Raw genomic sequence first — 72,089 nt, forward strand, 5'->3', positions numbered from 1 at the left:
CTACTCAGTTGCTCAAACCCCAACCTGCCCTGCCAACCTCCATCTGTCCTTTTCCTTTCCAGCTCTCCCTGTGACGTGAGACCCATCAGCAAGTCTGAATCTACTTCTAACGTGATCCCTAATCCTTGCGCTTCTGGCCTCTTCACTGCTACTCCAGCCCAGGCCACCATCTCCGCTGAGAGCCTTCCAGCTACTCTCCAGGATTCCCGTCTTGCCGCCCACGGCCCCCACACAGCAGCTAGAGCTTTGCACAGCCTCCCCTGGTTCCCGTGGCAGAGTCTGTGCTTTGCCACACCGTGGCCTGGAAGTGCGTCTCAGCCTCAGCAGCCTCCTCAGTGTGACTTCCCACCCCCGTGCCATCCACCTGCCAGCGTCTGCCACTCCCTGTCACTCCCTCGCACTTGGCCCCCTGCTGTACTTTCCTCATGTCACTTTGTGGTGGACACAAGGTCTGACTCCCCAGTGGCCATTTCTGCTTCCTCTTCTTTTCCTGGCAAATGGGATTCCAGTTTGGATCGGGTGAAAACAAATTTGAGGGAGCACACTGGTTCTCCCCACTCCTGGAACTGGGGGGAACACAACTTATGCTTTTGTCCTGGACACAAATCTTGAGGGTCTGGGATAACGGTGGCCACTTCCCTTTCCACTGCCACGGATCAGTTTAGAAAGAGCACGGGCTACAGCTCTGGCCGAGGAGACGTGAGGGGTGTTCTGTTGGGCGCTGCTACAAGCTTTCCTCACTTTTAAAAAGGGGAACAAGGAAGGGAGGGAGCTGCTCTCTGCCCTGCACCCTCCGAAGGTTTGGGTGCTCGGCGTACAAGAGGGGATTCTTGCTGCTGCTGCTGCAGCCGACTTGCAGACGCTGGCCACTGCTGGCAGGCCTTGACTTCACCGTGGAGCCACTGGCACCACCACGTGTCCTGAGAGCTTAAACCTACGCTGACTCCTCTGTTATTACGGCCAACAGCATATGCACTACAGATATCTAAACTCACCTTTTTGCTGCTTTATCACTGCTACCTTCCCGCTCCTAAAATGTAAGCTCTGTGAGGGGAGGGGCCTGTCCCTCCATCACTATGTCCCCATCACGTGGACTGGGCATTGTCTGGCACAGCTACAGCAGGTGCTTGATAAATGCTGGCTGCATTCATGTATGAGGCTCCTCCAGGGCAGGGACTCAGTCACTGTGGCTTCTGGGAGCGGCAGGGGCTCAAAAGCCTTCGCTGGATCAACAGGCAGGGAAGCCAGAAGACAGCTGCTTAACAACACACTTTATTAAGACAAAACGTACAAAAAGAACCTAACAAAGGAGACGCAACAGGGCTGGAGGTGCCCATCCCAACTAGCTGCCCACGCAGAGGGCCGATGCCAGCCCCTAGCTCGCCCTCCTCCTCCTACAGTTGGAAGGGCTCCACGGGCCACCTTGCCCTGACGGTGGGATCCACGTGGTCCTGAAGGCGGTGCCACTTCATGTGGGCATTCCGACCCTTGATGTTGCCAAACACCCTGAGGAGGCACCAGAGGACACAGGGGTCAGAGCAGGGGGAGGCGGGTAGCCCTGAGGGGGGCACCCAAGAGGGCTGAGGGCAGGCGGTGTGGGAGAATCCAGGGAAAGGGCGGTACCTCTCACACTCCCGGCAGGGAAAGAAGCCCTGGCCCTTCCTGCTCCCCGGCAGCTCAGGGGTCCGCTTCGAGCCGGTGTTTGGGCTGGAGTTGGGGATGGACTCCCTCCTATAACTCTCAGTAGTCCTCTGTAATTCGGGGGTTGGACGGTGGCTGGGTTTCCTCCGAGGGCTACAAGTGACCTGCACAGGGGGCAGAGGTGATGAAAGGATGCTGACGGCCCCGCCGCCCTTCTAAGGGAGAAGCAGGTGTCCAGAGCGTCCAGACGTCGCGGGGTGCACCCCCCCACCGCCACCCAGCTTGGATGAGCACCGGGCATCCAGATCCGTGCTGAACTCCTGAAGCCCTACCCCGAGACCCTCTACCTTCGCTTCTGTCCTGTCTGCTTCACCCAGCTCTCTCTTGACCCTCTTTTCCGGCACTGGGGCTCGGCCGCAGTCAAAATCGATCATTAGTTTTTGCGTGTAGTAGTACTCGACACACTGGGCTACTGTTTTTGTCTGGACCTAGTGGAGGAAGACAGAAGCCGGCTAAGGACAGTGCCTCAGGAGTAGCAGTGAGTATGGCCTTGACGCCCTAAATCCCCTATGGGGCCAGCCGCCACTTTTTGAAAGCCCTCCTGAAACGTCTCTCCCCTACGGCTTGGTATGCTCCTCTGCTACGGGGGACAGAGAATCAGAAAGTCCTCCTGGGGATGAAGGAGTTCAGAGAGAAGCCACCAGAGTCAACACCATCTAAGCTCTGCACGCTCTGAGCAACAAGGCTGGCCCAGGAAGGCTTCTCTCCAGGAAAACGCACACAAAGGTACACACGAGGACGCTCACTGTGACATCATGTGGAGCCACATGTCTAACGACAGGGACTAATTAAAGCAGAGTGTCCTTACGTGGTGGATACCTCATAGCCTTATGCAACAGCTAGGCAGAGCCCTCCAAAAAACTGAAGAGGAAGGAATACTTCCCAACTCAGTCCGTAAGTTCAACATTTCTCTGATACCAAAGCCACACAAAGATATTACAAGGAAAGAAGGCTACAGACCAATGTCCCTCATGAACATAGATGAAAATTTTGAAACAAAACTTTAACGAACAGAATCCAACAATATATATATGTATATATATATATATATATATATATATATATATATATATAAAGGACAATATACCATGACTAAGTGGAGCTCATCCCAGAAACGTGAGGTTGGTTTAACAATCTAAAATCAATGTAATTCATCATATTAAACTTAAAAAAGAGAAATCATATGAGCATCTTGATAGGTGCAGAAAAAGCATTTGATACAATCCAATGTCCATTCCTGATGTAAACTCTCAGCACAATAGGCATAGAAGGAACTTCTCTTCAACCTGATAAATGATACCTACAAAATCCCTACAGCTAACGGTGGAGTGGTTTCCCCTCAAATATCATGAACAACACAAGGATTTCCACTCTCACCACTTCTACTCAATACTGTACTGGTGGTTCTACAGTGCAAAAAGGCAAGAAAAAAAGTAAAGGCATCCAGGTTGGAAAGGAAGAAATAAAAGTGTCTTTATTTACAGATGATAGGCCGGTCTATGTAGAAAATTCAGTGGAATCCACAAAAAAGTTACCAAAACTAGTAAGTCAATTTGGCAACATTTCAGAAGACAAGATCAATATAAAAATCAATATTATTTCTATACATACTAGCAACAAACCATTGGAAACTGAAATAAAAAAGAACTCTATAACATCATAAAAAACACAAGTACTGGGCTTCCCTGGTGGCGCAGTGGTTCAGAGTCCACCTGCCGATGCAAGGGACACGAGTTCGTGCAACGGTCCTGAAGGGATCCCACGTGCCATGGAGCGGCGGGGCCCGTGAGCCATGGCCGCTCGGCCTGCGCGTCCGGAGCCTGTGCTCCGCAGCGGGAGAGGCCACAATGGTGAGAGGCCCGCGCACCGCAAAAAAAAAAAACCCAACAAAAACAGAAAAAAACCAAGCGCTTAGGAATAAATCTGACAAAAAGTATGCAACAACTGTACACTAAAAACTTCAAAACATTGCTGAAAAATTAAAGATTGAAATAGATATACCCTGTTCACGAGTCAGAAGACTCAATATTGTTAAGGTAACAACTCTCCCCAGTTGACCTATAGAGTCAAAAACAGTACCAATCAAGTTCCTAGCAGGAATTTTTATTTTGAAATTGACAAGTTATTTCTAAAATTCATAGGGAAATAAAAAGAATCTAGAATACAAAAAATAACTTTGAAAAAGAATAACAAAGTTGAAGGACTAATATTTTCTGATTTCAAGACTTAGAATAAAGCTACAGTAATAAAGACAGTATGGGAATAGCTTAATAAAAGACAAACAGATCAATGGAACAGAATACAGGGTCCAGAAGTAGATGCATATATATATGGCCAACTGATATTTAACAAAGGTACAAAAGCAACTGAGTGGAGAAAGTATGGTCTTTCCAACAAAAGGTATTGGAACAGTAAATATCCATATGCAAAAAATGAACTCACCTTGCACCCCATACAAAAATAAACTTACAATGGATCATAAATCTAGAAATAAAACCTAAAACTAGAAAACCTCCAGAAGAAAACATAGGGGAAAATCTTTGTGACTTTGGGTTACGCAAAGATTTCTTAGATAGAACACGAGAAGCACAGTCTATAAAAGAGAAACTAGTAAGTTAGGCTTAAGCAAACTTGAAAACTTTATTTCAAAAGACACTGTTAGGAGACTGACAAATTGCATATTGGGAGAAAATATTTCCAAAGCACATATCTGGATAAAGGACTGGTGTTCAGAACAAAATAAGAATTCCTACAGCTCAATAAAAACACAGACACTCCAATAAAAACAGAGGCAAAAGATATGAACAAACAGCTCCCCAGAGAAGGTGCACATATAGAAAAAAAACACAAAGATGCTCAGCATCATTAGTCATTAGGAAAATGGAGTCAGATGCTACAGTACACTCATTAGAATGGCTAACATTAAAGAGACTTAGCATACCAAGTGTCGACGAGGGTGTGGAGCAACTGGACCTTTCATAACCTGCTGGTGGGAATGGGAAGTGGTATAGCCACTTTGGAAAACAGTTTGGCAGTTTCTTAAAACGTTAAACATACATCTACTATAAGTTATCCTCATTCCCCTCCTAGGTATTTATAATCCCACCCCCATCTCTGCAAAAAAAAAAAGAACCCAGTACATGTCCATACAAAGACTTGTACGTGAATGTTCAGAGCAGCTTTATCTGTAGTCATCAGTAACTGGAAACCGCCAACAGGTGGATGATTAAATGAACGGTGGTCCTTCCACACAGTGGTATACTCCTCAACAATAAAGGGATGAAGTATGGGTACACACGACAACATAGATGAATCTCAAAATCATTAGGTTGAGTGTAAGAAGCCAGACAAAGCAGATCACATGCTGTACGATTATTCCATTTATATAAACCTCTAGAAAATGCAAACTAATTTAGAGTGACAGAAAGTAGACAAGAATTGACTAGGGACCTGGGTGGCAGGAAGGAAGGGTTGCAAAGGGGCAGGAGGGAACTTTTGGGGGTGACAGATATTTTCATTATCTTGATCATGGTGGTGGTCTTACAAGTGTATAAATATGTCAAAAACATTAAATCTTACACTTTGATTATGTGCAATTTTGCATACATCAAGTTTAAAAAAGAGCAAAATAATCAGCAGGATATTAAGTATATGATGTCATCCTTCTTTGGGAAAGTGCATATAGGTGTGTAAAATCCGTATGGGCAGTAAATACCTGGCAGGTTATCAATCAGAAGTAGGATTGTGGGGAGGGGCCTGGAGGGCTTTATTTTGAACATGGGATTCATTTCTGTACAGTTTGGGGTTGTTCAAACCAATGGCATTTCAGTTGTCAACTGTTCACAGCATGAGCAGAGTATCGCCCCTGACAGGCCCTGCAGTTCTAGCGCCTCGGCCGTGTGAAGGAGCCTTGTCTACACCAGCCTGCCATGTTCGCCTTACCATCTTGTGTATCAAGTAGAAGTCCTTCTTGTAGGCACAGAACGCCTTCTTAAAGAGCCTCTTCTCCATGGAGGTCCAGATGTCCGAACCTATTGGAGAAACAGCCAAGAGGAGGAAGAATGTTTCTCCTTCTGGGACCACAGCCACGGCTGAAGTGCAGACTCCCCTCTTTTTCAGGCCACCGAGCGCCCATTATATGCCAAGATTTCTGCTAAGCCCCTTACTTGCTTTATCTCACACAATCCTCACAAAAACCTTAGCAGGTAGGGGCTCTTACCATCCCCACTTGACAGGTGCAGCAACTTGAGGCTTCCTCTGGTTAAGAGACTTACCAAGGGCAGCCGTGGGCCCCTGCTTGCCTGACTCCAAGGCTGGAGTGCTCAACTGGGAAACCTGAGCCCACCCCAACCTGGCACCCCCCTTCTGGCCAGGAAGAGCCCACGAGGGAAACAGTGGAAAGGGGAAGGTTGGATCCAACTAGAGAACAGCACCCACTGAGTCCCCCAGAGAGGACGGGCCCTTCTGGGAGGGCAGGTGTAGGCCCCAAGAGAACTCCGGGAGGCACATGCAGAGCTTGCCATGGAAACTGACTGGCTCGCAGGGGCCTCAGCCAGGCCAAAACCACGTGGGCAGCCACGCTCGTTACCTGTGTAGTGATAGTTGGCGAGAGGGTGAGTCCGTGGCTTCTGGGGTCCTCTCAGTAAGAGGGTCTCCAGGGCAACCTGGAACGAGAGGAGTGGTGGGCAACTCTCTGAGGGAGGGAAGATGAGGTGGAGACCCGCCTTCATTCTTTCATTCATTCAGAAAATATGTGCAGCCCTCCCTAAAGCCACCCCTACCCCAGGGCGACTCAAAGTGTGGTCGGTCTGTGGACTGGCCACCAGCTGTCAACCACTTGGGACACATTGCCTACAGCACTAAGCGGACTGTTGAGTGCAGCTGACGTTACCTTTTTCATAGCAAGATTTACTTGATGACGAAACAGTGTGTGGACTTATTCTGGCACAAGCTCCTTATTTCTTCAGGGAGCAGCATTTGGAGTGGCACTGCCCCTGCCCTACCCCATTTTATGGTCCTCATAGAACTAATCATTATCTATCACTTTAAAAAAATGTATTTCATGTGTTCACTCTCCTAAAATGTAAGCCCTGCAAAGAGAGGGCATTTGTCTTGCTCAACAGCGTAACCCCGGTCAGGACTAGCTATGCAGTTTGCAGGACCCAGCGCAAAATGGAAACACGGGGCCCTGTGCTCAGAAACTATTAAGAATTTCAAGATGGTGGCAGCAGAGCATTAAACCAAGAATGGGCCCCTGAGCTGGCCCCAGCCTGATACCATGACATCACCAGGTATCAGGAGGACCCAGTAAATGTGTGCTGATTACTCTGCTGAGCACCCACCACGTGCCAGCCACTGCCTCTCAGCTTGAGAAAAAGCACCATGTAGCCCTGACTCTAGGGTCTCCAACTCGGGTGACGTGACTTCCTCTCCCACTACACACAGTTGGACTTCTTCATTTGCTAAACTTCAGGATTGTGAGGAGGGTCCTTGGAGGAGGCAGAGGCATTTCTATTGCATCAGAGGTTTTCATACACCATTTTTAATCAAAAAGTCACTGTTCAGTAAATAAACCAGATTAATGCAGGCCCTGAGTTGGTTCTGCTAGGCACCGCCTCCCCAGTGCCGCGCTGAGATGAGGTAACGCTGGAGGAACCCTGGTGCTCTGCTGTCACCCCAGATAAATAACTGATGGAGCCCGTATGTGTGCATTTCCCCTACGTTCAAAAGGACACCACCAGTCCCAAAGCGACCAGGGAGAAGGGTGGGTGGCCAGCCTTTGGTTCTCGTGAGCTGCAAAGCCCCAAGTAGAAGGTACGTGTCTTGCGCCTAGAGCCCCTGGCCCTAAGAGAGCAGGGAGCTTCCCACAGCTCCTCTGAGCAACCCCTCGCCTGCACCGCACCTGGATGTTGCCCTGGGCTTCATGCAGACAGTGCAGAGCGAGCTCCAGGTTGGTGCCCCCGCCCGGCATCACGCTGGAGCAGGCCACGTTGAAGAGCTCGGTCACTGTTTCCAGCAGGCAGCCCAGCAGGGGAAGGAGAGGAGACACAGAGGGTCAGCAAGTGCCAGAGAGGAAACCTCCCCAACAGCACAGATGGGGCGGGGGGCTCCTGTCACCATCTCCCTCACCTCTCTGTTACAAGCAGGCTGAGGGAAGGGAGGGAAAAGGAGGACGGGCAGAAACCCTGCTCCTGGCACCTGCTCTGGATGGCCTGCCCAGCTACTGGGTGAGAGGAGAGGTGGGGCAAGGGACTGCAGCACAGCAAAGCAGTCCTGCACTGAAGGCCAACTCTGCCCACCCCACCCCCGCCTGGGGATCACTGTTTCTTGGTCAAGGTGAGAACTGGGAGGAGAAACCCCTTGGACATGGAGGAGGGCCCTCGGGAACCTGGCCCCAAAGTCTCAGCCACCTCTATCCTGTGTCTTCGGGTTGGTCATCACATCTCCCCATGGCTTCCAGACCAGAGTAGCTACATGCTCGTCACTTCCAGCCAGTGATCTGTCCTGGAGCTCTGGGATCTCAGCCTGAAACTGGCTTCCTATGTTGATGTGTCTGAAATGAGGCCACACACATGGACATAAAAGACATATGTGTGTGACCAAGATGGGAAATACAAGAGAGATGTGCGGTGAGCCCTGCTCAGCAGGGCTGTGGAACCCACCTTTTGGCCATCTCTCAGACACAGGGAGTGCTCATCAGCCCAGTAGATACGCGCAGGTATTCCAGAGACCTCTTGAGGGATACTTCCTTCCTTCCTCCAATTTGCTTTATCGCCAGATTTCTGGCTTCAGGCGTTTGGGGTCTAGGACAGGGGAGGTATGTGCTGATACCTGGCATTCTTCTGTATCCAAGGTAACATCCAAGCTACAAAACAGTATCTCACTGCGCCATCACCAATTCTATCTAGAACCCCAGGGTGCTGGGCATTCTGTCCCCAGAGATCCAACTATGGTATGTCTGGACAGAAGGAATATTGGGGAAACACCTGGAAAAATCCACCACGTCTCTGCTAGACAGGTTCTGGGTCTAGACCTGACTTTCCCGTGATGCAGGCTCCCTTGGGAAAAACCGACACTGGAATGCAAGGAGGGTAAAAGCATCCCCACATTGCAAGGACCCTCAGGTTCTAAGTCTGTTCCAACTCACGGTTCAGTGCTGATCTTGCTGTTGTCCTTCACCACATAGATACCAAAAGAGCCGTCCATGTGATCTGGAAAACACCCAAAGAAGAGCCTCAAGAAGACTGGCTACAACTGACCCATGAGGCCCTTTCTGCCTGCCTTTCTAGAGCAGCTAAAAGCAGGCTCTTCAAGATTGCATGGTATACACACACTACTGTATATAAAATAGATCATCAACGAGGACCTATTGTATAGCACAGGGAACTATACTCAATGCTCTGTAATAACCTATATGGGAAAAGAATCTAAAAAAGAATAGATATGTGAATATGTATAACAAAGTCACATTGCTGTACACCTGAAAATAACACATTGTAAATCAACTCTAATCCAATGTAAAATTGAAAATTACAAAAAAAAAAGATTGCATGGTATGGAGTTTCCTCAAACATTAAAAGTAGAACTACCATATCATGCAGCAAACCCACTTCTGGGTATTCATCCAAAAGAACTGCACTCAAGACCTCAAAAAGATATCTGAACTCCCATGTTCACTCCAGCACCATTCATAATAGCCAAGATGTGGAAACAACCTAAATGTCCACTGACAGATGAGCACATAAAGGAAATGTGACATAAACATACAATGAAATACCATTTAGCCTTAAAAGGAAATTCTGCAATATGCAACAACATGGATGACCATTGAGGACATTATACTAAGTGACATAAGCCAGTCACAGAAAGAGAAATACTGCATGACTCCACTTATATAACGTATCTAAAGTAGTTGAATTCATATTGATAGAATCAAAGAGTGGAATAGGGGTTACCAGGGGTTGGGGCAGTGGGAAATGGGAGGTTACTAATCAATGGGCATAAAGTTTCAATTAATCAAGCTCTAGAAATCTGCTGTATAACATTGTGCCTATAGTCAACAATAATGTATTGCACACTTGAATATTTGTTAAAAGGGCAGATCACAGATTAACTGTTCACATCACAATAAAATAAAATAAAAAGATTGCATGGAAGGGGGATAATACTTCTGAAAAAGTAGAGTAAGGAACTCGGCAAAACAACAAATTTACTTACAAAAATCATTAAAAAAAAAAAAAAAGAACAGTAAGCTAAAGTCTCTGCAAGTTGTCCTAAAGGCATACAGCATTTTAAGAAATACTCATTCAAGAAAATCTACTAAATCTTGGGAAGAACAGTGAGAGTCTGTGGCACTGGAGCCATGGCCCACTCCCTTACCCACCTAGCCCCCAGCTCTTTGTAACGGAAGCTCTACCCAGGTAGGTGCAGCCAAGGAGATGGGGGCTTCTTCTTCCCCTGGCTCCCATGCTTAAGGAATTAAAGTAAGATAAAATAAAAATTTCTCATCAAAGAGAAAATGCCATCAAGAGATGGAAATTATATTTTAAAAAGAAACAAATGTGGACTTCCCTGGCGGTCCAGTGGTTAAGACTCCACGCTTCCACTGCAGCGAGCACGGGTTTGATCCCTAGTCGAGGAAGTAAGATCCTGCATGCTGTGCGATGCAGCCAAAAAAAAGAAGAATCAAATGAAAATAATTCAGGGGTTAAAAAAGTACAATAACCAAAATAAGGCTCAACAGAAGATCTCAGCTGGCAGAAGAAGTGTTCAGCAAACCTGAAGATAGAACAATGGAGACTATGAAATCTGAAGAACAGAGAGAAAAAAATATAGGAAAGTGAAGAGAGCCTCAGAGAAATGTGAGATGTCATTAAATGCAACAATATATATGTAGTGGGAGTACCAGAAAGAGGGGAGAAAGGGACAGAATATTTAAAGTATTAATGGCTGAAAATTTCCCAACGTTGATGAAAAACAATATGTATATCCAGCAAACTCTACAAACTCCAAGAAAGATTAAACACAAAGAGCTCTACATCCAGACATAACATAGGCAAAATGTGGAAAGCAAAAATAAAGATAAGATCTTGAAAGCAAAAAGGGAAAAACAATTTGTTACATACAAGGGCACTACAGTAAAATTAACAGCTAACTTCTTAACAGAAACGATGTAGGTTACAAGGCAATGGGATAATATATTCAAATTACTGAAAGTAAAAAAGTGTTAACCAAGTATCTTATATTCAGCAAATTATCTTGCAAAAATGAAGGTAAAATAAAGACACTCCCAGATAAATAAAAACTGAGGATACCTGTTGCTGGCAGACCTGTTTTACAAGAAATATTGAAGGTGAAATATTATTCAGCCCGCAAAATGCAACAAAGTACTGATACATAGTGCAACGTGGATGAAACCTAAAAACATCATGCTAACTAAAAGAAGGCATTCATAAAGGACCACATACTGTATGATTCCACTCATAGGAAATATGCAGAATAGCGTAATCGATAGAGACAAAGTAGATTAGTCGTTACCCATGGCTGGGGATGGGGAGGATGGAAAGGAGGGACTGCTAATAAGTACAGGGCTTCTTTTGGGGATGATGAAAATTTCTGAAAACTGATGGTAGTGATGGTTGCACAGCTCTGTGAATATACTAAAAACCATTGAATTCTATACTTTAAAGGGATGAATTGTATGGTATGTGAATTATATATCGCTAATAAAAATAGATACTAAAGAAAGTCCTTCAGATTGAAAGCAAATGACATCAGATGGTAACTTGAATCCAAACCAAAAAAAAAAAAAAAAGCGAAGCGCTAATAAATATGGGTAACTATAAAAATCACTATGATTACATATTTCTTTTCTTTTCTTAATGTCCTTAAAAATACCTGCATAAAACAATATGTATTGTGGGCCTGTAACATACAGAAATATAATATATGTGACAGTAACTGCACAAGGAGCACAGCTGCATTGGAGTAAAGGAATATCACCTCAGACAGTAACTCAAATCCACAAGAATAAATGAAGAGATCAGAAATTGTAAATAAGAAGGTTAATATAACAACCTCTATAAATCATGCTTGCTTTCCTTTATCCGCTCAGTGTTTTTACACGAAATAAAATTATATAAAGCAATAAACATGACCAGTAAGGTATTACTGGTTCTCTCACATATAATAGCAAAAGAGTTAGCAGGGTTAGAAGAGTTAGAAGAATTAGATTACAAATCAATAAAAGGCAGCAATTTGGAAAATTCACAAATATGTGAAAATTAAGCAACACACTGTTTAATAGTGTATTAAACAAGAAGTGGAATGATAAATTAGAAAATACTTTAGCTGAATGAATATAAAAACACAACATATTAAACTTACAAAATGTAGCTAAAGCAATGTTCAGAAGGAAATCTATAGCTGTAAAATGCCTGTATTAAAAAAGAAGAAAAATCTCAAATCATTTATGGTCAACTGATTTTCCACAAAGGTACCAAGACAGGGCTTCCCTGGTGGCGCAGTGGTTGAGAGTCTGCCTGGCGATGCAGGGGACATGGGTTCGTGCCACGGCCTGGGAAGATCCCACATGCCATGGAGCGGCTGGGTCCGTGAGCCATGGCCACTGAGCCTGCGCGTCCGGAGCCTGTGCCCCGCAACGGGAGAGGCCACAACAGTGAGAGGCCCGTGGACCGCAAAAGAAAACAAAACAAAACAAAGTACCAAGACTATTCAATGAGAAAAGAACAGTATTTTCAAGTGCTGGAAGAACTGATACATACATGCAAAAGAATAAATTTGGACTCCTACCTCATACAGTATACAAAAGTTAATTAAAGATTGATCGCAGGCCTAAGAATAAGTTGGACTTCATCAAAATTAAAAATTGTGTACTGCAAACCATATCATAAATAAAATGAAAGGACAACCCACAAAATGGGAGAGAATTTGCAAATCATATATCTGATAAGGGGCTTGCATCCAGACTATATAAGGAACTGAGACAGCGCAATAATAAAAAGATAAGAATTCAATTTAAAAAATGGGCAAAGGATCTGAACAGACATTTCTCCCGAGAAGATATACAAATGGATAATAAGCACATGGAAAGATTCTCAACATCGTTAGCCACCAGGGAAACGTAAATCAAAACCACAATGAGGGGGCTTCCCTGGTGGTGCAGTGGTTGAGAGTCCGCCTGCCGATGCAGGGGACGCAGGTTCGTGCCCCGGTCCGGGAGGATCCCGCTTGCTGTGGTGCGGCTGGGCCCGAGAGCCATGGTCGCTGAGCCTGCGCATCCGGAGCCTGTGCTCCACAACGGGCGAGGCCACAAACACTGAGAGGCCCACGTACCGCAAAACAAACAAACAAACAAACACCCCACAATGAGCTACCACTTTACACCCACTAGGATGGTTATAATGAAAAAGACAGATAAGAAGTGTTAGCAAGGATGTGGAAATACTGGAACTTTCATACAATGCTGGTGGAAATTTAAAATGACCCGGCCATTTTGGAAAACAGTCCGGAAGTTCCTTAAACGGTTAGACATAGTTACCCTTTGACCCAGCAATTCCACTCTGAGCTGTATACCCAAGAGAAATGAGGACTTATGTCCAAAAACAACTTATACATAAATGTTCTTAACAGCACTATTTGCAATAGCCAAAGGACGAAAACAACCCAAATGCCCCTTAACTGATGAATGGATAAATAAAATGTTGTCTCTCCAGAGAATGGAATATCATTCATCCATAAAAAGAAATGAAACACTGATGCATAGTACAACATGGATGAACCTTGACAACATTATTCTAAGTGAACAAACTAGACACAGAATGTCACATATTGTATGATCCCAATTATATGAAATGTCCAGAATAGGGAGACCCATAGAAAAAGTAGGTTGGTAGACTGGTGGTTGCCCAGGGCAGAGGAGCTGGGGGCTACAGGGCCTGTGTGTAACCGCTCGTGGATATAATCATCTGGGGTGATGAAAATGCTCTAGAATTAGATTGTAGGATGGGTGTACAATCCTAAGAATACACTAAAAAATCACTGTACACTTTAAATGGGTGATTCATATGGCATGTGAATTATATCTCAATAAAGCTGTTTAAACAATTACTCGAAAGGGCAGGCAGAATGGTGGTTAAGCTAAATTGCGTCTATTTTCTTTCTGGCTACAAAATTATAAGCACCTAGAAGGCTGCTGGTCCCAGATGGTCCTGGGATAGTTCTGAACAGCAACAGGACCCCCAGACCAGGCCCAAGCGTAGGCCAGAGGGAATGGCTGGACCAAATTCTACAGGGGGCGGGGGTCTGGCCCCCCGCAGGCCTATCATGGGGTGATCAAGCTCACTCACCAAGCATGGCACTGATGAGCCTGTCGGGACGGCCCCGGGCAGATGTGGAACACAGAGTGTTGAAATACAGCCCAGAGCCCTCCCGGATGGGGCTGAGCATCGGGGGTGGCGTGTAGGCAGGGCACTGGGACAGTCCCTTCAGGAGCCGGTCCACCAGGAACACGGGCGAGCACAGGCAGCTCTGGCGGCATCCTCCCGGGCCCGGCTCCCCAGACATGGAGGGCGGAGGAGGGATGAGCAGTGCCTTGGGCCGTCGGAGCTTCTTCCTCTTCCGCTTCCTGTGTTGGCTGCTCTCCTTGCTGTCTCTCTCTTCCCCGTCCTTCTCCTGTCCCCGGAGAAGAAGAGACTTCAGAAACACAAGGGTCACCTGAGGCCACCGGCCCCACAGCTCAGTCCTCAAGATGGCCTGAGAGTGGGAAAGGGTACTGACCAGCCAGACGCACACCCAGCATGGCCGTGCAAAGAGTCCTCAGCACAGGAAGCCAGGCAGGGCCACCACGCCTGAGCCAGACTCCAGACCCTAAGCCGGGCGATATTTGAGGCTGGGGCCTTCTCAGGCACACACACCTCCCAAGGAGAGGCCCTCACTCAGACCATTTTGGAAATTCATGTCCGTTGTTAAAGTGACTGGCACTTAAAGTGTGGGGGCCAGACGGATGCAACAGCATGACAAAAGGAAAACCTGTTGCCCTCAAAATGACAGCAGCTACTGGGAGACAAGCAGTGGGCTCCATGCATCCCGTACCCGAGTCCAGCATGAACGTCTCCAGGTGGGGTCTTCCAGCACAGGCTGAAGAGACGACGGCTTGAGCTTGCTACACTCTCTCTTACCTCCACGCAATCTCCCCTCCTCTCTGCCCATCTTACCCCTCCTCATCCTCCAGCTCTCTGCTGCAACACCCCCTTCCTCAGGCAGGGTCTCTGGTGCCCTCGGGGCTCCTACAGCTCCCTCTCCCAGCCCGGCCCGTTCTGGGTGGTCAGTGTCCGGGGATGGGTCTATCTACTCCGCTGGGCTGGGAGCCCCAGGATACGGGGACAGGCCTGCTGTGGTCGCTGCAGTGTCCCCAGCCCTGCCCAGCACAGGGCCAGACACAAAGGAAGTTCACTGGAGGTTGAATGAATGAATGAACATGCAAATCAAGCTCTTCTGGAGTCAGGATTTGGGGTCTTTTCTCACAGCACCCACTGGCAGCTGGAAAGCAGCTGGAAGGAAGTGCACCCACCTTGCTCCCCGGAGGATGGTTCGCTGGAGCCACAGGCACCGACACAGGGACCACCAAAGGGGATGCGGTCATGTTGTCCAAGGACTTCCTGGCTCTCGGGGAACTCTGCCTGTCCCCCTCCGGCCTCAGCACCTGTCTTGGTGGCTTGCAATACTCCATGCCACACAACTACACACAGAGAAGAGCCAGCCCTTTAAGAGACACAGTACGTAGGGAGCAAGGGGCCCCTCCAGAGCAGCACAGCCCTGACTCCCGGCCCCCAGCCAGGCTCCCCGCAGGAGGGCGGCTCCATCCTGAGATGAATGGCAGCTTCGAGCCCCTTCACCTGCGGCTCCTGCTTCCCTCGAGGTGCCGGCCACTGGTCGCTGTGAAAACACATGTGGCTGCTCAGCCCTCTCTCTGTATAAAACATCTGGCTGCAATTCTTGCAGATGTAAGTGCTCCTTGGCTCTGCCTAGTCTGTGGGACCACCATTGTGCTGGTTACTGTGGGGAAGAAAGGGAGAATGGGACTCCGTCCCCAAACACTGATCCTCTGACAGATTTGGACGAACCCTAAAGAAATGGAGATGATGCCCCCGATTCTCTGTGACCTAGTGCTCGCCCCTTCAGGAGTGAAGCATCCAGAGCTCGCTCACCCAGGGCCAGCACAACGAAGCCACCAGAGGATTCCCGAGGGGCTTCTGAACTTACCAGCCACCCGCCATGTTCTCCTCCTTCATCGGGTGGGGGAGCCGGTAGATATTTCCACCCTGAAGACGAAAATACATCTGAGCCAACATATCAGAAATGAGATGCAAGAGTGAAAACTATAAGACTTGGAAGAAAACACAGGTATAATTCTTGGTGACCCTGGAGTAAGCAGTGGTTTCTTGGATGACTCCAAACCCAAACAAAAGACAGACGTATTGGACTTCATCAAAATTTACAACTTCTGTGCTTCAAAGGACATCATCAAGAAGTGAAAGGACAGAGTAAGAGAAAGAAGTTGAAAATCGTGTCTGATAAGGGACTATGTAGATTTCTGTATCTGTGATACATAATGAACTCTCACAGCTCAAAAATAAAATCACAACGCAATTTAAAAATGGGAAAAGACTCTGAAGAGACACTTATAAAAAGAGGATATACAAATGGCCAATAAACACATTAAAAGATGCTCAGGATTATTAGCCATCAGGGAAATGCAAATTAAACCATAATAAGATTATCATTTCCCACCCACTAAGGTGGCTGTAATCAAAAGAACCAACTGGACAATAACAAGTGTTGGTGAGGATGCAGAGAAACTGCAGGCCTCATACACTCTGGGTAGGAATATAAAACAGCACAGCTTTTTGGAAAAGTCTGGCACTTCCTACAATAGAATTACCCTATAGCCCAGCAATTCCGCTCCTAGGTATTTCCCAAGAGAAATGAAAACATATGTCTAAACAATAATCTGTACACAAATGTTCATAGCAGCGTATTCACAATGGCCAAGAAGTGAAAACAACCCATATATCTATCAGTTGATGAATGGATAAATAAAATAGGGTGTATCCATACAATGAACAACTTACCAGCGATAAAAAGGACTGAAGTTCTGACCTGTGCTACAGCACTTAGGAACTCTGAGAACATCATATGAAGTGAAAGAAGCAAAAGACACAAAAGGCCACGCAGCATTATGATTCCAATCACATGAAGTGTCCAGAATAGGCAAATCCATGGAGACAGAAGGTAGATGCATGGTTGCCAGGGGCTGGGAGGGATGGAGAGATTGTGGGTGACAACCCAGGGTGTTGGGTTTATTTTTGCGGTGATGAAAGTGTTTTGGCAAAGAGTGGCGATGGGTGCACAACCTCGTAAACAAACTGGATGGTGCACCTCAAGATGGCGAATTAGATGGCACGTGAATGTTAAACCTGTGAAAAAAAAAAGAGGAGGAGGTAGCTGTAGTGTGACTGGAAGGATGCTGGACCTCGGAACATCACGAAGAGACATGGCCGAGCTCTCTGCGCCCAGGACCTCGTGGGCACGATGTGGGAGGACCCAAGCTGCTCCACAAGGGCGGACCGGCGCCAGGCCTGCAGCAGGGGACAAGTCGGACTTGTGGACCTGTGATTCACAACCAGAATAGACACAGCATTTCACGTACAAATATCAAGGGCAAAGGAGCTCTGCCTTTCATTCTCTGAAAAAGTGAAGGAGGCAAATCCAAAAGGAAGCGAAAGGCAGAAAGAAAGCAAATAGAAAAAGTTTAGTGAAGAAACATGATGCAAAGTGTCTCTGACAACTCTAAAGCCCTGTTCTGTTTTGTGTGTGTGTGTTGCAGGGTGGAGGGTGATGTGAGGAACCATCACTTCTCTGGACCTTCATTCCCCCCTCTGTAAACAAACTGCATCTAACGATTTGCTGAGGTTATATACAGTGCCTGGACAAGTCAGAAACACGGACACAGGTAAGGACGAGACTCTGCCTCCCGCATGGTCAGCTCCCGTGAGAGGGCCCTGGTACCTGGATCCTGTTGAATATCATCAGCTTGGACTCGGAGCCCCAGGGAGGATCCGCTGGAGGCCCGGCCGACGACGAGAAGGAGGCCATGGCTACCTGGCTTGGAGAAGCCGCACAGCACATATCCATTTTATTTGTTTTTTTTTTTTTTTTTTTTTTTTGTGGTACACGGGCCTCTCACTGTTGTGGACTCTCCCGTTGCGGAGCACAGGCTCCGGATGCGCAGGCTCAGCGTCCATGGCCCACGGGCCCAGCCGCTCCGCGGCATGCGGGATCCTCCCGGACCGGAGCAAGAACCCATGGCCCCTGCATCGGCAGGCGGACCCTCAACCACTGCGCCACCAGGGAAGCCCTCACATATCCATTTTCACTTTCTCCTTCCGGAAGCCTGAAAGGCGCTGGGCCCTGGAGTTGCCAGAGAAGAGCCTGTAGCCTCCGCCCCAGGAGCAGGCCGGGCCCTCTTCACCTTTTGTGGCCCCAGAAGCCGTGCCATTCTCAGCCTGGGCCTGCTTCCCTGGGAGGTGGGCTCTGGATGACTCCTCTCCTCCTAACTGGGTCTGACGCAGGGCCCCAGGGGAGATGTCCCACAGGTCCAAGGTCCCTTTCGAGGACCTCAACTGCTTGGCCAGAGAGGAGATGTCTGGGTTCCCAGGAGGGTCCAGGGACGACGCTGTGAGGGCAGGTGGAGCAGCAGCCACTTTTGGTGCTCCCTTTGTGTCCTGGCTCACTCTGCTGGGGGAGGCCTCTGTGGGGAAAGCAGGTTTGGATTTTCTCCTGCGGGTTAGGGATCCCTCTGGATCAGGGTTCACGGGGCCAGCATGGAGAGTCAACAGTGGGCACCACAGGCGGGGGCTACTGTGGCCACGGCCCCTGCAGTGACTTCAGGGCAATTTGCTTGTCGTCAGGTGTGGGAAGCTGGGAGGAGGCGGCGGCACCTGGGTGTGGGAGGAGATCCGCTGGGACTTGGTGATCATCTGGAACACCTGCATCTGCTCGTGGCTCACCAGAGACTCCTGAGACTTCAGGAACAGCTGCTGGAAGAGCGGCGTGGCATCCGACGGGAGGCCGCTGGACTTTGGGCTGTCCTGGGGGCCAGGCTCACCAGGGTTCTGCCACGAGGAGTCGCAGTCAAATTTGCGCCTCTTGGAAGCCCAGGAGTCGTCTTCCCCACTGGTGCTGACATATCTGGGGTCACCCGAGGCCTCCCCTGGTGCCTTCAGGAGCGTGGGAGGGAAAGACGGCGTGTCCTCCAGACCGGTGCCCCAGCTGGGTGAGGGCTCCGCCGCAGGGGAGTAGCTGCTGAGCCCGGGGCCAGGCTCGGAGCCCTACCGGGACAGAACTGCAGAGGGCTTGTGGACGACAAACATACTGTTTCCTTTGCTCTTAGGGCAGCCCGACAGGTTTCAGAGCCACTGGAAACTGTGGCTTGATGGCTGGGAACTGGCGGGGACAGTCTGGCCACGGAACAGAGGCAGGCAGGTGGGCAGGGGAGCGCCTTCGGGCCAGCCCTCCAGGGATGATGGGGGCTGGAGCAGCGGCAGCTCCGGCTCAGCTGGGTTGGGCCGCTGTTCTCAGCTGCCCACGAGTGGATGGCTGTGAACACGTCCGTGCCCGGCTCCTTCCGTGGGGGCCGGGGCTCCTCGGGAACCTCAGTGCCCAGGGTTACTGGGGCCGCCGGGGTGCTGGCTGGGCCGCAGAAGGAGGACCCTGACGAGGGCAGGGAGGAACAGGCCGTGTTCCTCCCTTCCCCGCTGTCTGAAGGCCCTCCCAGGGCTGGCCCGGGAGAAGGGATCTTCTGGCAGACGATGCTGTTCATGATACAGAACAGGAGGTCTCAGTTGGGCAAGAGGGAGCTGGGGGATGGGGCTTCCGGGGGCACCAGGGACCACAGGCTCGCGGGTGCGGGCTGGCTTGCCACCTCGTGCGCGTGGGGTGAGTTCCCGCAGGGCTCCTCCTCCGGGGGGGGCCTCCTTGAGGATGCACAGGCCGTGCTGGACCTCGGAGTGCCAATGCAGGGAGCGGTAGTCGCAGTAGCTCTTGCTGCAGCCCTGCGCACTGCACACAGAGGGCTTGGTCTTCTGGTGGGTGAGCATGTGCCCGGTCCTGGAATCACATGAGGAGAAAGTTAGCGGGTGTCTCGGCGTGGGTCACTAACTGCAGGAATCCAGACGTGTCCCCAGGGGGCAGCAGCATCACAACTCATAAACTGTGCTCAGACCCTATGAGGAAAGACCCCTGCTAAGGCCAAAGCCGTCTGGAAGGGGGAGCTCTTGCCCTCATCCCTAAGCAAACCCCTAATTTGAGATTAAAAAAATCAGTGGGAGCCAAGTCAGAGTTCCCCAAAGTGGGTTCCTAAGGAACACCAGTCTCCAGGGTTGCTCCCTGAGGACTTGGGCCCAGCTGGCAAATAAGTTTGGAAAAAACACTCTTTACTTCTTGGAGGTTCCTAGTAGCAAACTGAAAAGCCACAGAGCAGAGAAAGAGAGATCTGTTGAACTTTCCATGTCTCTCAAACTTATTTGCCCACAAAACCATTTCTTTAAATAGACACATTTAGCATCCCCAAGAACCAGAGATGCAGAGTTCTGAGAACGCACTTGAGGAAATGCTAACTTGGTGATGATCCTTCCTTCAACAAAGGAGTCTTTGCCTTCCCACAGGAGTCCTCTAGACAGCTACCTGGGAGCCCCACAGCAACAACAACAGAAAGCCAAATGTGCCTATAATTTCTGCAAATATAAACGAATGCAAGTATGTATTATATTTACATCATACTTATACCTGCATTAATATATTATAAATATAAACAAATGGGTAAATCACCCTCTGGGTTCCCAACAATCCTACTCCAGATGGTTCTAATCAATTGGACCCAGTAAATAATGAAACCCTTTCCCAAAGGTGGACCCTTGGCCTCCATCTGAGGGAAGCAGCAGAGAGGGCATCCGGAGACCCACTTTCTAGCCCTAACTGTTACCAGCTTGTGACAGGAGTAAATCATTTCCCATCCTTAATGGCGAGAGGGGAGAGGATACAATGAAAGCGGGATCCATCGAAGCCTCAGTAAAGGCTGGGCGAGCTGTAAACATGCAAGGGATCGTCCTCTCCCACTTACGAGTCTCTCAGTTTGAAAGTCTGTCTCTCCTCCCTCGGCAGCAAGAAAACTTATCATTTCTAAGACATGAAGAACAAACGGAATTCTGCTCCTCTTACACTGAGCTTGCTTTTTAAAGTCACGTTTTGAAAAAAAATCGAGTTAATAAAAGGGGGAATTAAAAAAGGAAAAAAGAGAGTGAACACTCCATTGCCATGTTCTAGAAACAGGCATTTCAGAACCCCTCACGCCCTGGTGTTATCCCAACATATATTCCTCATGGAGTGCATATCTGTTCTGCTCAGACACCCACCAGGGGCTCTGAAAATTTCTCTACACAGTTAGCCCAACTCCCTCCATGACACAGTTGCCGCTGGAGTGTGTTTTTAAAGCACATGGGTCCTGTCTGCAAGTCGCAGTGGCGCTCTCCTCACTGGAGTGAATCTGAAGGCTGGGGAGGGCGGGCTGTCCGGGGCAGTGTAGGCCCTGCCCCCCCCAAACACTGGCCGTGGGAGGAGCACAGGTCGCACACACCTGGGACACCCGACGGTGGGGGGCGGTGCAGGTGGATGGCAGGGGATGCAAAAGAACCAGGAACACGCCCAGCCCCCAGCAGCCCCCTGAACAGATGTCCCAACCAGACTCCTACATACAGGTGGTCCTGACGCTTAAAGGCCTTGCTGAAGATTTTGCACACGTGTCTCCTCTCCTGGCTGTGGGTTACGTAGTGCTTGCTGAGAGAACTGGCGCTGCTGAACACCTTCCCGCAGAGGCTGCAGTCCAGGAGTGGGTTCTGAGGGGACCTGTGCTGCCGCTTTCCTTTCCTTGTGCTCCCAGACGTGGCCCTGCCTCCTTTGTTAGCCTCTTTGGGCACCTTGACCACGCCTAGCCCCAGGTCTAGACAGAGGGAGAAAGCACAGGTTATGACATCCGGGGACATCGGAGCCCGGGCGGAAGCACTCTACCACCCTCGGACCAACTTCAGCAGCTGAGTCCAACTCAGGGAGTTGGCCGAGAACCCCAACTTCAGCAGCTTCACTCGCAGAGAAGACCAGGCTTAGAACCAGGTGAGGGGGAGAAGGGACCCTGGGCAAGCCACACCTCCAGGGCGGCACCCAATCTTGAAGCCACACTTGGGGGGTAAGGGAGGGGACAGCAACAGTCTGAGTGCTTCCAGGACAGAGTGACTGGACAGGCAGGACTTCATGACGGTAACATCAACAGCACACTTGTAAGTGCAATCCACAAGGCAAAATCTTAGAAAAGTTTAAGTCCTTTCTCCCAGCCAATTCCACTCTGGTTTTTTAATTAAGGAAATTAAGGCAGATCTGTACAAATTAACGGAGATCTTGCAGATAACTGCAAGTGAGTTAACTGCAGCATTGTTTTTCCTGGTGAAATGTGAGAAACCACCTAATAACTGACACGAGGGCAGGTGGGTGACTGCATTCTGGTCTCAGTGGTCTATGGTGCAGGCATTTAAGATACAACTGTAGGAAAATATCCATTCACGTGAAAGGATGTTCATGCTGTACCACTAAGTGCTGTGCCACTAACAAGAGGATTGTTGAAAAACGGAATGATCTAGTCTTTAAAAGGGAAAAATAAATTTGAATAGAAACAAACAGAATGGGATTGATTGGTAGCATCATGGATCAACTTAATTTTCCTTTTCCTATATATCTGAATTTTCCATGTTTCTCTACTCCTTGGGTAAATGAGTAGGTTTTTTTTTATAATTTCATTTTTGATTTTTTTTCGTTGACCCGTGAGTTATTTTAGAAGAGTGTTCTTTAGTTTCCAAATACTTGAAGACTTTTTTCTCTTATTTCTTTTACTTATTTATTTATTTTTGGCTGCATTGGGTCTTCATTGCTGTGCAGGCTTTCTCTCGCTGTGGAGAGTGGGGGCTACTCTTTGTTGCGGTGTGTGGCCTTCTCATTGCAGTGGCTTCTCTTATTGCGGAGCATGGCCTCTAGGCTCACGGGCTTCAGGAGTTGTGGCACGCGGGCTCAGTACTTGTGGCTTGCGGGCTCTAGAGCGCAGGCTCAGTAGTTGGGGCGCATGAGCTTAGTTGCTCCGCGGCATGTGGGAGCTTCCTGGACCAGGGCTCGAACCTGTGTCCACTTCACTGGCAGGTGGATTCTTAATCACTGCGCCACCAGGGAAGTCTGCAATAAAGTATTCTTAAATTAACATATGTACTTTTGTGTGTGTGTGTGTGTGGTACGCGGGCCTCTCACTGTTGTGGCCTCTCCCGTTGCGAAGCACAGGCTCCGGACGCACAGGCTCAGCGGCCATGGCTCACGGGCCCAGCCGCTCTGCGGCATGTGGGATCTTGCCGGACCGGGGCACGAACCCGTGTCCCCTGCATCAGCATGCAGACTCTCAACTACTTCGCCAACAGGGAAGCCCCACTTTTTTTTTTTTAACACAAAATGCTACTCCACACTGAATAGACTATAGTATAGTGTAAACATAACTTATGGGCACTGGGAAAGAAACAAACAAAACTCCTATGATTGGCCTTATTGTGGTGGTCTGGAACCGGACCTGCAGTACCTCTGATGTATGCTGATACTTGAGCGACGGGAGTCAAAACTGAGAGCAGAGGTTCTCTAACTCTGGTTTCATTAAGAAATAGCTGGTGAGACTGTGTTAAAAATTCAGGTTCAAACACACCTAGTGCCCAGATCTTAGTTTTTAATACTGTTCTCCAATAAAAGTAACCAGGGCTCCTTGGATAAACGGTTGGTTCTAGGACTGGGCAGGAAATTATACAGGATGTGCTTAGAGTATCTGGTAGTTCCAGAACAGAAGTCTCTCAGCCTCCATCTCGTTATCTCTCTCTCTCTCTCTTACACACACACACACACACACACACACACACACACAAACACAAATGGGGTATGTCAAAGAGACACAGGAGCCAACTGAAAGAGCTCCCAATAGTCAAAGCTGGAACAACTTGAGCAACAAAGTAGCACTGGATAATAACCCAGTCTATAAAATCTCCGTGAGCCCATGCTGATATAAATGAATGACTGAACAAATAAATAAATGGCCGTGCATGATTCCAAATAATTTGTGTGGCTATTCTGCCCTCAAGAAGTTGAAGCATGACTCTTCACACCTTACGCATGAACTGTGCACAGTGACTTCCTTCCACAGATGACAGTATTGGGGGCGGGGACTAAGTTTACAGCGTAGAAACATGACAAACATTGTCAGCCAGGTGGTGGAGGTTAACGTCAACAGTGACAAGTCACACTGATACTGTGCACCCTGAATACCATGTGAGGACAGTGGCACTTCACTTCTGTGGTCTTCCTCCCCCTCGGATCATAAGAAACATAAGACAAACCCCAGCTGAGGCACATTCTCCAAAATACCTGACCACGACTTCTCATAACTGTCATCAAAAACAAGGAAAGTCTGGGAAACTGTCACAGCCATGAGGAGCCTAAGGAGATGTGACAACTAAATGTAATGTGGTGTCCTGGGAGGATCCTGGCACAGAAGAGGGACATGAGGTAAAAACTAATGAAATCTGAATGAAGGATGGACTTTAGTTAATAATAATATAACAATATTGGTTCATTAATGGTAACAAATGTACCATACTCATGTAAGATAAGAATAGGGGAAACTGAGTGTGGGGTATATGGAAATTCTCTATACCATCTTCCCAATTTTTATGCATATCTAAAAACTATTCTTCTAAGAACGTTTCTTTGAAAAATTTAAGTTCCAGGGCCCTACCTCCAATGATTCAGATTAGGAAAGTCTGTGGTGGGGTACAGGAATTTGCATTTTTCACAGGACCCCTAGATGATTACGATGCAGATAATTTGGGGTTGAGAAAACACTGTTTTCTGGGGGTGGAGTTTGGCTAGGGGGAGGTGATTCATAAGAAACCTTTGCCCAACTCTCTTCTTACATTCAGAAATTCTTCTGGACCACCCACTTGTGCTTGCCACTGTATTCTGACCGCAGATAAGATGGGGGTGAGTTTGGATAACCACAAACAGTTTGGGTTCCCTGACCCTCTAAGCAGCACTATTGTAAAAGCTTCCAATTGTTTAAAGCTGTTAAGTTTCAGCTTAATTTCTTACACAGCAATAGATAACTAATATACCACCCGACCATGAAGCCAGAGACTTTCATTTCCAGTGTCATCGGGCTTCACTTGTTATGGAGGGTGGGACCCACATGGTGACAGCAACAGCATGAGTGCTCAGGTCATACGGGGCACCTGCCAATATCCGATTTACATTTTTCTCATCAAGGCTTCCCTGGTGGCGCAGTGGTTGAGAGTCTGCCTGGCGATGCAGGGGACATGGGTTCGTGCCCCGGTCTGGGAAGATCCCACATGCCGCGGAGCAGCTGGGTCCGTAAGCCATGGCCACTGAGCCTGCGCGTGCGGAGCCTGTGCCCCGCAATGGGAGAGGCCACAACAGTGAGAGTCCCGTGGACCGCAAAAGAAAACAAAACAAAACAAAGTACCAAGACAATTCAATGAGAAAAGAACAGTATTTTCAAGTGCTGGAAGAACTGATACATACATGCAAAAGAATAAATTTGGACTCCTACCTCATACAGTATATAAAAGTTAACTAAAGATTGATCGCAGGCCTAAGAATAAGTTGGACTTCACCAAAATTAAAAACTTGTGTACTGCAAACCATATCATAAATAACAGGAAAGGACAACCCACAAAATTGGAGAGAATTTGCAAATCATATATTTGATAAGGGGCTTGCATCCAGACTATATAAGGAACTGAGACAACTCAATAATAAAAACATAAGAATTCAACTTAAAAAATGGGCAAAGGATCTGAACAGACATTTCTCCCGAGAAGATATTCAAATGGATAATAAGCACATGGAAAGATTCTCAACATCGTTAGCCATCAGGGAAATGTAAATCAAAACCACAATGAGGGGGCTTCCCTGGTGGCGCAGTGGTTGAGAGTCCGCCTGCCGATGCAGGGGACGCAGGTTCGTGCCCGGTCCGGGAGGATCCCGCGTGCTGCGGAGCGGCTGGGCCCAAGAGCCATGGTCGCTGAGTCTGCGCATCTGGAGCCTGTGCTCCACAAAGGGCGAGGCCACAAACACTGAGAGGCCCACGTTTCGCAAAACAAACAAACAAACAAACACCCCACAATGAGCTACCACTTTACACCCACTAGGATGGTTATAATGAAAAAGACAGATAAGAAGTGTTAGCAAGGATGTGGAGAAACTGGAACTTTCATACAATGCTGGTGGAAATTTAAAATGACCCGGCCATTTTGGAAAACAGTCCGGAAGTTCCTTAAACGGTGAGACATAGTTACCCTTTGACCCAGCATTCCACTCTGAGCTGTATACCCAAGACAAATGAGGACTTATGTCAAAAAAAAATTGTACAAAAATGTTCTTAACAGCACTATTTGCAATAGCCAAAGGACGAAAACAACCCAAATGCCCCTCAACTGACGAATGGATAAATAAAATGTTGTCTCTCCAGAAAATGGAATATCATACATCCATAAAAAGAAATGAAGCACTGATGCATAGTACAACATGGATGAACCTTGACAACATTATTCTAAGTGAACAAACTAGACACAAAATGTCACATATTGTACGATCCCAATTATATGAAATGTCCAGAATAGGGAGACCCATAGAAAAAGTAGGTTGGTAGACTGGTGGTTGCCCAGGGCAGAGGAGCTGGGGGCTACAGGGCCTGTGTGTAACTGCTCGTGGATATAATCATCTGGGGTGATGAAAATGCTCTAGAATTAGATTGCGGGATGGGTGTACAATCCTAAGAATACACTAAAAAATCACTGTACACTTTAAATGGGTGATTCATATGGCATGTGAATTATATCTCAATAAAGCTGTTTAAACAATTACTCGAAAGGGCAGGCAGAATGGTGGTTAGGCTAAATGGCGTCTATTTTCTTTCTGGCTACAAAATTATAAGCACCTAGAAGGCTGCTGGTCCCAGATGGTCCTGGGATAGTTCTGAACAGCAACAGGACCCCCAGACCAGGCCCAAGCGTAGGCCAGAGGGAATGGCTGGACCAAATTCTACAGGGGGCGGGGGTCTGGCCCCCCGCAGGCCTATCATGGGGTGATCAAGCTCACTCACCAAGCATGGCACTGATGAGCCTGTCGGGACGGCCCCGGGCAGATGTGGAACACAGAGTGTTGAAATACAGCCCAGAGCCCTCCCGGATGGGGCTGAGCATCGGGGGCGGCGTGTAGGCAGGGCACTGGGACAGTCCCTTCAGCAGACGGTCCACCAGGAACACGGGCGAGCACAGGCAGCTCTGGCGGCATCCTCCCGGGCCCGGCTCCCCAGACATGGAGGGCGGAGGAGGGATGAGCAGTGCCTTGGGCCATGGGAGCTTCTTCCTCTTCCGCTTCCTGTGTTGGCTGCTCTCCTTGCTGTCTCTCTCTTCCCCGTCCTTCTCCTGTCCCTGGAGAAGAAGAGACTTCAGAACCACAGGGGTCACCTGAGGCCACCGGCCCCACAGCTCAGTCCTCAAGATGGCCTGAGAGTGGGAAAGGGTACTGACCAGCCAGACGCACACCCAGCATGGCCGTGCAAAGAGTCCTCAGCACAGGAAGCCAGGCAGGGCCACCACGCCTGAGCCAGACTCCAGACCCTAAGCCGGGCGATATTTGAGGCTGGGGCCTTCTCAGGCACACACACCTCCCAAGGAGAGGCCCTCACTCAGACCATTTTGGAAATTCATGTCCGTTGTTAAAGTGACTGGCACTTAAAGTGTGGGGGCCAGACGGATGCAACAGCATGACAAAAGGAAAACCTGTTGCCCTCAAAATGACAGCAGCTACTGGGAGACAAGCAGTGGGCTCCATGCATCCCGTACCCGAGTCCAGCATGAACGTCTCCAGGTGGGGTCTTCCAGCACAGGCTGAAGAGACGACGGCTTGAGCTTGCTACACTCTCTCTTACCTCCACGCAATCTCCCCTCCTCTCTGCCCATCTTACCCCTCCTCATCCTCCAGCTCTCTGCTGCAACACCCCCTTCCTCAGGCAGGGTCTCTGGTGCCCTCGGGGCTCCTACAGCTCCCTCTCCCAGCCCGGCCCGTTCTGGGTGGTCAGTGTCCGGGGATGGGTCTATCTACTCCGCTGGGCTGGGAGCCCCAGGATACGGGGACAGGCCTGCTGTGGTCGCTGCAGTGTCCCCAGCCCTGCCCAGCACAGGGCCAGACACAAAGGAAGTTCACTGGAGGTTGAATGAATGAATGAACATGCAAATCAAGCTCTTCTGGAGTCAGGATTTGGGGTCTTTTCTCACAGCACCCACTGGCAGCTGGAAAGCAGCTGGAAGGAAGTGCACCCACCTTGCTCCCCGGAGGATGGTTCGCTGGAGCCACAGGCACCGACACAGGGACCACCAAAGGGGATGCGGTCATGTTGTCCAAGGACTTCCTGGCTCTCGGGGAACTCTGCCTGTCCCCCTCCGGCCTCAGCACCTGTCTTGGTGGCTTGCAATACTCCATGCCACACAACTACACACAGAGAAGAGCCAGCCCTTTAAGAGACACAGTACGTAGGGAGCAAGGGGCCCCTCCAGAGCAGCACAGCCCTGACTCCCGGCCCCCAGCCAGGCTCCCCGCAGGAGGGCGGCTCCATCCTGAGATGAATGGCAGCTTCGAGCCCCTTCACCTGCGGCTCCTGCTTCCCTCGAGGTGCCGGCCACTGGTCGCTGTGAAAACACATGTGGCTGCTCAGCCCTCTCTCTGTATAAAACATCTGGCTGCAATTCTTGCAGATGTAAGTGCTCCTTGGCTCTGCCTAGTCTGTGGGACCACCATTGTGCTGGTTACTGTGGGGAAGAAAGGGAGAATGGGACTCCGTCCCCAAACACTGATCCTCTGACAGATTTGGACGAACCCTAAAGAAATGGAGATGATGCCCCCGATTCTCTGTGACCTAGTGCTCGCCCCTTCAGGAGTGAAGCATCCAGAGCTCGCTCACCCAGGGCCAGCACAACGAAGCCACCAGAGGATTCCCGAGGGGCTTCTGAACTTACCAGCCACCCGCCATGTTCTCCTCCTTCATCGGGTGGGGGAGCCGGTAGATATTTCCACCCTGAAGACGAAAATACATCTGAGCCAACATATCAGAAATGAGATGCAAGAGTGAAAACTATAAGACTTGGAAGAAAACACAGGTATAATTCTTGGTGACCCTGGAGTAAGCAGTGGTTTCTTGGATGACTCCAAACCCAAACAAAAGACAGACGTATTGGACTTCATCAAAATTTACAACTTCTGTGCTTCAAAGGACATCATCAAGAAGTGAAAGGACAGAGTAAGAGAAAGAAGTTGAAAATCGTGTCTGATAAGGGACTATGTAGATTTCTGTATCTGTGATACATAATGAACTCTCACAGCTCAAAAATAAAATCACAACGCAATTTAAAAATGGGAAAAGACTCTGAAGAGACACTTATAAAAAGAGGATATACAAATGGCCAATAAACACATTAAAAGATGCTCAGGATTATTAGCCATCAGGGAAATGCAAATTAAACCATAATAAGATTATCATTTCCCACCCACTAAGGTGGCTGTAATCAAAAGAACCAACTGGACAATAACAAGTGTTGGTGAGGATGCAGAGAAACTGCAGGCCTCATACACTCTGGGTAGGAATATAAAACAGCACAGCTTTTTGGAAAAGTCTGGCACTTCCTACAATAGAATTACCCTATAGCCCAGCAATTCCGCTCCTAGGTATTTCCCAAGAGAAATGAAAACATATGTCTAAACAATAATCTGTACACAAATGTTCATAGCAGCGTATTCACAATGGCCAAGAAGTGAAAACAACCCATATATCTATCAGTTGATGAATGGATAAATAAAATAGGGTGTATCCATACAATGAACAACTTACCAGCGATAAAAAGGACTGAAGTTCTGACCTGTGCTACAGCACTTAGGAACTCTGAGAACATCATATGAAGTGAAAGAAGCAAAAGACACAAAAGGCCACGCAGCATTATGATTCCAATCACATGAAGTGTCCAGAATAGGCAAATCCATGGAGACAGAAGGTAGATGCATGGTTGCCAGGGGCTGGGAGGGATGGAGAGATTGTGGGTGACAACCCAGGGTGTTGGGTTTATTTTTGCGGTGATGAAAGTGTTTTGGCAAAGAGTGGCGATGGGTGCACAACCTCGTAAACAAACTGGATGGTGCACCTCAAGATGGCGAATTAGATGGCACGTGAATGTTAAACCTGTGAAAAAAAAAAGAGGAGGAGGTAGCTGTAGTGTGACTGGAAGGATGCTGGACCTCGGAACATCACGAAGAGACATGGCCGAGCTCTCTGCGCCCAGGACCTCGTGGGCACGATGTGGGAGGACCCAAGCTGCTCCACAAGGGCGGACCGGCGCCAGGCCTGCAGCAGGGGACAAGTCGGACTTGTGGACCTGTGATTCACAACCAGAATAGACACAGCATTTCACGTACAAATATCAAGGGCAAAGGAGCTCTGCCTTTCATTCTCTGAAAAAGTGAAGGAGGCAAATCCAAAAGGAAGCGAAAGGCAGAAAGAAAGCAAATAGAAAAAGTTTAGTGAAGAAACATGATGCAAAGTGTCTCTGACAACTCTAAAGCCCTGTTCTGTTTTGTGTGTGTGTGTTGCAGGGTGGAGGGTGATGTGAGGAACCATCACTTCTCTGGACCTTCATTCCCCCCTCTGTAAACAAACTGCATCTAACGATTTGCTGAGGTTATATACAGTGCCTGGACAAGTCAGAAACACGGACACAGGTAAGGACGAGACTCTGCCTCCCGCATGGTCAGCTCCCGTGAGAGGGCCCTGGTACCTGGATCCTGTTGAATATCATCAGCTTGGACTCGGAGCCCCAGGGAGGATCCGCTGGAGGCCCGGCCGACGACGAGAAGGAGGCCATGGCTACCTGGCTTGGAGAAGCCGCACAGCACATATCCATTTTATTTGTTTTTTTTTTTTTTTTTTTTTTTTGTGGTACACGGGCCTCTCACTGTTGTGGACTCTCCCGTTGCGGAGCACAGGCTCCGGATGCGCAGGCTCAGCGTCCATGGCCCACGGGCCCAGCCGCTCCGCGGCATGCGGGATCCTCCCGGACCGGAGCAAGAACCCATGGCCCCTGCATCGGCAGGCGGACCCTCAACCACTGCGCCACCAGGGAAGCCCTCACATATCCATTTTCACTTTCTCCTTCCGGAAGCCTGAAAGGCGCTGGGCCCTGGAGTTGCCAGAGAAGAGCCTGTAGCCTCCGCCCCAGGAGCAGGCCGGGCCCTCTTCACCTTTTGTGGCCCCAGAAGCCGTGCCATTCTCAGCCTGGGCCTGCTTCCCTGGGAGGTGGGCTCTGGATGACTCCTCTCCTCCTAACTGGGTCTGACGCAGGGCCCCAGGGGAGATGTCCCACAGGTCCAAGGTCCCTTTCGAGGACCTCAACTGCTTGGCCAGAGAGGAGATGTCTGGGTTCCCAGGAGGGTCCAGGGACGACGCTGTGAGGGCAGGTGGAGCAGCAGCCACTTTTGGTGCTCCCTTTGTGTCCTGGCTCACTCTGCTGGGGGAGGCCTCTGTGGGGAAAGCAGGTTTGGATTTTCTCCTGCGGGTTAGGGATCCCTCTGGATCAGGGTTCACGGGGCCAGCATGGAGAGTCAACAGTGGGCACCACAGGCGGGGGCTACTGTGGCCACGGCCCCTGCAGTGACTTCAGGGCAATTTGCTTGTCGTCAGGTGTGGGAAGCTGGGAGGAGGCGGCGGCACCTGGGTGTGGGAGGAGATCCGCTGGGACTTGGTGATCATCTGGAACACCTGCATCTGCTCGTGGCTCACCAGAGACTCCTGAGACTTCAGGAACAGCTGCTGGAAGAGCGGCGTGGCATCCGACGGGAGGCCGCTGGACTTTGGGCTGTCCTGGGGGCCAGGCTCACCAGGGTTCTGCCACGAGGAGTCGCAGTCAAATTTGCGCCTCTTGGAAGCCCAGGAGTCGTCTTCCCCACTGGTGCTGACATATCTGGGGTCACCCGAGGCCTCCCCTGGTGCCTTCAGGAGCGTGGGAGGGAAAGACGGCGTGTCCTCCAGACCGGTGCCCCAGCTGGGTGAGGGCTCCGCCGCAGGGGAGTAGCTGCTGAGCCCGGGGCCAGGCTCGGAGCCCTACCGGGACAGAACTGCAGAGGGCTTGTGGACGACAAACATACTGTTTCCTTTGCTCTTAGGGCAGCCCGACAGGTTTCAGAGCCACTGGAAACTGTGGCTTGATGGCTGGGAACTGGCGGGGACAGTCTGGCCACGGAACAGAGGCAGGCAGGTGGGCAGGGGAGCGCCTTCGGGCCAGCCCTCCAGGGATGATGGGGGCTGGAGCAGCGGCAGCTCCGGCTCAGCTGGGTTGGGCCGCTGTTCTCAGCTGCCCACGAGTGGATGGCTGTGAACACGTCCGTGCCCGGCTCCTTCCGTGGGGGCCGGGGCTCCTCGGGAACCTCAGTGCCCAGGGTTACTGGGGCCGCCGGGGTGCTGGCTGGGCCGCAGAAGGAGGACCCTGACGAGGGCAGGGAGGAACAGGCCGTGTTCCTCCCTTCCCCGCTGTCTGAAGGCCCTCCCAGGGCTGGCCCGGGAGAAGGGATCTTCTGGCAGACGATGCTGTTCATGATACAGAACAGGAGGTCTCAGTTGGGCAAGAGGGAGCTGGGGGATGGGGCTTCCGGGGGCACCAGGGACCACAGGCTCGCGGGTGCGGGCTGGCTTGCCACCTCGTGCGCGTGGGGTGAGTTCCCGCAGGGCTCCTCCTCCGGGGGGGGCCTCCTTGAGGATGCACAGGCCGTGCTGGACCTCGGAGTGCCAATGCAGGGAGCGGTAGTCGCAGTAGCTCTTGCTGCAGCCCTGCGCACTGCACACAGAGGGCTTGGTCTTCTGGTGGGTGAGCATGTGCCCGGTCCTGGAATCACATGAGGAGAAAGTTAGCGGGTGTCTCGGCGTGGGTCACTAACTGCAGGAATCCAGACGTGTCCCCAGGGGGCAGCAGCATCACAACTCATAAACTGTGCTCAGACCCTATGAGGAAAGACCCCTGCTAAGGCCAAAGCCGTCTGGAAGGGGGAGCTCTTGCCCTCATCCCTAAGCAAACCCCTAATTTGAGATTAAAAAAATCAGTGGGAGCCAAGTCAGAGTTCCCCAAAGTGGGTTCCTAAGGAACACCAGTCTCCAGGGTTGCTCCCTGAGGACTTGGGCCCAGCTGGCAAATAAGTTTGGAAAAAACACTCTTTACTTCTTGGAGGTTCCTAGTAGCAAACTGAAAAGCCACAGAGCAGAGAAAGAGAGATCTGTTGAACTTTCCATGTCTCTCAAACTTATTTGCCCACAAAACCATTTCTTTAAATAGACACATTTAGCATCCCCAAGAACCAGAGATGCAGAGTTCTGAGAACGCACTTGAGGAAATGCTAACTTGGTGATGATCCTTCCTTCAACAAAGGAGTCTTTGCCTTCCCACAGGAGTCCTCTAGACAGCTACCTGGGAGCCCCACAGCAACAACAACAGAAAGCCAAATGTGCCTATAATTTCTGCAAATATAAACGAATGCAAGTATGTATTATATTTACATCATACTTATACCTGCATTAATATATTATAAATATAAACAAATGGGTAAATCACCCTCTGGGTTCCCAACAATCCTACTCCAGATGGTTCTAATCAATTGGACCCAGTAAATAATGAAACCCTTTCCCAAAGGTGGACCCTTGGCCTCCATCTGAGGGAAGCAGCAGAGAGGGCATCCGGAGACCCACTTTCTAGCCCTAACTGTTACCAGCTTGTGACAGGAGTAAATCATTTCCCATCCTTAATGGCGAGAGGGGAGAGGATACAATGAAAGCGGGATCCATCGAAGCCTCAGTAAAGGCTGGGCGAGCTGTAAACATGCAAGGGATCGTCCTCTCCCACTTACGAGTCTCTCAGTTTGAAAGTCTGTCTCTCCTCCCTCGGCAGCAAGAAAACTTATCATTTCTAAGACATGAAGAACAAACGGAATTCTGCTCCTCTTACACTGAGCTTGCTTTTTAAAGTCACGTTTTGAAAAAAAATCGAGTTAATAAAAGGGGGAATTAAAAAAGGAAAAAAGAGAGTGAACACTCCATTGCCATGTTCTAGAAACAGGCATTTCAGAACCCCTCACGCCCTGGTGTTATCCCAACATATATTCCTCATGGAGTGCATATCTGTTCTGCTCAGACACCCACCAGGGGCTCTGAAAATTTCTCTACACAGTTAGCCCAACTCCCTCCATGACACAGTTGCCGCTGGAGTGTGTTTTTAAAGCACATGGGTCCTGTCTGCAAGTCGCAGTGGCGCTCTCCTCACTGGAGTGAATCTGAAGGCTGGGGAGGGCGGGCTGTCCGGGGCAGTGTAGGCCCTGCCCCCCCCAAACACTGGCCGTGGGAGGAGCACAGGTCGCACACACCTGGGACACCCGACGGTGGGGGGCGGTGCAGGTGGATGGCAGGGGATGCAAAAGAACCAGGAACACGCCCAGCCCCCAGCAGCCCCCTGAACAGATGTCCCAACCAGACTCCTACATACAGGTGGTCCTGACGCTTAAAGGCCTTGCTGAAGATTTTGCACACGTGTCTCCTCTCCTGGCTGTGGGTTACGTAGTGCTTGCTGAGAGAACTGGCGCTGCTGAACACCTTCCCGCAGAGGCTGCAGTCCAGGAGTGGGTTCTGAGGGGACCTGTGCTGCCGCTTTCCTTTCCTTGTGCTCCCAGACGTGGCCCTGCCTCCTTTGTTAGCCTCTTTGGGCACCTTGACCACGCCTAGCCCCAGGTCTAGACAGAGGGAGAAAGCACAGGTTATGACATCCGGGGACATCGGAGCCCGGGCGGAAGCACTCTACCACCCTCGGACCAACTTCAGCAGCTGAGTCCAACTCAGGGAGTTGGCCGAGAACCCCAACTTCAGCAGCTTCACTCGCAGAGAAGACCAGGCTTAGAACCAGGTGAGGGGGAGAAGGGACCCTGGGCAAGCCACACCTCCAGGGCGGCACCCAATCTTGAAGCCACACTTGGGGGGTAAGGGAGGGGACAGCAACAGTCTGAGTGCTTCCAGGACAGAGTGACTGGACAGGCAGGACTTCATGACGGTAACATCAACAGCACACTTGTAAGTGCAATCCACAAGGCAAAATCTTAGAAAAGTTTAAGTCCTTTCTCCCAGCCAATTCCACTCTGGTTTTTTAATTAAGGAAATTAAGGCAGATCTGTACAAATTAACGGAGATCTTGCAGATAACTGCAAGTGAGTTAACTGCAGCATTGTTTTTCCTGGTGAAATGTGAGAAACCACCTAATAACTGACACGAGGGCAGGTGGGTGACTGCATTCTGGTCTCAGTGGTCTATGGTGCAGGCATTTAAGATACAACTGTAGGAAAATATCCATTCACGTGAAAGGATGTTCATGCTGTACCACTAAGTGCTGTGCCACTAACAAGAGGATTGTTGAAAAACGGAATGATCTAGTCTTTAAAAGGGAAAAATAAATTTGAATAGAAACAAACAGAATGGGATTGATTGGTAGCATCATGGATCAACTTAATTTTCCTTTTCCTATATATCTGAATTTTCCATGTTTCTCTACTCCTTGGGTAAATGAGTAGGTTTTTTTTTATAATTTCATTTTTGATTTTTTTTCGTTGACCCGTGAGTTATTTTAGAAGAGTGTTCTTTAGTTTCCAAATACTTGAAGACTTTTTTCTCTTATTTCTTTTACTTATTTATTTATTTTTGGCTGCATTGGGTCTTCATTGCTGTGCAGGCTTTCTCTCGCTGTGGAGAGTGGGGGCTACTCTTTGTTGCGGTGTGTGGCCTTCTCATTGCAGTGGCTTCTCTTATTGCGGAGCATGGCCTCTAGGCTCACGGGCTTCAGGAGTTGTGGCACGCGGGCTCAGTACTTGTGGCTTGCGGGCTCTAGAGCGCAGGCTCAGTAGTTGGGGCGCATGAGCTTAGTTGCTCCGCGGCATGTGGGAGCTTCCTGGACCAGGGCTCGAACCTGTGTCCACTTCACTGGCAGGTGGATTCTTAATCACTGCGCCACCAGGGAAGTCTGCAATAAAGTATTCTTAAATTAACATATGTACTTTTGTGTGTGTGTGTGTGTGGTACGCGGGCCTCTCACTGTTGTGGCCTCTCCCGTTGCGAAGCACAGGCTCCGGACGCACAGGCTCAGCGGCCATGGCTCACGGGCCCAGCCGCTCTGCGGCATGTGGGATCTTGCCGGACCGGGGCACGAACCCGTGTCCCCTGCATCAGCATGCAGACTCTCAACTACTTCGCCAACAGGGAAGCCCCACTTTTTTTTTTTTAACACAAAATGCTACTCCACACTGAATAGACTATAGTATAGTGTAAACATAACTTATGGGCACTGGGAAAGAAACAAACAAAACTCCTATGATTGGCCTTATTGTGGTGGTCTGGAACCGGACCTGCAGTACCTCTGATGTATGCTGATACTTGAGCGACGGGAGTCAAAACTGAGAGCAGAGGTTCTCTAACTCTGGTTTCATTAAGAAATAGCTGGTGAGACTGTGTTAAAAATTCAGGTTCAAACACACCTAGTGCCCAGATCTTAGTTTTTAATACTGTTCTCCAATAAAAGTAACCAGGGCTCCTTGGATAAACGGTTGGTTCTAGGACTGGGCAGGAAATTATACAGGATGTGCTTAGAGTATCTGGTAGTTCCAGAACAGAAGTCTCTCAGCCTCCATCTCGTTATCTCTCTCTCTCTCTCTTACACACACACACACACACACACACACACACACACAAACACAAATGGGGTATGTCAAAGAGACACAGGAGCCAACTGAAAGAGCTCCCAATAGTCAAAGCTGGAACAACTTGAGCAACAAAGTAGCACTGGATAATAACCCAGTCTATAAAATCTCCGTGAGCCCATGCTGATATAAATGAATGACTGAACAAATAAATAAATGGCCGTGCATGATTCCAAATAATTTGTGTGGCTATTCTGCCCTCAAGAAGTTGAAGCATGACTCTTCACACCTTACGCATGAACTGTGCACAGTGACTTCCTTCCACAGATGACAGTATTGGGGGCGGGGACTAAGTTTACAGCGTAGAAACATGACAAACATTGTCAGCCAGGTGGTGGAGGTTAACGTCAACAGTGACAAGTCACACTGATACTGTGCACCCTGAATACCATGTGAGGACAGTGGCACTTCACTTCTGTGGTCTTCCTCCCCCTCGGATCATAAGAAACATAAGACAAACCCCAGCTGAGGCACATTCTCCAAAATACCTGACCACGACTTCTCATAACTGTCATCAAAAACAAGGAAAGTCTGGGAAACTGTCACAGCCATGAGGAGCCTAAGGAGATGTGACAACTAAATGTAATGTGGTGTCCTGGGAGGATCCTGGCACAGAAGAGGGACATGAGGTAAAAACTAATGAAATCTGAATGAAGGATGGACTTTAGTTAATAATAATATAACAATATTGGTTCATTAATGGTAACAAATGTACCATACTCATGTAAGATAAGAATAGGGGAAACTGAGTGTGGGGTATATGGAAATTCTCTATACCATCTTCCCAATTTTTATGCATATCTAAAAACTATTCTTCTAAGAACGTTTCTTTGAAAAATTTAAGTTCCAGGGCCCTACCTCCAATGATTCAGATTAGGAAAGTCTGTGGTGGGGTACAGGAATTTGCATTTTTCACAGGACCCCTAGATGATTACGATGCAGATAATTTGGGGTTGAGAAAACACTGTTTTCTGGGGGTGGAGTTTGGCTAGGGGGAGGTGATTCATAAGAAACCTTTGCCCAACTCTCTTCTTACATTCAGAAATTCTTCTGGACCACCCACTTGTGCTTGCCACTGTATTCTGACCGCAGATAAGATGGGGGTGAGTTTGGATAACCACAAACAGTTTGGGTTCCCTGACCCTCTAAGCAGCACTATTGTAAAAGCTTCCAATTGTTTAAAGCTGTTAAGTTTCAGCTTAATTTCTTACACAGCAATAGATAACTAATATACCACCCGACCATGAAGCCAGAGACTTTCATTTCCAGTGTCATCGGGCTTCACTTGTTATGGAGGGTGGGACCCACATGGTGACAGCAACAGCATGAGTGCTCAGGTCATACGGGGCACCTGCCAATATCCGATTTACATTTTTCTCATCAAGGCTTCCCTGGTGGCGCAGTGGTTGAGAGTCTGCCTGGCGATGCAGGGGACATGGGTTCGTGCCCCGGTCTGGGAAGATCCCACATGCCGCGGAGCAGCTGGGTCCGTAAGCCATGGCCACTGAGCCTGCGCGTGCGGAGCCTGTGCCCCGCAATGGGAGAGGCCACAACAGTGAGAGTCCCGTGGACCGCAAAAGAAAACAAAACAAAACAAAGTACCAAGACAATTCAATGAGAAAAGAACAGTATTTTCAAGTGCTGGAAGAACTGATACATACATGCAAAAGAATAAATTTGGACTCCTACCTCATACAGTATATAAAAGTTAACTAAAGATTGATCGCAGGCCTAAGAATAAGTTGGACTTCACCAAAATTAAAAACTTGTGTACTGCAAACCATATCATAAATAACAGGAAAGGACAACCCACAAAATTGGAGAGAATTTGCAAATCATATATTTGATAAGGGGCTTGCATCCAGACTATATAAGGAACTGAGACAACTCAATAATAAAAACATAAGAATTCAACTTAAAAAATGGGCAAAGGATCTGAACAGACATTTCTCCCGAGAAGATATTCAAATGGATAATAAGCACATGGAAAGATTCTCAACATCGTTAGCCATCAGGGAAATGTAAATCAAAACCACAATGAGGGGGCTTCCCTGGTGGCGCAGTGGTTGAGAGTCCGCCTGCCGATGCAGGGGACGCAGGTTCGTGCCCGGTCCGGGAGGATCCCGCGTGCTGCGGAGCGGCTGGGCCCAAGAGCCATGGTCGCTGAGTCTGCGCATCTGGAGCCTGTGCTCCACAAAGGGCGAGGCCACAAACACTGAGAGGCCCACGTTTCGCAAAACAAACAAACAAACAAACACCCCACAATGAGCTACCACTTTACACCCACTAGGATGGTTATAATGAAAAAGACAGATAAGAAGTGTTAGCAAGGATGTGGAGAAACTGGAACTTTCATACAATGCTGGTGGAAATTTAAAATGACCCGGCCATTTTGGAAAACAGTCCGGAAGTTCCTTAAACGGTGAGACATAGTTACCCTTTGACCCAGCATTCCACTCTGAGCTGTATACCCAAGACAAATGAGGACTTATGTCAAAAAAAAATTGTACAAAAATGTTCTTAACAGCACTATTTGCAATAGCCAAAGGACGAAAACAACCCAAATGCCCCTCAACTGACGAATGGATAAATAAAATGTTGTCTCTCCAGAAAATGGAATATCATACATCCATAAAAAGAAATGAAGCACTGATGCATAGTACAACATGGATGAACCTTGACAACATTATTCTAAGTGAACAAACTAGACACAAAATGTCACATATTGTACGATCCCAATTATATGAAATGTCCAGAATAGGGAGACCCATAGAAAAAGTAGGTTGGTAGACTGGTGGTTGCCCAGGGCAGAGGAGCTGGGGGCTACAGGGCCTGTGTGTAACTGCTCGTGGATATAATCATCTGGGGTGATGAAAATGCTCTAGAATTAGATTGCGGGATGGGTGTACAATCCTAAGAATACACTAAAAAATCACTGTACACTTTAAATGGGTGATTCATATGGCATGTGAATTATATCTCAATAAAGCTGTTTAAACAATTACTCGAAAGGGCAGGCAGAATGGTGGTTAGGCTAAATGGCGTCTATTTTCTTTCTGGCTACAAAATTATAAGCACCTAGAAGGCTGCTGGTCCCAGATGGTCCTGGGATAGTTCTGAACAGCAACAGGACCCCCAGACCAGGCCCAAGCGTAGGCCAGAGGGAATGGCTGGACCAAATTCTACAGGGGGCGGGGGTCTGGCCCCCCGCAGGCCTATCATGGGGTGATCAAGCTCACTCACCAAGCATGGCACTGATGAGCCTGTCGGGACGGCCCCGGGCAGATGTGGAACACAGAGTGTTGAAATACAGCCCAGAGCCCTCCCGGATGGGGCTGAGCATCGGGGGCGGCGTGTAGGCAGGGCACTGGGACAGTCCCTTCAGCAGACGGTCCACCAGGAACACGGGCGAGCACAGGCAGCTCTGGCGGCATCCTCCCGGGCCCGGCTCCCCAGACATGGAGGGCGGAGGAGGGATGAGCAGTGCCTTGGGCCATGGGAGCTTCTTCCTCTTCCGCTTCCTGTGTTGGCTGCTCTCCTTGCTGTCTCTCTCTTCCCCGTCCTTCTCCTGTCCCTGGAGAAGAAGAGACTTCAGAACCACAGGGGTCACCTGAGGCCACCGGCCCCACAGCTCAGTCCTCAAGATGGCCTGAGAGTGGGAAAGGGTACTGACCAGCCAGACGCACACCCAGCATGGCCGTGCAAAGAGTCCTCAGCACAGGAAGCCAGGCAGGGCCACCACGCCTGAGCCAGACTCCAGACCCTAAGCCGGGCGATATTTGAGGCTGGGGCCTTCTCAGGCACACACACCTCCCAAGGAGAGGCCCTCACTCAGACCATTTTGGAAATTCATGTCCGTTGTTAAAGTGACTGGCACTTAAAGTGTGGGGGCCAGACGGATGCAACAGCATGACAAAAGGAAAACCTTTTGCCCTCAAAATGACAGCAGCTCCTGCGAGACAAGCAGTGGGCTCCATGCATCCCGTACCCGAGTCCAGCATGAACGTTTCCAGGTGGGGTCTTCCAGCACAGGCTGAAGAGACGACGGCTTGAGCTTGCTACACTCTCTCTTACCTCCACACAATCTCCCCTCCTCTCTGCCCATCTTACCCCTCCTCATCCTCCAGCTCTCAGCTGCAACACCCCCTTCCTCAGGCAGGGTCTCTGGTGCCCCCGGGGCTCCTACAGCTCCCTCTCCCAGCCCGGCCCGTTCTGGGTGGTCAGTGTCCGGGGATGGGTCTATCTACTCCGCTGGGCTGGGAGCCCCAGGAGACGGGGGCAGGCCTGTTGTGGTCGCTGCAGTGTCCCCAGTCCTGCCCAGCACAGGGCCAGACACAAGGAAGTTCACTGGAGGTTGAATGGATGAATGAATATGCAAATCAAGCTCTTCTGGAGTCAGGATTTGGGGGCTTTTCTCACAGCTCCCACTGGAAGCTGGAAAGCAGCTGGAAGGAAGTGTACCCACCTTGCTCCCCGGGGGCTTGTTCGCTGGAGCCACAGGCACCAACACAGGGACCACCAAAGGGGCTGAGGTCATGTTGTCCAAGGACTTCTTGCCTCCCGGGGAACACTGCCTGTCCCCCTCCGGCCTCAGCACCTGTCTTGGTGGCTTGCAAAACTCCATGCCACACACCTACACACAGAGAAGAGCCAGCCCTTTAAGAGACACAGTACGTAGGGAGCAAGGGGCCCCTCCAGAGCAGCACAGCCCTGACTCCCGGTCCCCAGCCAGGCTCCCTGCAGGAGGACGGCTCCATCCTGAGATGAATGGCAGCTTCCCGCCCCTTCACCTGCGGCTCCTGCTTCCCTCGAGGTGATGGCCACTGGTCGCTGTGAAAACACATGTGGCTGCTCAGCCCTCTCTCGGTATAAAACATCTGGCTGCAATTCTTGCAGATGTAAGTGCTCCTTGGCTCTGCCCAGTCTGTGGGACCACCATTGTGCTGGTTCCTGTGGGGAAGAAAGGGAGAATGGGACTCCGTCCCCAAACACTGATCCTCTGACAGCTTTGGACGAACCCTAAAGAAATGGAGATGATGCCCCCGATTCTCTGTGGCCTGGTGCTCACCCCTTCAGGAGTGAAGCATTCAGAGCTCGCTCACCCAGGGCCAGCACATCAAAGCCACCAGAGGATTCCCGAGGGGCTTCGGAACTTACCAGCCACACGCCATGTTCTCCTCCTTCATCGGGTGGGGGAGCCGGTAGATATTTCCACCCTGAAGACAAAAATACATCTGAGCCAACATATCAGAAATGAGATGCAAGAGTGAAAACTATAAGACTTGGAAGAAAACACAGGTATAATTCTTGGTGACCCTGGAGTAAGCAGTGGTTTCTTGGATGACTCCAAAACCAAACAAAAGGCAGACATATTAGACTTCATCAAAACGTACAACTTCTGTGCTTCAAAGGACATCATCAAGAAATGAAAAGACAGAATAAGAGAAAGAAGTTGCAAATCATGTATCTGATAAGGGACTATGTAGATTTCTGTATCTGTGATACATAATAAACTCTCACAGCTCAAAAATAAAATCACAACGCAATTTAAAAATGGGAAAAGACTCTGAAGAGACACTTATCCAAAGAGGATATAAAAATGGCCAATAAACACATTAAAAGATGCTCAGGATTATTAGCCATCAGGGAAATGCAAATTAAACCATAATAATATTATCATTTCCCACCCACTAAGGTGGCTGTAATCAAAAGAACCAACTGGACAATAACAAGTGTTGGTGAGGATGCACAGAAACTGCAGGCCTCATACACTCTGGGTAGGAATATAAAACAGCACAGCTTTTTGGAAAAGTCTGGCACCTCCTCCAATAGAATTACCCTAGAGCCCAGCAATTCCCCTCCTAGGTATTTTACAAGAGAAATGAAAACATATGTCTAAACAATAATCTGTACACAAATGTTCATAGCACCGTTATCACAATAGCCAAGAAGGGAAAACAACCCAAATATCTATCAGCTGATGAATGGATAAATAAAATATGTTGTATCCATACAATGGACAAGTTACCAGCGATAAAAAGGACTGAAGTTCTGACCTGTGCTACAGCACAGAGGAGCTCTGAGAACATCATGTGAAGTGAAAGAAACAAAAGACACAAAAGGCCACGCAGCGTTATGATTCCAATCACATGAAGTGTCCAGAATAGGCAAATCCATGGAGACAGAAGGTAGATGCATGGCTGCCAGGGGCTGGGAGGAATGGAGAGATTGTGGGTGACAACCAAGGGTGTGGGGTTTCTTTCTGCGGTGATGAAAGTGTTTTGGCAAAGAGTGGCGATGGGTGCATGACCTTGTAAAGAGACTAAAAACCACTGGACGGTGCACTTCAAGATGGCGAATTAGAAGGCACGTGAATATTAAAGCTATTAAAAAAAAAAGAGGAGGAGGTAGCTGTGGTGTGACAGGAAGGATGCTGGACCTCGGAACATCACGAAGAGACATGGCCGAGCTCTCTGCGCCCAGGACCTCGTGGGCACGATGTGGGAGGACCCAAGCTGCTCCACAAGGGCAGACCGGCGCCAGGACTGCAGGAGGGGACAAGTCGGACTTGTGGACCTGTGATTCACAACCAGAATAGACACAGCATTTCACGTACAAATATCAAGGGCAAAGGAGCTCTGCCTTTACATTCTCTGAAGAAGTGAAGGAGGCAAATCGAAAAGGAAGCCAAAGGCAGAAAGAAAGCAAATAGAAAAAGTTTAGTGAAGAAACATGACGCAAAGTGTCTCTGACAACTCTAAAGCCCTGTTCTGTTTTGTGTGTGTGTTGCAGGGTGGAAGGTGATGGGAGGAACCATCACCCCTCTGGACCTTCATTCCCCCCTCTGTAAACAAACTGCATCTGAGGATTTGCTGACGTTATATACAGTGCCTGGACAAGTCAGAAACACGGACACAGGTAAGGACGAGACTCTGCCTCCCGCATGGTTAGGTCCCGTGAGAGGGCCCTGGTACCTGGATCCTGTTGAATATAGTCAGCTTGGACGTGGAGTCCCAGGGGGCATCCGCTGGAGGCCTGGCTGACGACGAGAACGAGGCCATGGCTACCTGGCTTGGAGAAGCCGCACAGCACATATCCATTTTTACCTTCTCCTTCTGGAAGCCTGAAAAGCGCTGGGCCCTAGAGTTGCCAGAGAAGAGCCTGTAGCCTCCACCCCAGGAGCAGGCCGGGCCCTCTCCACCTTTTGTGGCCCCGGAAGCCGTGCCATTCTCAGCCTGGGCCTGCTTCCCTGGGAGGTGGGCTCTGGATGGCTCCTCCCCACCTAACTGGGTCTGACGCAGGCTCCCGGGGGAGATGTCCCCCAGGTCCAAGGTCCCTTTCGAGGATCTCAACTGCTTCGTCAGAGAGGAGATGTCTGGCTTCCCAGGAATGTCCAGGGACGACGCTGTGAGGGCAGGTGGAGCAGCAGCCACTTTTGGTCTTCCCTTTGTGTCCTGCCTCACGCTGCTGGGGGAGGCCTCTGTGGGGAAAGAGGGTGTGGATATTCTCCTGCGGGCTAGGGATCCCTCTGGCTCTGGGTTCACGGGGCCAGCATGGAGAGAGTCAACAGTGGGCGCCATAGGTGGGGGCTGCTTTGGCCACGGCCCCTGCAGTGACTTCAGGGCAACTTGCTTGCCGTCGGGTGTGGGAAGCTGGGAGGAGGCGGCGGCCACCTGGGTGTGGGAGAAGATCTGCTGGGACTTGGTGATCATCTGGAACACCTGCATCTGCTCGTGGCTCACCAGAGACTCCTGAGGCTTCAGGAACAGCTGCCGGAAGAGCAGCGTGGCATCCGACGGGAGGCCGCTGGACTTTGGGCCGTTCTGGGGGCCAGGCTCACCAGGGTTCTGCCACGAGAAGGAGTCGCAGTCGAACTTGCTCTTCTTGGAAGCCCAGGAGTCCTCTTCCCAGCTGGTGCTGGCATACCTGGGGTCACCCGAGGCTTCCATCGGTGCCTTCAGGAGCGTGGGAGGGAAAGGCAGCGTGTCCTCCACACCGGTGCCCCAGCTGGGTGAGGGCTCCCCCGCAGTGGAGTCGCTGCTGAGCCTGGGGCAGGCCCGGAGCCCTCCTGGGACGGCACTGCAGAGGGCTTGTGGACGACAAACATAGTTTCCTTTGCTCTTAGGGCAGCCCGACAGGTTTCGGAGACACTGGAAACTCGTCTGATGGCTGGGAACTGGCGGGGACAGTCTGGCCACGGAACAGAGGCAGGCAGGCAGGCAGGGGAGCGCCCTCGGGCCAGCCCTCCAGGGATGATGGGGGCTGGAGCAGCGGCAGCTCCGGCTCGGCTGGGTCGGGGCCGCTGTTCTCCGCTGCATGCGAGTGGATGGCTGTGAACAGGTCCGTGGCAGGCTCCTTCCGAGGGGGCCAGGGCTCCTCGGGAACCTCAGTGCCCAGGGCTCCTGGGGCCGCCGGGGTGCTGGCAGGGCCCCAGAAGGAGGACCCTGACGAGGGCAGGGAGGAACAGGCCGTGATCCTCCCTTCGCCGCTGTCTGATGGCCCTCGCGGGGCTGGCCTGGGAGAAGGGATCTTCTGGCAGACGATGCTGTGCACGATACAGTGCAGGAGGTCTCGGTTGGGCAAGAGGGAGCTGGGGGATGGGGCTTCCGGGGGCACCAGGGACCACAGGCTCGCGGCTGCGGGCTGGTTGGCAAACTCGTGCGCGTGGGGTGAGTTCCCGCAGGGCTCCTCCTCCGGGGGGGCCTCCTTGAGGATGCACAGGCCGTGCTGGACCTCATAGTGCCGGCGCACGGAGCGGTAGTCGCAGTAGCTCCTGCTGCAGCCCTGCTCAATGCACACAAAGGGCTTGGACTTCTGGTGGGTGAGCATGTGCCCGGTCCTGGAATCACATGAGGAGAAAGTTAGTGGGTGTCTCGGCGTGGGTCACCCACTGCAGGAACCCAGGCGTGTCCCCAGGGGGCAGCAGCTTCGCAACTCAGAAACGGTGCTCAGACCCTATGAGGAAAGACCCCTGCTACGGCAAAAGCCGTCTGGAAGGGGGAGCTCTTGCCCTCACCCCTAAGCAAACCCCTAATCTGAGATTAAAAAAATCAGTGGGAGCCAAGTCACAGTTCCCCAAAGTGGGTTCCTAAGGAACACCAGTCTCCAGAGTTGCTCCCTGAGGACTTGGGCTCAGCTGGCAAATAAGTTTGGGAAAAACACACTTTACTTCTTGGAGGTTCCTAGTAGCAACTTGAAAAGCCACAGAGCAGAGAAAGAGATATCTGTTGAACTTTCCATGTCTCTCAAACTTATGTGCCCACAAAACCATTTTTTTAAATAGACCCGTTTAGCATCCCCGAGAACCAGAGAACCAGAGTTCTGAGAACGCACTTGAGGAAATGCTAACTTGGGGATGATCCTTCCTTGAACAAAGGAGTCTTTGCCTTCCCACAGGAGTCCTCTAGACAGCTACCTGGGAGCCCCACAGCAACAACAACAGAAAGCCAAATGTACCTATAATTTCTGCAAATATAAACGAATGCAAGTATGTATTATATTTACATCATACTTATACCTGCATTAATATATTATAAATATAAACAAATGGGTAAATCACCCTCTGGGTTCCCAACAATCCTACTCCGGATGGTTCTAATCAATGGAACCCAGTAAATAATGAAACCCTTTCCCAAACGTGGACCCTTGGCCTCCATCTGAGGGAAGCAGCAGAGAGGGCATCCGGAGACCCACTTTCTAGCCCTAACTGTTACCAGCTTGTGGCAGGAGTAAATCATTTCCCATCCTTAATGGCGAGAGGGGAGAGGATACAATGAAAGCGGGATCCATCGAAGCCTCAGTAAAGGCCGGGCGAGCTGTAAACATGCAAGGGATCGTCCTCTCCCACTTACGAGTCTCTCAGTTTGAAAGTCTGTCTCTCCTCCCTCGGCAGCAAGAAAACTTATCATTTCTAAGACATGAAAAACAAATGGAATTCTGCTCCTCTTACACTGAGCTTGCTTTTTAAAGTCAAGTTTTGAAAAAACAATCAAGTTAATAAAAGGGGGAATTAAAAAAGGAAAAAAGACAGTGAACACTCCATTGCCATGTTCTAGAAACAGGCATTTCAGAACCCCTCACGCCCTGGTGTTATCCCAACATATATTCCTCATGGAGTGCATATCTGTTCTGCTCAGACACCTACCAGGGACTCTGAAAATTTCTCTACACAGTTAGCCCAACACCCTCCATGACACAATTGCCTCTGGAGTGTGTTTTTAAAGCACATGGGTCCTGTCTGCAAATCGCAGTGGCGCTCTCCTCACTGGAGTGAATCTGAAGGCTGGGGAGGGCGGGCTGTCCGGGCAGTGTAGGCCCTGCCCCCCCCAAACACTGGCCGTGGGAGGAGCACAGGTCGCACACACCTGGGACACCCGACGGTGGGGGGCGGTGCAGGTGGATGGCAGGGGATGCAAAAGAACCAGGAACACGCCCAGCCCCCAGCAGCCCCCTGAACAGATGTCCCAACCAGACTCCTACATACAGGTGGTCCTGACGCTTAAAGGCCTTGCTGAAGATTTTGCACACGTGTCTCCTCTCCTGGCTTTGTGTCGGGTAGTGCTTGCTGAGAGAACTGGAGCTGCTGAACACCTTCCCGCAGAGGCTGCAGTCCAGGAGTGGGTTCTGAGGGGACCTGTGCTGCCGCTTTCCTTTCCTTGTGCTCCCAGACGTGGCCCTGCCTTTGTTAGCCTCTTTGGGCACCTTGAGCACGCCTAGCCCCAGGTCTAGACAGAGGGAGAAAGCACAGGTTATGACATCCGGGGACATCGGAGCCCGGGCGGAAGCACTCTACCACCCTCGGACCAACTTCAGCAGCTGAGTCCAACTCAGGGAGTTGGCCGAGAACCCCAACTTCAGCAGCTTCACTCGCAGAGAAGACCAGGCTTAGCACCAGGTGAGGGGGAGAAGGGACCCTGGGCAAGCCACACCTCCAGGGCGGCACTCAATCTTGAAGCCACACTTGGGGGGTAAGGGAGGGGACAGCAACAGTCTGAGTGCTTCCAGGACAGAGTGACTGGACAGGCAGGACTTCATGACGGTAACATCAACAGCACACTTGCAAGTGCAATCCAGAAATGCACAAGGCAAAATCTTAGAAAAGTTTAAGTCCTTTCTCCCAGCCAATTCCACTCTGGTTTTTTAATTAAGGAAATTAAGGCAGATCTGTACAAATTAACGGAGATCTTGCAGTTAACTGCAAGTGAGTTAACTGCAGCATTGTTTTTCCTGGTGAAATGTGAGAAACCACCTAATAACTGACACGAGGGCAGGTGGGTGACTGCATTCTGGTCTCAGTGGTCTATGGCGCAGGCATTTAAGATACAACTGTAGGAAAATATCCGATGACGTGAAAGGATGTTCATGCCGTAGCACTAAGTGCTGTGCCACTAACAAGAGGATTGCTGAAAAACGGAATGATCTAGTCTTTAGAAGGGACAAATAAATTTGAATACAAACAAACAGAATGGGATTGACTGGTAGGATCATGGATCAACTTAATTTTCCTTTTCCTGTCTATCTGAATTTTCCATGTTTATGTACTTCTTGGGTAAATGATAAAAGGTATTTCCACGAATCACCTCATCAGAGGAACAGGTGAAGAGGCTGGGAATGTCCATGTGGGAGAGGGAGATGTCTTCAAGTAGCTGAAGGGCCAGGATGTGGAGGAGGGAGCACACTGCTTCTGTCTTGCTACAAGGGGCAGAGCTAGATTTGATGAATAAAAGGTAAAGAGAGGGACTTCCCTGGTGGCGCAGTGATTAAGAATCCGCCTGTCAATGCAAGGGACATGGGGTCGAGCCCTGGTCCAGGAAGATCCCACATGCTGCGGAGCAGCAAAGCCCGTGCGCCACAACTACTGAGCCTGCGCTCTAGAGCCCACGAGCCACAACTACTGAAGCCCATGTGCCCAGAGCACGTGCTCCGCAACAAGAGAAGCCACCTCAATGAGAAGCCCGTGAACCGCAACGAAAAGTAGCCCCCGCTTGCTGCAACTAGAGAAAGCCCACATGCAGCAACGAAGACCCAATGCAGCCAAAAATAAATAAATAAATTTATAGTAAAAAGATGTGTAAAAAAAAGTATAGGGAAGCTGATTTTAAATCACTAGAAACGTAAGGACAGTGGATACAAGACCTAAGAACTCTGCAGGCTTGCTGCTGTGTTCCTATCTCCTGGGATTCCCATTCCTGTACTCGTAGGCACACAGTAACTGTTGCATGGATGAATCATGGAAGATTTTTCTACCCCTTAAGATGGATTAGACTGCCTCACGTGATAGCAAGTTTAAAAACTGCCCTTCATCTAGGATGCAGCAGAGGCTGGACCCAAGAATCCAACAGGTCAGGGTGTGCATACTGCACTAAAGGACCCCAAATGCTAATTCTCTGTGGCTGAGATGTAGCTTGAGAGACACAGCAGAAAGGAACCTCGACTCTCATCCCAACTCTGTCTCTGGCCATTTGTCACTTAACCTGTCTGGTCTACATCTTCTTCATAGGAAAAGCTGCTGTGTTGAGTGGTCGAATGATTCTAACAGTTTAAATGAGGGAAAATAGGACTCCCATGTGGGAAAGTCCTTGCCTTGAGAACTTACTTTTAAAATGTTCATTAGAGGGCTTCCCTGGTGGCACAGTGGATAAGACTCCGCGCTCCCAATGCAGGGGGCCCGGGTTCGATCCCTGGTCAGGGAACTAGATACCATATGCATGTGGCAACTAAGAGTTCACATACTACAACTAGGGAGCCCGCCTGCCACAACTAACACCTGGTGCAACCAAATAAATAAATAATAATATATTTTTTTAAAAAGATGAGTATTTAAAATAAATAAATAAAAATAAAATAAAATGCTCATTAGGACCTCCCTGGTGGCACAGTGGTTAAGAATCCGCCTGCCAATGCAGGGGACACGGGTTCGAGCCCTGGTCCGGGAAGATCCCACATGCCGCGGAGCAACTAAGCCCGTGTGCCACAACTACTGAGCCTGCACTCTACAGCCCGCGAGCCACAACTACTGAGCCCACGTGCCACAATTACTGAAGCCCGTGCACCTAGAGCCCGTGCTCTGCAACGAGAAGCCACCGCGATGAAGAACCCGTACACCGCAAAGAAGAGTAGCCCCCGCTCGCCACAAACAGAGAAAGCCCGCGTGCAGCAACGAAGACCCAACGCAGCCTAAATAAACAAACAGAAGTTTCTCTCTAAAAATAAATAAATAAATAAAATGCTTATTAAAGCAACTGTTAAACTAGAGAACAAAATGTGGTTTCAAAAAAATTGGCAGGGACACTGAAAAACAGGCACATTGAGTCACTGGCCCGGGAAGCCACTTGCTCTTCCCAGAAAGCATGTGCACAAGCTCTAAAACTGTGTGTGTTCTCCGACCAGCAAGCCTACACGGAGGAATATGTGCGAAGAACTCATCCAAGAGAAAAGTCAATGGAAAAGTTATTCACAGATCCACTGTAACAGTCTATCAGGCAAGAATATGGTCCGACAATACAATGGAATAACCATTACAATGACAACCGAATAGTCTACCTTCATATAAGAAAGCAGACTCACTAAGTTTTAGAAACTTCAAATGAATTAGACACTTAATACATCTCTGCAAAACCATGTGTACCCTAGGGGCCTCACCTACGTTTTTTAAAAATCCACGTGTGGGAGCCATGGTGGGGATTTTAATTGTTATTACTTTTCTTTATTTTCTAACTTTTCTATATAAATCTATATCACTTTCTAATTAAAATATATAAGCATATCCATTTGTATGAATCTGAATTTAAGTTAGAGAAGTGTAAAGAGTTAAAATTTAACATTCAGTGGATTTTTTTTAATAAGGTAACCAAAAAAAAAAATCCTCAACTTTAAAACAAATTAGGAAAAATTGAACTAGATTAATGCTTTGTAACATTCACTGGGGGGCACAGACCCATATGAAAATCTGGTGAAATATCACAGTTTCTCTGCCCAGCAAAACGCACACGTACTCACCCTAGCAGCATTTTTAGGTAATTTCTGTGGTTCAGGTTGAGAACCTTAATTACTGTAACCAGGCCTGGCCCAGCACCTGCAATACCAAGGATGGCCTTGGTTTCTAGGATTTCACATTTAGCCATGGTTCCAACACGGGGACAAGGCTAACGGCTTGTCTACATTGTGTGGAGTGCGGGCCTCGGCAGTCTTTCATTCTAGCGAGTACGCAGGACAGTTCTTGAGCTGCTGATCCCAATTAACATTGACATTTGTTCTGCAGGGCTGTTCCGGATGTGGCCTTCCACGCGTGTGGTGTGATTATAAATACGAAGGAGCTCTAAGTCAACTCGTCTAAGCAACTTACCCAAGAACCCATGAAGTGGGTTAAAAACAAAAATCAAATTTATCCTATGGCGGAAGTCTGAAGGTAAACCAAAAGGTGATGTAACCAACGTCTCTGACTGTTCCACTAGTTCTCCCTTTGCTCCTCCGCTGCGGAAGAGAAAGACTTAGAACTGCATCAATGGACTGTGGGAAGGTATTCTAACAGTATTGGTAAAAATCACGACCCTCTGTCCAGTGCTTCCCAGCCTGCAAAGTGCTTTTACTTTCATTTCTTCTTTTGTTTCTTACTGCTGGCACTCTGGGGGGAAAGCAGAGTGGGTATTATCGTAAGGCAGTCTGAGATTCTGGATCTGCATACTCCACCAGCGGCTTCATGGAGTCACTGTCCTTCCCTGAATACACGGACAGGGCATCCAAGTTGTCCTCCAGCATCTTGCTGGGCGCGTCAGGCATCAGGAGGCTGGGGGCCAGGTCCAAGTGGCTCAGGCCGTCGTACAGCAGGTCTCGTGAGCCAGGCCCCAGATCCCGGTTGAGGGTGTCGCTGCATTTGAGCGCCTGGCTCTCGGGAAACGAAGGGAGGTGCATCTCGGATGGAAGGGTGCCCTTGTCCACCAGGCTGCACTGGTCCATGGCTCTCCACTACCAGGTCTCAGCCAACAGCTACTCTCTAGACAAGCAAGGCTGTGTAAGGAGTCAGGGAGGAGAGACTCTTGGTGGTGTTTATTTCCTGAGAATGAACGAGGACGAATCACAATTATGAGATGGCAAGACACATGGTGGATAGAGCGTGGACTTGGAATTCAAACAGACCTGTATGGGGGTTTGTTCTCGGCCACTTAACAGCCACATGACCTTGGGCAAGTCACTTAAGGTCCATGAGCCCTAGTTTCCTCATCTGGAAAATGAGCATATGAATACCTCCATCATAAGATTGTTGTAAGGAAAAAGCAACCGAAATGTCCATCAACAGAGGAATGGATAAAGAAGATGTGGTACATATATACAATGCAATATTACTCAGCAATAAAAGAGAACAAACTAATGCCATTTGCAGCAACATGGATGGACCTAGAGATTGTCATACTGAGTGAAGTCAGTCAGACACAGAAAGACAAATATCATAGGATATCACTTATATGTGGAATCTAAAAAAAGGGGGATACAAATGAACTTATTTATAAAACGGAAGTAGAGTCATGGATGTAGAAAACAAATTTATGTTTACCAGGGGATGGTGGGGGGAAGGGATAAATTGTGAAATTGGAATTGACACACTACTATATATAAAACAGATAACTAATAAGAACCTACTGTATAGTACAGGTAACTCTACTCAATACTCTGTAATGGCCTATATGGGAAACGAATCTCAAAAAAGAGTTGATATATGTATATGTATAACTGATTCACTTTGCTGTACACCTGAAACTAACACAACATTGTAAATCAACTATACCCCTATAAAAATTTTAAAAAAAAGAAGAAGAAGAAAAAAAAAGATTGTTGTAAGGAATAAATGAAAGGATTTTGGCAACATGGTGGACTAAACTGACCTCTTTCTCCAACTATAAACACATAGAGATATGAGAAAAGACCACTTTTAATACAGAGTCAAGCTCAAGAGACAGGTAAGACCCCAAGTGCCAGCAACAATGAGGAAACTCAAAGCCACAGGTGCGAGCACAAGTTGGCCCAAGGGGAAAGTCAGACTCCAATACAGGGCCTGGAACTGTCATCCAATATGGTGGCCACCAGTCACATGTGGTGATAACACACTGGAAATGTGGCCCCAAATTGAGACCTGCTGTGAGTGTCAAATACACTGGATTTGGAAGACTTAGTACCCCAAATAATTCATTTTCATATTGATTACATGTTGAAATGATAATATTTCGGATCTACTGGCTTAAATGTAATATGTTATTAAAATTAATTTCATCTACCTCTTTATTTTTTAATGTGGCTATTTGCAAATTTTAAATTATATACATGGCTCATATTATATTTCTCTTAAAGAGCACTACCCTGGAGGCTGGGACCTGAGGTTGTAACAAACACATGGAAAAGGAAACAGGGACTTGAGTTCACAGGCAAGGGAGACCTGGGACCCTGGAAGAGCCAAGCCATCCACAGGAAAACTAAATAAATGAAAGAAAAACACCGCACACAAGCCTTGAAAAGCATCACAAGAACTAGTTAAAAACAGGACGAGAGACAACAAAACCTAGCAGAGAAAAGAAGAAGACACAAGGGGCAAGGACATTTTTTAAAAGAAACAAATGAAACTTCTAGAAATGAAAGACTTGTAAATTTAAAACTCACTGGGAGGGTTAAACAGCAGATAAACAGTGCTGAAGAGACAAATAATGAACGGGCAGAGCAATCTGAAGATAATTCTCCCCCAGAATTCAGTGCAGACAGAGAAACAAATGGAAAATACAAATGAAGAAGCAAATGCAAAAGTCCAACATATGCCTAAAAGGGGTCCTGAAAGGGAAGAGGAGAGGATGGAGAAGACATGGTACCTCAGGATGGCGGAGGGATTTCCAGAACTGCGGAAACACAGGGCTCCAGACTTAAAGATATGATTCTTGAAGGTATATGGTTAATCATGAACAAGCACTGCAAGGCCAGAGCAGGACAAAAAAAAAATGAATTCACTCCTCGACACACAAGCAGAACTGCAGAACCCTAAAGACCAAGAGAAAACCCTAAAGACTACCAGGAAGACCAGGCAGATCATTTACAACTTCTCAACAGAAACGAGGCTAGACGACAAGGACTACCACCACCTGCAGACTGAGGAAAGGCAGGAGTCAGCGCAGAACTCAATGCACAGGAAAACCAGGATTCAAGAGTCTACACAGACTTTTCCAGACAAGGCATAAGACTGTACCTTGTAGACTTTGGCTCAAACACTACCACAGGTTTTGAATCATTTAGTAAAAACAGAAAGAAAGATGAAGATTAACTTCATACTTTAAGTATTCACACTCAAAGAATCTAACCGTAACCGCCAGAGAAAAGGAATAAACTATGTAACATGTAAACTAGTAGAATTGATCCTAAAAAGAAAAAGAGAGAAAAGAGTCAAAATATTAAAATCAGAAATTAAAGAAAGGACATCACTCATGATCTTACAAAATTAAAAGGATTGTAAAGGAATACTATGAACAACTGCATGCCAACAAATTAGGCAACTCAGAGAAAAACGGACAGATTTCTAGAAAGATATAAATTACCAAAACTGACTCGAGGAAACAGACTATCTGAAAAGACCTATAAGGGTAAAAAGCTTGAATTACTCATTTAAAAACTTCCCACCCATGCCAGCATAGAAACAGTGAAAACAATCTACCTTGTCTGAACTGTGGAAAATAGTAAGGCTTACAGCAACCAAGCAAACACTTATCAAGAGAAAGGTGAATGAACCACCCCCGCTTCCCCACTCTCCAGCTCAGCAGTGATTCTGAAGACAGCACCCCCCTTCTCTTGTGGGTTCCTGGTGTGGGAGGGAGCAGACAGGACCTTGTTCTCAAACAACTGAGGCTGTCTGTCCTGACCTGTCAAATAGCTTCGGAAGGTCTAATGAAAAGGTGTTGCCTTTGGGAGTTGCCTTCTGAGTTGTGTCTAACTCAGAATTTGCTCAGAGCAGAGAGTGGCCATGGGGAAGGCATTTGTCAAAAACATTCAAGGCAGTCAACCAGTCACTGCAGCCTGGGGCAAAGGATATTAACTGAGGCCGACAACAGACAGCACTGAAAGCCAGGGAGAAAAGCTGGAGAGTGAGATGCTTTGGGGAACAAGGGCTCTGAAAGGGCTCCACACTGGCAGTTTCTTACAAAGCTAAACATAAACAGGGCCTTACCATACCATCCAGCCATCGCACTTCTAGGTATCCACCCCAATAAGCTGAAAACTTATGTCCATACAAATGTTTACAGCAGCTTTATTCATAACTGCCAAAAACTGGAAGCAACCAAGATGTCTCTCAACAGAAGAATGGATAAACGAACTGCGGTACATCATATAATGGGATATTATCCAGCAATAAAAAGCAAAGAGCTATTGGACTTCCCTGGTGGTGCAGTGGTTAGGAGTCCGCCTGCCGATGCAGGGGACACGGGTTCGATCCCTGGTCCGGGAAGATCTCACGTGTCACGGAGCAACTAAGCCCGTGCGCCACAACTACTGAGCCCACGTGCCACAACTACTGAAGCCCGCGTGCCTGGAGCCCACGCTCCGCAACAAGAGAAGCCACCGCAATGAGAAGCCCGTGCACCGCAATGAAGAGTAGCCCCCGCTCGCCGCAACTACAGAAAGCCTGCGCACAGCAATGAAGACCCGATGTAAGCTGTAAGCTGCCTGCTGAATGTTGAAGGCCTGTCCCAACACTCACCCAGATGTCAACTGCAGAGACTGTGAGTTGTTTGATGTGGGGTTTGTTTGTTTTGCTTTGAACATTTAAGGAAATCTCTGTCAAATGTCTCTTTGGACACTTAAGGAAATCTCTGTCAAATCTCAGAGGAGACACTTCACTGACCACGCGTGACAAAAAATACAGTCTTTCTAAAAATAGCCTAAAGTCACTAAACGAACAAACAATTAGAACCCACACTGGACAACAGCAAAGCCTGGGGTGGAGGTGCGGGGGAGAATCTGATTCCCAGAGGTACCATATTATAATATTCAAAATGTCCAGTTTTTCAACAAAAAGTTATGACGTATGCAAAGTATTTCACATAAATGGCATCAAACAATATGCAGCCTTTTCTGTCTGGCTGCTTTCACTAAGCATAGCATTTTCGAGTTTGATCCCCCCCTTGGGGCACATATCATCACTTTATTCCCTTTTATGGATGAACACTATTCCACTGTGTGGATAGAACACATTTTCTTCATCCATTCATCTGCTGATGAGTATTCGCGTTGTTTCCATTCTGGGCTATCACACGTAATTCTGTCCATAGCGAGACATTTAATAAACGCTTGACGACTCACTGATAAATCGAGTGGATCCTAGAATAACTGGAGTTTGGACTAGTTTCCTAGGCCATAGGTTTCGACTGTTTTTAAACCTTTCATGTTGCAATGGAATAGACTAGCTGCAAGTGTAACGTCTCAGTGTCACATTATGTGTCCACCTGTGTGTCTGTGTTAAGTAGCCTACTGAGGGGGCTCAAATTAAAGTTCACTGCAGGTCTGAAATCCTGTACCACAACTCCGGGACCCAAGTGAGTTTCAGAATTCACAATCTGAGGGATTCAGAAAGGTAAATCAATGCATACGCCACACTGTAAGTAACCGCCAGTGGGTCCAGGGCAGCACCTGGTGACCAAATCATTCTTTCTGCATTGAAACCCTGACAGCTCAGAGTAAACAGAATCAATAAAGATAGGAAAGAGCAATATGTGAGTTCAGGTGTGGCCACAAAGGGGTCTGAGCCACCTCAGCATTTTCAGAGCTTCTGGGAATTCTAAATTGCAGACAAGGGAATGTGGATGACAGAAGTTTATATTTCAAGGCAAAGTGAATTTCTCTGCCAATTCCAAAGTTTCTTCTACAGTGCTGCTCTAAAGTGTTCCCAGCACTCCAAGGGGAAAAGAACCCATCTCCTTCACCTCCCGACTATAAAAACAAGCAAATAATATAAAACATAAAGCATTACTTAAAAGTAACATAAAGCAACATCTTATAAAGTAAAACTGAAAGCGTTTTCTCCTTGTCAGGTAGCACACCAAGTGCTCTTTGGGCCTTAATTCACTCACCCCTCACAACGACCCCGAGGTCGGTTCTATCATTACTCCCACTTTGCAGAGAAGAAAAGGGACTCTGAGAGGGTAAATCATTTGTCCACAGTCACACAACTAACAGGTAGTTGAACCAGATCTTAAACCCAGATTATTATTTTTTTTTGTATATATTTATTTTTGCGGTACGCGGGCCTCTCACTGTTGTGGCCTCTCCCGTTGCGGAGCACAGGCTCTGGACGCACAGGCTCAGCGGCCATGGCTCACGGGCCCAGCCACTCCACGGCATGTGGGATCTTCCCGGACCGGGGCACGAACCCGTGTCCCCTGCATCGGCAGGCGGACGCTCAACCACTGCGCCACCAGGGAAGCCCAAACCCAGATATCTTGACTTTAGAGCTTGTGTTCTTACCCGCTGCACAATACTGGTTCCCTATAAATTAATCTGTAGACTGCACTGCACCAATTATACTAGAAAACACAAAAGGTGCCAATGGGGGCGGGGTGGAAGACAGGATTATGTCTCGGGATTTCCCCAATGCCGAAACTGCCTTCCTTCCAACATACTCCTATAGTCCATAGAACAAACTGGTCCGGTTACAACCTCAGGCAGGCATGCCAGAAGTCCAAAGGCTGGGCTTTGACATTTACATCCTTTTCCAGATAGTAAAGCAACCCCACCCCCACCCCGCTCAACCAGTACTGAACTTGCTCTTGTTCTGTCAACAGATAAATTCAATTCAACAAGTTTTAGCACCTTCTATGCACAGAGCTCCCCGCTAGTCCCTGTAGGGCAGGGTTTCTGGTCCCCTGGAGACATTCCCAAGCGTCCAACTACTCTTTACAAGACTTTTGTAATTTTGTGCTTTCGTTTTGAGAACAATCTAAACAAGAAAATCTGTATATCTGGATTATTGGATTACTACTTTATAAACCAGTAATACTACCATTTGGTTTCAATGCCCGGGCTTTGTTTAGGATTGCACTAATGCCACTAACGCTGACTAGGACTACTTTAATTGCTGCAGGCTAATGAGAAGAGGATAGAGGTGGATTGAGCTCATGATAATGCTTTTGGCCTCAACTAAAGCCAGTGGATATGATGGTACAAGTGGAGGTTTTGCTGCAGTTCAAACTGAAAAAGGGATGGGAGATCTGAGATACCACAGGGCCTGTTAAACCCAAAAGGGCCCGGTGTGGCAGTCTGCAAAGTATTTGTTTCAAGGAAGCCGTTAAATTCCAGCAAAATAGCAGCCCTCTCATTAAATTAATGTTTGTAATTTGAGTTACATTAGTTCGGTTGCTTTGTTTCTATTTGATTGGCAAATTGACTTTGGCTTTATGGTGGCACGAGAGCTGTAAGCTTTAGGAACTTGTGCCTCATTTTAGCATCATTTAGGCCTTGTTTAATAGTTTAAAAAACAGTTTAAGTCAACACTGGGGATCCAAAGCAATTTTATTTTTTTTTTCTTTTGAAAAAGGCCTATCGGGGCTTCCCTGGTGGCACAGTGGTTGACAGTCCGCCTGCCGATGCAGGGGACACGGGTTCGTGCCCCAGTCCGGGAGGATCCCACATGCCACGGAGCGGCTGGGCACATGAGCCATGGCCGCTGAGCCTGTGCGTCCCGAGCCTGTGCTCCGCAACGGGAGAGGCCACAGCAGTGAGAGGCCTGCGTACTGCAAAGAAATAAAATAAAATAAATAAAAATAAAAATAATAAAAAGGCCTATCATTCCACGACTGGTGGGGTAGGAGGAGAAAGAGATTCTCCTCTGAAATGCTACAACCTCTTGGGAAAGTAACCCACCATAGATTCTAGACCGCAGCCATAAATCCACAATTAGGTAAATAATATTTACTGAGGCCTTGTTTGGAGGGAAGGGAGAGAACAATTTCAATATCTACCTGTTCTATAGAAATGTTTTACTCAGCCTGCAGTAAATTTCAATATTTTTCAATTAGTTACCAAGTTGAAAAATCTGTCAGAGTTTTTTTGGACAGAGTATCACTGTCCAAAAGAACCTTCTGAGCTGCTGGAAATGTTCTAAATCTGCATTGTCCAATGACAGCCACTCAGCACATGCAGTTAATGAGCAGCTAGAAATGCAGCTAGTGCAACTGACAAACTAAGTTCTTTATTTTATTTAATTTTAATTAAGTTAGCTACAAATGGCTTGTGGCTACCACCTGGGACACTGCATTGAAAATAAGCTTATCCAAATTCTATTTAAAAACCTGGGGAAAAATATCTGATGCTCTGTCAACACTGAGTCCACAAAGCAACAACTGGCTGGAGCTGAGAAGCCACAGCTGCCTTTAGACACAGCATGCACTCTCCAGTTTGCCACAGTCCTCACCACTCCCTAACCTCTTACACCTGGCCATACCGCTCATCTATATGCCCTGCCCAGCCCCTCGAGACATCTGAATTTATGACACTGATTTGTGCCGTTGCCCTTGACCACCTTCTCTTCACTCGGCTTTACCAAATGAAACGCTTCCAAAGAAGACCGAAACGCCCCCTCTACTGCAGAGAATACTCCCAACATAACTAAGTCTGAGATTATTTCCCCCTCCTCTCAACTCTGATAAGCACTTGTCTGAAAATCCATGTAACACTCATCCTGAATGGCTTCAAAATTTAATTATCTTTCAGGTTCTTCTATTTCCCCCCGGACTATAAGCTCTAGGATGACTTTGACTCTACCTTATGTGTCTCTACTTCTTATAGCATCTTGCTGGTCACAGAACTCTGATCAAAGAAGGCTCTCAGCATCCCTTTCCTTATGAGTGACAGGATTCCATTGGGCCACCTCTCTTCCTCTTTGAGCAGCCCTAACCTGTTGGTGTGTCAGCTTTGCCACCTCCCCCTCCCCACCAAGAGCCACCTTCTCTTCCTCTCTGTGCATCAGTGTTACCAGGGAGACAGTGATCATGTCTCAGTAACATCAGGTTGTTGGAGCAGGGAGGTAGGAGAGACTTGCAGCTTTTACCCCGCCGATGCCAATTCTTTCCTTATTTTCCCACTCCAAACATTGTTGTAAACTACAGGCTTCTTTTGTTTAACCTACACAGTGTTTTTAAAAATTGGATCAAAAAAAAAAAAAAAGAAAAGAAAAAAAAATTGGATCAGATTGCCTGAATACCCCAAAAATAAAAAATAAATAAAAATTGGATCAGCCACCAACATTTTTTTTAATGGGGAGATTACACCTAGAGATATGACTTTCTGCCTTCTTTTTAAAATGATTAGATTTGATATTCCCGGATAGGTAATAATAGGATAGAGTGAGGGACAACGGCCATCTCTGGATGGGGCAATGGCCTCCAGGTCCCACAGTCCCCACTTACCTTCCGGCCTGGCCCCCATAATAACCACCATCATAATACTAAGAATAGCAGCAAACATTTACTAAAGCGTTATCATGTTTCAAGCATCACTGCAATCACTTATATATCACTTCATTTAATTCCCACAACATCCCTTTGAGGCATAAACTATATTATTGACCCTATTTTATGGATGAGGTGAATAAAGTCCACACAAGTTAAGTAACTTGTCCCAAATCAAGGTTAGCATTCAACCCTGGGAAGTCTGACTTCAAAGCCCTCACCCTTAACCACTCACTGTGCTGTGATTCCACGCTTGACGCTGGGATTCCTGCCCTATACTCTGCACTTACATTCTTCACTTGAACAACCAAGGAAAACTCCTCCTCTAGCCATGGAACCAATATAGAATTTTCACCGTAAGTTTCACTCATTTCCTCTGATCGCTCATTTAAAAAGCAGATATAAAGCTTATGCTGGAAAACAGAACGACACAGAGGAATCAGAAGGCTATGATTGCACTTGCCAGAGAGACTTCTTACATAGAATTAACTAAACGAGGAAAAGAGACATCAAAGTTTCTCACTCCACAAGCTCTTCCTACCAGAAAATGCAGACAATCGTTAAAACCTAGAATAGACATTTTCGTAGTGAGGACAATGAGAGGACCCCCGGGGTCCTCGAGAGTCTTTCACGGAGTCTCTGAGGTCAAAATTATTTTCATAACAATATTTAGACGTTATCTGCCCTTCCTATTCAGTGAAACTTTCCAGGGGCTACAGGACTTATCTCAAAAGGCTGAATGCAGAAGCAGATATAAGACTCCAGATGACTCTAAAAATGTAAAACGGGACTTCCCTGCTGGCACAGTGGTTAAGAATCCGCCTAACAATGCAGGGGACACGGGTTCCAGCCCTGGTACGGGAAGATCTCACATGCCGCAGAGCAACTAAACCCGTGAACCACAACTACTGAAGCCCATGTGCCTAGAGCCCGTGCTCTGCAACAAGAGAAGCCACTGCAATGAGAAGCCTGTTCACTGCAATGAAGAGCAGCCCCCGCTCACCAGAACTAGAGAAAAGCCTGCGCACAGCAACAAAGACCGAACGCAGCACCCCCCAAAACGATGCCACTATTCTTGCTAAATTTTTTATCTTCTGAAATATAGTTTTTTAATTAAAATGTCAATTATGTTAATACATAATGGGTTTACTATTGATATTTTTAAATGAATTAATTTTTTACAATTTATGTTTTAACTTTTAATACAGCAAATATCAGCAGATACAGTTCACATGCACAAAAAGACCCTGAGGTCTTCAATAAGTTTTAAGTGTAAAGGGGTCCTAAGATAAAAAAGTCTGAGAACTGCTGCTCTCAAGAGAAAAAGTCCAGCATGGACGCATGGGCCCAAATAGGTGTGTATATGTGTCTAACCTAAACCCAAAATTCCAAACTGGTGGCCAGTAACATGTTTTGCAAGCTCCCACACCTTGGTGTGGTCTTTAATAAGGTCTTTAAGTACTTATATTTAAATACTTTAATAATTTAAAATTTAATAATTTTAATAAATATATTAACTATTTAAATAAAGGTCTTTAAATACTTACTAAATTGGTTGTCAACATTTAAAGATCAAAAAGCTTCACATAAAGACAGTGTTCTGGTTTCTTCTGGAAAAAAAAAAAAGAAAGTAAAAGTTCTGGCAACACTGCCCCGACATTTCCACTTGGCCATTTCCACTGGCTGGCATCGCTTAGATGGGGAACACAATCTTAGGTTTGCCAGTCTGGGCCTTTACCTGCCCATCCCCTGCAGGTATCTAAGTTGCTGAGCTAGAGGAAAAAAAAAGGGTTTCTTTGCAATAAATGATAAAACATACACCAATCTAATAAATGTCTGCATTCTTACAGAGCAGTCAACATGTACAATAAATAACCCTTTTCCTCATCTGACCTCCCAAAGCAGCAACTTCTAATGGTTTCACCATTGGTACAGAGACCCTTGCATTGATGAGAAACCCTTCTGCGAAAGAAAGGAATCCATCTGACAAAGCGGATGTCCTCAGACAAATGCAAAGGGAGGAAACTCACCAGGACAAGTGCGAGTGAATGAAAGAACCTCGAGGGAACAGGAGGGCCCAGTTTAGGTCGCACAGTGAAGGGGGTTCAGGTGACAGACCATTAGATATTTCCTCCTGGAATGCTGGATAATAAATTCGGGACACTCATCCAACTTCTTTTGCCCTGAAAGCAGGTGGTGGAAAGGCAGGGGCAATCAGAACTTGGGTCGCCAAAGCAAGGGCACAGGTGTAAAACTGGGGGAGATTGGCAATTTTTGCAAGAAAGAAGAAAGCAACACTGAACTGGGGAGATCTAGGTAGGAAAAGGGATTTTGTTGTTAGAGGAGTTATCTTCTTTCTTTCCGTATTTTTCCTCCCTTGGGAAGGAACCTGGAGAGCTTTGCTGGGAGAAGCCTAATAGGGGTGGAACTGGTGAGGAAAAGGGGTTTTCGAGGGAGAGTTGGGGAAGGCGGTTGGAACAATAAATATTAGACGAGAGAGAAAATGGAAGGACTGAGCTGGTTTGTTATCAGTGGAAAGATCTTCCAAACAGGGGGATTCTTGGTGGGAAGAAAGAATTTTTACTGGAAAGTGATCCTCAAAGGAGGAGAAATCTGGGAAAGAAAAAATAATTTCTTTGCTAGAGGAAGCTCCTAAAAGGAGCGGGAGGGGCGTAATCAAGGAGTCTGGAGGGCTTTTTGGTTTTGCTGGAAGATCCTAAAAGGAAACAAATCTGGGTCCCCTCAAGGGAGGGGGTCTCTTCAGAAGGAAAGGAGATTTTAGCACCAGGGGCCTAGAAAGCAGAGGGCGAATGCAAGGCCGACATGCAGAAAGTGCGGAGGTCGGGTAGGCCCGCGGCGCGAGCTGGGGAGCTGTGAGGGGGCAGTTGGGGCCTCGGGGTGGGGGGCGGGATAGGAAAGAAAAGTCGGCCCGGGCCTCTAAGGAGAGTCTTCTCCAAGGAGGAAGGGGCTGCGGGGATGCAGAAGGTGCGTGACGCGGTGCGAGGGGCACCCGCCGCGCCTGCTGCGCCCCTCGGAAGGGAGATTGGGCCCCCCTGAAGAAGAAATATAAACGAATTCGATTTTAAAAGAGGGGAGGGGTTGAAGAATGAGGAAGGGGCGGGAAAGGACGGGGTAGGGAGGAAGGGGAGGGGGGCAGGGGCAGCAGCAACCGGGTTTTACCCGACCCTGGGGTCTCGCGCGCCGGGCCTCGAGCCTTGCGGGCCTGCCGGCAGCCGCCGCCTCCCCTTCGCCGCCCGCCGGTCGGCCGGGCGCGCACGCGCACCCGGGCCCGCTCCTGGGGCTGCCCGCTCACCCGCAGCGCAGGCGCGCGTGCGTGGCCACTGGCCTCCTCGCTCCGCCAGAGAGGCCTCGAGCGCGCGCCACGCGCCGCCCGGGCTTCCGGCGCCCCGCACCGCCCGGGCTTCCGGCGCGTGCCGCCCGGCCGCGCATGCTCTGAGGCTCTTAGGCCGCCGCCGAGGGGCGGGGCCACTCGGGGGGCGGGTCTTGGCGTGCTCAGGTGACCAGTGGCGGGCGGGAAAGGAGGCGGTTGGTCGCCATTTGGGAAGGAGGGCGGTTGAAGGCGGGAGAGTGTGAAGGGGCAGCGGGAAAGGAGCTTTGGGGGGAGGGGCCGGCCCCCCACGACCCACACACCGAGGCCGAGAGTCGGGCAGCTCCGGCCATTGTTCCTTGAGAGCGTCGTTCGGACGCAGCATGGGGAGCTGCGGCTCCCCGCGGGCCGCTGTGAGCTGCAGCCTCCCGCGATGCAGGGGAGGGGGTTGAGAGTAGGGGCCGCCGTCGCATTGTCGTGGGGCCTAGCGAGGCAGTCCCCCGTGCTCCCGAGGGGCCACCGAGGCCTTCCTGGCAGTGGGTTGGGAAGATGTGGGGCTGCAGAAGCACAAAGCGGGACGCGATCTGCTCCGCCTTTCTTTAAGCAAACCCTGAACCACGTGTGGGTCAGGCTATGTCCTGAGCTGTGCTGCCGGACAGAAGGAAACCGGGAAGAGCAATGGGCCGGGGTGGAAGGTGGGGGCGTGCTGATCGGCCAAGAAGTCTGAACCGTGGAACGACTTCGAAGGGGAATTCATTCCTTAGAAATTGCGCACTGAAAACCTATGGAGACAGCAGATTTGTGGTTGCCTGGGGGCGGGAATGGGTATCGACTAGTAAACAAACTCGAGGGGATCTGATTGGGGTGATGGCAATATTCTGAAAGTGGGTTGTAGCAATGGCCGCACAACGTGGTGACTTTACTAAAAATCCTTGTATTTTACACTTCAAATGGGTGACTTTCATGTAACTTCTATCCCAATAAAGTTTTGATGTTTTAAAAAATTGATCCCTGGGGTAGGTAGAGCAGAGAGGAGAGGAAAAGGACTGGCACTCCACTTTTGGATTCCTTCATTCAACAAATATTGTTTATGGAGTTTCCGTTTTGTTCTGAAATACCGCAGTATATGAGTCAAACATCCCTGCTCTGGTTTATGTTCTAGAGCAACGCTGTCTGGTAGAAATAGAATACAAGCCCCAAGTGCCAGTCACAAAGTTTTACATTTCCTGGTAGGCATATTTTTTAAAGGTTAAAAAAAAGTGAAATTAACTTTAATAATACAATTTAACCCTAAATGTTATTTCAACAGGTAATCAATACAAAAAATTTTAATGAGATAATTTACTTTGGGGGAGACTTTAAAATCTGGTGTATATTTTACATTTACAGGACATGTCAGTTCAGACCAGCCACATTTCAAAGGCTCCATAGCCCAATGCAGCTAACGGCTTTGGTACTGAACAGCAAGCATACCTTTAGTGGGGGACAGGCAAATACATTTAGAATGCAATGTGGTTATCCTTTATGAAAAATGTAAGGAAAGAAGGTAGAGACTGTCCGAGGATTCTATTTTCTATAGGTCAATAAAAGCCTCTCTGGCAAAGTTACACTGAGCAGAGACTGGAAAGCCATGAGGAAGGGAGCTATAAAAATATCTGGGGGAGGAGCAAGTGCAAAGGCCCTGAGGCAGGAAGAGGTGGGATCCATTTGAACAGCAGTGACCAGTGTGGTTAAAACGATGTGAGTAAAGGAAAGCGTAAACTAGGGGCATATTATGTAGGGCCTTGTAGGTTATGCAAAGACAGGGATTAAAAACCTGCCTTCGTTTTAGGAGGGATTCTTCATTTATATAGCAAACACTAAAAAATACTGAGTTTCAGCAGTGTGATCTCTTGGTGGAAGAAATGAGGACCCTGGCCAATGGGTAGATGAGAGTTTAAAGAACAGGACTTAAGCTCCTGAAGGAAACTGACATTTTCCTGTCCTTTGACAAACATTGATCACTTTATGGACAGAGACAAGATCCTTGCAACACATAACACAAAGAAGTAGCATTCAGAAATTATTTTAGAAGACTACAAGTTAATGCGACAGCCCAATGAACAAATAAAAGATATGAAGAGGCACTTCATACTAGAGGAAACATAGGAAAAGGGGCCTAATTGTAGCAAGATTTTAATGCAAATTAAAACCACAGATATTAGGTCACACCCACCAGTTTGGCAAATTGTTACATTTTTTCTATCACGCAGAGCAAGGGGAACTCACAGTACTGGTCATGGGTAAACTTGGTACAATCACAGTGGAGTACAAATTGAAGATATTGAATAAAATAAAAGATGTGATGTGTCCCATGCCCCAGCAATCCAGGGATTGACGGTAGAGAAACTTGCTCATATGCACTAGGAGATGTGCACAAGAATAGTCATAAGCAGCAAGGTTTGTAATAAAAACAAACAAAAAAACCCACTTGGATTGGATGATTCTGGAACAGAAAAAGGACATTAGTGGAAAAACTATTGAAATCTTAAAGACAAATTCAATGCAGGGGACACGGGTTTGAGCCCTGGTCTGGGAGGATCCCACATGCCGCGGAGCAACTAAGCCCGTGTGCCACAACTACTGAGCCTGCGCTCTAGAGCCCGCGAGCCACAACTACTGAGCCCACGTGCCACAACTACTGAAGCCCACGCACCTAGAGACTGTGCTCTGCAACAAGAGAAGCCACCGCAATGAGAAGCCTGCGCGCCGCAACCAAGAGTAGCCCCCGCTCGCTACAGCTAGAGAAAAGTCCGCGTGCAGCGACGAAGACTCAACGCAGGCAAAAAAGAAAAAAAAATTAAATTATTGATGAAAGTTAAATTAAAATTCGGTAGTCACATTAAACTTAAATGTTAGTGGTTAGATTATACTTTTTTACTAAATTTTGATTAAAATGGAGTCAATAAAAGTAAACAGTGAATTAAAATTAAATTTTCAATTATAAAATTACATTTTCTGCAGATGATGTTTTACAATTTTAATTCTACAATGAAAGGAATTCATGCAACATGTGTGTGAAGGTAGCAAAAGCAGGGCCTGGTGCATGGGAGATGCTCTGATGGGTGAGTTTCGAGGTAGGACGTGAGCTCAGGCTTAGAAGCTGGGGGTGTTAACATCTTGCCTGCCATGTGCCAGGCACTGTTTGAAGCCCTTTACATATATGAACTCACTTGAATCCTTATAAGCACCCTATGAGGCAGATAGTATTCTTATCCCCGTTTTCCAGATGAGTAAACTGAGGCACAGAGACACTCATCGAATCAATGGAGGAGTCAGGATCCAAAGACCTGGATTTGAACCCAGCCTAACCCACAAGCTATATGGCCTCAGTCGAACCTCAGTTTCTGCCCCACAGATTGAGGACAGCGACCCACTGTGTTGGAGGTCACAAAGAGAAAATGGGAATACTTGGAAGAAAGCCCTCACTGAATCCTAACATATGCTGAACATATGTGAATGATTAAAGAGCCAGGAGGGAGGCTGGCAGTCCTGGCAGGGAAAAAGGCAGGAGCAAAGGTACTGAGGCCTCACCTTGAAGGCCGGGCCAGTATGGCTGTGTGGAAGTTGCTACAGGAGATGGGGAGTGAGGTGTGTTTGTGCCTGAATCCTGGATGCCTCCTGGAGCAGCCTTTTTCCTTCTGGTGCTTAGTGAATGTGCCACTTGGTGGCCACAGGGCAGGGCACTCTTCTGGTAATGCTGGTTCCCATGGGTGGGGGCAGTGTGACTCTGAGGGGGTCAGCTCCTTGGGTCAGGGCCTCCCACCCTGAAGACCTGTCCCATTATCTCCGGTGGAGTCTCAGAATTCCCCCCAAACCCCCAGAGAAAACTCACCTCAATTTAGGAAAGCGAAATAGGTTGTAGAACTGGAAAGGACCAGAGATGTCATCTGGTCCAACCCTTTCAATATACACAGATCAGGAGATTGAGGCCCAGAGAGGGCAAGGGACTTGCCTAAAGTTACACAGCAAGTCAGTGGCAGAAACAGGGCCAGATGCAGCTATCTTGACTCCTGGACCTGTGCTTTTTCCTCTCCCCCAGGTTTGTGTATGGGAGTATCTGGGTATTCACATGAATTGAACAGATGGGAGCAGGGGAGGGGAGCTGCCAGCCATATTGCACTAAAGGAGAATTGGGTGGTGCTTGCCTTGACAGTAAACAACAACCGCCATGCTATTAAATTTTTTTTAAGTTTGACATTCAGCCATTTTACTGAATAAATGATTCAACCAAGTATTTCCTAAGTCTCTACTATATCTCCAGTAAGCTAAGCACCAAAGGAGATTATAGACAAAGACCCAAGAAATTGTCCCACCTTGTTAGGTTTAATGTTTTTGTCCCCCCCTAAATTCATATGCTGAAACCTAACTCCCAATGTGATGGTATTAGGAGGTGGGCCCTTGAGATATGATTAGATCATGGGGGTAGAGCCCTCATGAATGGGATTAGTGCCCTTTTAATTGATTTTTTATTAAAATTTTTTTATTGAAGTATAGTTGATTTACAATGTTGTGTTAGTTTCAGGTGTACAACAAAATGATTCAGATATATATATATAAAATATAATATATATATATATATATATATATAAAATGTTCTTCTTCAGATTCTTTTCCCTTGTAGGTTATTACAAAATATTGAGTATAGCTCCCTGTGCTATACAGTAGGTCCTTGTTCATTATCTATTTTATATATAGTAGTGTGTACATGTTAATCCCAAACTCCTGATTTATCCCTCTCCTTTCCCCTTTGGTAACCATAAGTTTGTTTTCTATGTCTGTGGGTCTCTTTCTGTTTTGTATGTAAGTTCATTTGTATCTTTTTATTGACTCCACATATAAGCAGTATCGTATATTTGTCTTTGTCTGTCTGGCTTACTTCACTTAGTATGATAATCTCTAGTCTCATCCATGTTTGGACGCGATTAGATCATGGGGGTGGAGCCCTCATGAATGGGATTAGTACCCTTTTAAAAGAGACCCTAGAGAGCTCCCTCACCCCTTCCGCCATGCGATGTTATAGCAAAAAAAAAAAACCCCAGCTGTCTATGAGGAAGCAATATTACCAGACATTGAATCTGCCGGCACCATGATCTTGGACTTTCCGGCCTCTAGAACTATGAGAAATACATGTTTATTGTTTATAAGCCACCAGTTTGTAGTATATTTGCTATAGCAGCCTGAATGGACTAAGACACACCCTTTCCAGCTTCACAATTGTGGTCAGATAAGGTTGGAGAAGTAAAAAGAGACACATAAAATAATAAAGAACAATTATCAAGGTTAGGATTGGCCATCATTAAAAATAACACTAGGCAAGTCTTTGCTGTACTCTGCCACACCTCCATCATCTTATAAGTGCATTTGCCCTTCAGTATCTTCTAGATGGACACCATCTCTTTTTATCTTTGAGTCTCCTGCAGTCAAACATTTAACAAATATTGAACACCTGCTCTGTGCCAGAATACCGCAGTAAACAATCAGACAATCTCCCTGGTCTCATGGAATTTATGTTCTTGTGCAGAAGACTAGCAATAAACAAGGAAAGAGATAACAAGTTAACTCCAAAATGAGATGAGAGCTATGAAAGAAATGAACACGACAGTGTGATAGAGAGGGTCTGGGTGCTTTAGAACCTGGCTGTTCAAAGCACAGTACCCAGACCAGCCGCATCAACAGCTTGTTAGAAATGCAGAAGCTCAGGCCCTATCCCAGACCTCCTAAGGCAGGAATTGTTGCATTTTAGCAACATTCCCATGGGATTCATGTGTACCTGGAATTTTGAAAAGAACTGCCTTAGACGCATGATCCACGAAGACTTTTCAGAGGAGGTGGCATTTGAATGGAGACCTGAAGGTTAAGAGTCAGGCTGTCAAGCAGAGGTCTGGAGCAAGAATTCCAGGCAAAGGGAACTTCAAGTACAAAGGTCAGTATACCAAGTAGAGGTCTGAGGAGCTCAAAGAGGACCCGTGTGGCTATGGCAAGCAAGTTGAGGATACTGATGTGGTTAAAGAAGTGGCTGAGGGCCAACCAGAGCCTGGTGGGCCCTGGGAAGGAGTTTGGATAGCATGTGAAATCAACAGAATCCACTGAAGAGCTATATGCGAAGAGAGACACAATCTGATGGGCATTTACAAAAATGTCCCCCTGGGCCTGAGGGACTTCATACTGTGACAGCTTAGCTAAGCTGGAACCACATTTCTCAGAATTCCCTTCCATATATGGTCTGGGTTAGGCTTGGCCAGAGGAGAAATCCACACAACATTAAGATTCATTCAGTGATTTTGTATTTTTATTTTTTTTCGGTACACGGGCCTCTCACTGTTGTGGCCTCTCCCGTTGCGGAGCACAGGCTCCGGACGCGCAGGCTCAACAGCCATGGCTCACGGGCCCAGCTGCTCCGCGGCATGTGGGATCTTCCCAGACCGGGGCACGAACCCGTGTCCCCTGCATCGACAGGTGCACTCTCAACCACTGCACCACCAGGGAAGCCCCTCATTCAGTGACTTTTATCTAATGTTAATCCATGTTCAGATTTCCCAATGATTGTCCAAATAGCTCACCTTAATAATATTAATATGAATAATATTCCACGTGACAATTAGAGCTGTCCTAAGGTTGATCATACATAATTGCAATAAAAAAAAATTTGTTAGGGGTGGCAAACAACATCTTCCAATGGTTTCTCCCCTTGGAGTGACCAAATTTTACACAACCAGCCCTAAACGGAATGGTGTGATGGGAAATGCACATCTCATGCCTGGAGATTGTGAATGAATTGACAAGCCCATGACAAGGGCATTGTTTGGTTTGAAAGCTTCCCCAGGTGGTCCCAGCGTGCATCCTGGTTTGGGAATCACTGCTGTGGCTGCAGGAAAACCTGCCTGTCTCAGAAGTCAAATCCTCACCATGCTCTCCCTGGCATGTTGGTGGATAAAGCTGCCCCTGGGGTCCTCTCCGCCTCCCACCACTGCCTGACCTGCATGCAGACCACCTGCTTTTTTCAACAGGTCATGACAGTGCTTCTGATAACGGGATCAGGAAGGTTATCTGGTCACCGAAACTTTGGAAGGCGTGAGAATGCTTAGGAAGCCCAGGCAGAAAAGGAGAGTCAAGGGGTGGGGGGGGATGAGGGTCGGGTGCCCGGATTTGCACTCGGAAAAGTGCAGGCGTTTGAGGAGAAGTCAATCAGTGAGGACACTGAAAAAGAAGAACCAGAGAAGTGGAAGGAAAACCATGAAAAATTAAGCCCTGGTGAAGCGAAGGACAAAGATGCTCTCCAGAAGGAATGAGGGGTCCACCCTGGCCACCGGTTTCTGCTCTCCACCCTGCTTTCCTTTCCTCACATTCATCCCTTGAGTCACTTCCTTCAAGCATCCTCAAAGCCCATGCCCCTCACAATCTGCAGTAGGCACGTTGCCAAACTCTGCCATCTGCCCCCCAAGCCAGCTGAACACAGCGAAAGGAAACCACCCAGCCAGCCTGGCATGTTTTACCTGAATCACATAAATCACAGACCTCAAGGGGGCACAGGGCACTCTCTCTGTGTCTCTGGGGAGCTTGCTTTCGCTCCATCACAATAGGACTGTTTCCTTCCAGGCCTCCCACCCACCCACCCCTGCCATCCAGCTGATGGCCATGTCCCGTGCTTCTCTGTGCAAACTGAACCCGACAGTAGGGAACCCCCTCATTGCCTAGCCCGAGAGCCCAAGCCCCCTCATTTTCCCGTTGGTTACCAGTCCCGCAACCCTTGGGTTCCATCCTGTTTCTCAAGGACTGAGGTTATTTCCTTTCTTCTTTCCCTTCTTTCCTTCCTTCCCCATTTCCTCTTCTGCTGTCGCTTCTACTTCTCCTCCTTCTAACTCTCCTCCTCCTCCCCGCTTCCTGTACAATCTGGCCCCATGCCAGCTGCTGCAATCCTTTCTAAAAGGCAGATGGGGACCCTCCACCTCTTGGCGGGAAGAAGGGTCACAGTACTGCAGAAAGATTTAGCCGCTACTGTCTTGTCTAAATGTGTTTAGGTGGTGACTGTTAGCTCTCTCCGTAGTAAAGGAATCTCTTCTCCTTGGCGAACAGCAATCTGAGATGTGATGCTTTGAGACCGTGTGAGCATCCTGCACCCCACCAACCTTTCCCCAGGGATGTTGGCATCTCATTCTGCCTTTCACCTGGAACAACGTTTCCCAGCAGTTGACCACGTCAGAGATGATAGCAGCCTGAAGTCAAGTAGTCAGAATGGAGATGGACAAAGATGATGACTCTCGGTTTAATTGCAATGAAATCAATCCCTCACTGTGTAACTAATGACTAAGTATGCATCTCTTTTGCTCATTCCATGAGGATGGGGGCCATGCAGGTCTTGGTCACTGTGTCTCCAGTACCTAAGAGGACCTTCCAGTAACAATACTATAAAAGCACCAGGTAGTGTTCTAGCACTTCACATCCACTCCCTCATTGAGCAAGGAGGGTTGCTGCTATGCCCATTGTACAGATGAGGAAACTGAGGCACA

At 48.3% G+C, this 72,089-nt stretch overlaps 3 pseudogenes across 3 annotated transcripts; all 3 read right to left on the minus strand.

The window, feature by feature from the left end:
• Positions 1-1,264: 1,264 nt before the first annotated feature.
• LOC307066834 (zinc finger protein 541-like) lies at positions 1,265-51,699 on the minus strand (annotated as a pseudogene). Its single transcript has 15 exons — positions 51,393-51,699; positions 47,228-47,468; positions 43,719-45,583; positions 41,902-41,960; positions 41,460-41,694; positions 41,210-41,377; positions 39,988-40,393; positions 8,849-8,912; positions 8,112-8,254; positions 7,604-7,707; positions 6,290-6,365; positions 5,644-5,732; positions 1,989-2,129; positions 1,624-1,805; positions 1,265-1,506 (listed from the first exon to the last, which is right to left on the minus strand). The product of its transcript is annotated as a zinc finger protein 541-like (transcript).
• On the minus strand, positions 14,062-22,088 carry LOC307066198 (zinc finger protein 541-like; annotated as a pseudogene). The gene is made up of 8 exons: positions 21,983-22,088; positions 21,535-21,778; positions 18,159-19,890; positions 17,791-17,961; positions 15,985-16,043; positions 15,618-15,777; positions 15,293-15,460; positions 14,062-14,394 (listed from the first exon to the last, which is right to left on the minus strand). The product of its transcript is annotated as a zinc finger protein 541-like (transcript).
• Positions 27,021-35,047, minus strand: LOC307066199 (zinc finger protein 541-like; annotated as a pseudogene). The gene is made up of 8 exons: positions 34,942-35,047; positions 34,494-34,737; positions 31,118-32,849; positions 30,750-30,920; positions 28,944-29,002; positions 28,577-28,736; positions 28,252-28,419; positions 27,021-27,359 (listed from the first exon to the last, which is right to left on the minus strand). The product of its transcript is annotated as a zinc finger protein 541-like (transcript).
• Positions 51,700-72,089: the final 20,390 nt, after the last annotated feature.

This window comes from Hyperoodon ampullatus (assembly GCF_949752795.1).
Source record: "Hyperoodon ampullatus genome assembly, chromosome: 18".
Classification (NCBI taxonomy): Eukaryota; Metazoa; Chordata; class Mammalia; order Artiodactyla; family Ziphiidae; genus Hyperoodon; species Hyperoodon ampullatus.